This window comes from Solanum lycopersicum, chromosome 8 (genome assembly GCF_036512215.1).
Source record: "Solanum lycopersicum chromosome 8, SLM_r2.1".
In the NCBI taxonomy this organism is placed as follows: Eukaryota; Viridiplantae; Streptophyta; class Magnoliopsida; order Solanales; family Solanaceae; genus Solanum; species Solanum lycopersicum.
Window position 1 is genome coordinate 29,302,047 of NC_090807.1, and position 72,089 is coordinate 29,374,135.

Genomic DNA, 72,089 nt, shown 5'->3' on the forward strand with positions numbered 1-72,089 from the left:
TCAAATAACCGTCGACGGTATCTTTGATATGAGGTAGCGCTCAATGATATAAATTGTGATGAGGATCTTGAATTCAAATCTGTCATATAGTGTGAACAGATAAATGGTTGACCAAGTAAAATGCACAATTCAAGTATATTTTGTTTCACTTAGAAAAGTGACATTTTGGACTGGTAGTCCATAAATCAAGGTATAATGTCAGTGGGGTACAAATAAATTATTATGCGATAGTATAACCGTAAGATATCAAATACGGTTTGTGCCTTGGGGCATAAAGGTTTATCGCAAAAATCCTGACATTAGTGGAGATGTTTTCTCCTTTGGTGGATGAAATGAGGTTTGTTTTGATCTGGCAACATATGAAAACTTGAATGCACGTAAATGAATAATTATAATGTCTAGCTAGACAATGAATGTTATATGAAAATTCTTGAAACAATCGAGGTGTCTGAAGCATATAAGAGTTTGAAAGAAACTTTTCCAATAAAGCTTCAAGAATCCTTATATGGATTGAAATAGTCAAGGAAGAAAAAGGGTACAAAAGAATGACCCTAATTTTCCTTGTATTTTTATGAAAAGGTCTTGGTAAGACAAAATTTTGTCTAGACCTACAGATTGTTAATTTGACAAATAAAATATTTGTCTAACAGTGCACATACACTGAAAATTTTTGATGTAATTTTATGTGGATATATCGCATTCATTGAGTACCCCAATGATTATGAGATCACTTGATATAAATGATGATTCAGTTTGATCTCAAAAGAAGGATGAAGAGTTTCTTGGTGATGAAACTCTATCTTGGTGCAATCAGGACACTAGTGCATCTTACTAACAATATTTGACCAGATATTTGTTTTGCAGTAAATTAACTGGCAAGATTCAGTTTCTCCCCGATAAAAGGACATTGAAATGGTGTTGAGCACATGATTGAATATCCTAGAAGGACCATAGTTATGAGTTTATTCTATCCCGAGGAATCCAAGACAAAATTGATTGATTACGCAGATGCAGAATATTTATCTGATCCGCATAAAGCTCTATCTCAAGCACGCTATGTGTTTGCATGTGGAGGCACAATAATATCCTGGGGATCAATGAAGCAAATGTTGCTCTGCAGAAATAAAAGTCCTCCATGAAGCAAGTCAAAAGTGCGTCTGGTTGAGATAAATGACACACCATATTCAAGAAATGTGTGGTTTTTCTTTAAAAAAGGAATATATCAACCACAATGTACGAAGATTGGAGACATCATCACAAGAAATTAAGTGATGTTTTAATCAGGGGGAGTACAATACGCGTTGCACTCTTTTTCCCTTGATCGAGGTTTTTTTTCCACTGGGTTTTCCTGACAAGATTTTTAATGAGGCAACAAATGGTGCATATCAAAAGATATGTGTACTCTTTTTCCTTCACTAGAATTTTTTCCCACAGGGTTTTTCCTAGTAAGGTTTTAACGAGGCACATTATCTATGGACATCCAAAGGGGAGTGTTATAAATTCATTGAATGAGTGGATAGTCCATAAGGTTGGTACATGAACAACCATTCATATTCACTAGGTTACATGAACCTTTTTGGATAAGAATGTATCTATTTATTATGATACTTAATATGGTGACCTTTGGAGTGATTTTCTCACTTTATAAATAGGGTTGTTCATTCACTATTGTAATAGATACATATGAGACTTGAATACACTTGAATAAGAAGAAAATTCCTCTTCTTCTATCTACTTCTCATGTCTTCTTCTCTTTATGATTATATTCTTATGAGCTTGATTTTATAACAGTATTTTTTAATTATTATTTATATATTAATTTTATGAAATGACATATATTAAAAATTATTTATTTTTAATAATAATAATTATATATATATATATATATATATATATATATATATATATATATATATATATATATATATATATATAAAGAAAACTTTCAGCCTGCCTACGTGGCATTACCATAAATCAAAATTTGTAGCTGTCCCCTTTCATGAAAAGTTGTAACTTTTTATGAAGAGTTGCGCTTTAACGAAGAGTTAGTGACTTTTATGAAGAGTTGTGATATTTATGAAAAGTTGTGACTTGTATGAAACGTTGTGACATTTTCGAAGGGTTGCAACTTTTTCAAATAATTGTAACATATACGATAAGGCACAATAAATATTTGTTTACGCTACCCTTTGTTGTCTATAAACAGAGGGATTTCCTTTTACTTTAAAAAATTGAAAACTCTAAACCTCCTATTCTTCTTCGCAATTAAATATTTGTGTATTTTATTTCAGTTGAGTGATTCACTGACATCATTGCTTATGTTATAAATCATGGTATGTATTTTAACACTCATTAACTTATTCATATGTTATTAAGAATAAATTATAAGAAGTAATAGAAATTATTTTTTTTACATTATTAATGTTTGTTACTAAATATTCTTATATTTAAAATAATGTAATATTTTAATTTTAATAACTGATAAATTTTAAAAATTATTTTATAAATTTTGTGATATTCAATCCGCGCTCGAGCGCCAATAATTTTAGTAGTAAATTATTATTGTATAAAAGAACACTCAGGTAGAAGGTAGGAGAGTTTGACGAAATGAATTGTGAAAGAGACTGCTGACGGGGGGCGGACCTACAAAACACTTGTAAAAAATTAGAGATGTGACAACTATTATTAAAAAAAAAAGCTCTTTTCCTACAATAACACCACTATTTAGTATAAAATAATAAAAAAGATACAACCACCTACAAAAAGTAAAAAACAAGTGTTCGTTTTAATATTTTATACATATTAAAATTTCACCCTTCAAGTATATTTTAATTAATTTTTATTTATTTCAAACACAAGGATACATCTTTCAAGAAAACTTGTACATTTTGACCCGAAACTATGTTAAAACAAAATTCATCTTTGGAGGGGTATGCGAAGCTCTTCTTCCTAATGACCTTATATTTCAACGTATTCAACAATACATGGCTAATAGTTACTTAGGTATATTTAAATGGTGAGAATCAATATGTTTAAGATGAGAAATAAATCAAAACATTTTCTTTAGTAAAGCGAATGAATTTGTTTTATAGAGTGGGAAGCATTTTACTAGTTGTCTAGTTGTTAAACATGCTAGAGTTTTAATGTCAAAATAGGGTTGTACGAATCGAATCGAATTTTTTTAATTAATTTATTTTAGTAATTAAGTTATTCAGTTAGCAATTTGTAATAGTTTTATAAATGGTCAAATTATCAGTTCGATATTGTTTTTTTAATATTAGATTATTGAGTAAATCTATGATCCATTGAAACTAGTAATTTGTTGATTTTATTTGTACATAAATATTATATATTAATCTTTTTACCTTACTAGTCTTTTCTCTTTAACCTTCAATTCATAACTTTACATTATACAAAACATATAAATCTAAAATAAGAACCCTATTTCTCTTTATTCTCTTTGACTTACACTTGTGTAGTTCTTTACATGTTTGTTATTATTGTTTACATTTTATGATCATTTATAAAAGTTACATTATTTTGTTGTCGCGTCAAATTCATTAGAGAAATCATATATTTATTTTATAAGTATTCTCTTATTGGTTAAGCGAGAATTGAATTGTTAAGGAATAAAACATAAAAAATATCTTACTAATTTGATTATTGATTTAACCTATTTTTTTTTTTAAAAAAATAATAAGTCAAATCGATAATATATAAAATCGAATCGCACCAACCTTACTGATGCACAACCCATATTTTCAAGGATCAATTTAGAAGCCAACGATTATTTAAAAACAAGAGAGAGTTAGAAAATAGAAAGATAATGCCAATAATAATAATAATATAAGTTTGAGACTAGTATCTTTTCTTTCCACCCAATAATACTTGTTTAAAAATTGAGACATGTCCATATTATGGCCCCTATCTCTATATGACTAATGAAGGCACGCCTAGGACAAAATTTATAGAATTCGAAAATCATTTTAAATGTTTGTATTATTAGTGACCATGTTACCTACTTAAGAAAATAAATAACATTAAACTTTCTCCACCATTCATTTGACGGCAATTCCACATAGGATGCCCTGGCCTCTAACCTTCATTTGTCATCTCCACTAATCATTACTTATCAACAAATTAATCACATTATTTAATATCTCATTGGCATTGAACAATCAAAGAAGAAGTTGTTGATGGAAAGTCATGCCTACAAAGGCCATCAGTTTTTGCTTACTTCCATCAGAACTCATCCAATATATAATCCTTCAACTTTCATTGCCAGAGATTATCCAACTCAAATCTGTTAATAAGTCTATTTTGTCTATCATTTCTGATGGAGATTTCATTCGTAACTACAATCATCAATCAAGCTCCGCCACATGGCTCTTCCTTTATAAAAAACGTTGGCGTCGTGAAGCCCTTCTCTATGGTATTTCTGATTGTTCCAATCGTTGGTTCACTATATTGATATGTGATATGTTGAAACAAGTAGTACCACCAGGTGAAGATGTCTACTTTTTGACTGCTAATGCTAATATATTCCTCTTCGCTTTGAATAATACACAACAACTCATGTCACTTGATATTATGACTAGGGTTGTCAAAAACATCCCTCCAAGTCCTTTAGGTCCACGGGGTACATCCTTGTGGCGAAGATCCGGTATGAAATTATTGTCTTGCCCTAATTGCAACTGTAACCATTTTAGATTCTTGTTTGCTGAATATCATCAAAATCGTCCAACTTTATTTGAGTATGATTCAAGAGTTGAAACATGGGAATATTGTTGGGGAACAGATGAGGTTGTTAGCCAAGACTACTATTTCGATGATGAATATATATTCTTAAGTGCATCTAATGGACGAAATGGAAGTGTTATCATAGGCGTTGTGCGACCTCATGAATGCTGCAACACTACTACTATCACTACTAATACTCCGCTTGTCATCAGACCAACATTCAATAATGAGCAGGAGCACCAACATCATCGATTAGCCGTTGGATTTAGTTGGGGGAATTCCATAGATCTATTACACGTCTATGGTGATGGCAATATGATGACTATTAGATCAGACAAAGTCAATAATAACAGTAATAAAAGAAAGATAAAGAGAATAGAGTTATGGGGTTTGAGCAGAAATAATGGGAGGTATTGGGAATTTGTATCAGTAGCACCAAATGAGTTGATTCATAAAATAAGCAAACCATATGGTGCTATGATGGGGTGTATGCAAAAATCAAAAGGAGTAACAAGGGCAATTTTGATGACAAATCTTGAAGGTACATGGGAAACTATTTGGTTAAGCTATAACAACAACAACAATCATTGGGCCTGGCTTCCATTACCTGATTGCAACATGAAAGGCTCAAACCTGGCTGGAGTCACATTCTCCTCTGGTTTAACATTATCCTAGCATATATTCTAATTGCAATTTCAATGTCACATATACATGTACACCATCAAATAATAATAAAACATTTACACTCAAATATTTTCTTTATGTTTTGCCTTGTATCAATAAACATTAACTTTTTAAGCAGTGCCACCTAAACATATAATGGAACTAGACGAGTATTAAAATTCGATTAGGGAAAGCTCTAAACTGGCTTTAAGGGCCCATACATACATCCTCTGCACTCTTACCTGGCTTTATATGCATACATATATCCTCTAACTTTCCTCACTTCTTCAGATGACACATTCAGTAAATACTCTACGTAAATGCACACTCCAGCGCCACTGCAATTTCAAAGATCAATGCAAGTTTTTCACCAAAAGGAGTAAATAAGAATGTGGAAACAGTCAAGCAGGCTTACCTAATGGGAGCCATACAACATCCCATCTAAACTTTGCCAACCTGCAAAATGTAGGTCAAAACAACAGCTTGTAGGTCCCGAGGATCAAAATTGATGAATGCAGGCAACGACAAGTGTATGGCATAGGTTCATAGGCATTTAATTATTATTACATGAATATGCCGGAAGTGATACAACACCCGCATATCAACAATAATAGGAAATATGATGGCAATTTTTAACAGAGAAGTAGGATTCATCATCATATCATATTATACTTAAAATTAAAAATCTCTAAAACTAAAGTTGAATCACCAAAACCATATATATATATATATATATAAAAGTGAATCCTAGAACCACCTATGTGACGCATCTAAAAACCAGAATTCCCTTTTAATTTATTTATTTACAAAACTAGCCTTTACTTTTCATGAAAAGTTGTCATTTTTATGAGAAGTTGTAACTTTTATGAAAAGTTGTGACCATTATCAAGAGTTGCAACATTTATATCAAAAGTTATAACTTTTCTCAAAAGTTCTGATTTTTATGAATAATTGTAACTTTTATGAAAAATTGTGACATTTATGAAAGGTTATGACCTTTTCGAAGGGTTGTAATTTTTCCAAAGTCGTGATCTTTTCGATAAGGCACAATAAACGTTTATTTACACTACCTTTTGTTGTCTATAAATAGCGGAAATTCCTGCCACTATTATTTGTAGTTTTTTCCCCGTTGTTAGGTAGTCGAATTCAAATACATTAATTAAACTTCTTATGAAGTTTGTTTCATTCCTCAAAGTTTTCATCCTCCCATTTCATGGAGCTTAATCTTTACTATAAGTCATAATTCATGTAATTATGACAATTCTTTTTGTTATTTTTTTGACTTTTTTTACTCTGTGAAAAGTTTCACAAAAGATCATTGAAAATTGATCTTCTCTTTTATCTCTTGCTACAGTTTTTTCGTACAAACAAAGAAAATTTATTTTGATTGCATTGCCACGTTGCTACTCTTGCATCTCTCATTGCACAACTCATAACACTATTGAAATGGTTGAATCCATTACATTTGATTCTTTAGTAGACAAAACTTCTATTTCTGCCACTATTGTTTGTAGTTTTTTTTTATTGCTATAGGAAAGTCAAATAGAAATACATTAATTAAACTTCTTATGAAGTGTTTTATTCCTCATAGTTCATAAAGCTTAATCATTTACAGTAAGTCGGTGATTCATGCATCTATTACAATTTCTATTTGCTATTTTGCTGACTTTTTTTTAGCTCTGTTAAAAATTCCAGTAAGAATGATTGAAAATTTATGTCTCTTTTGTCCCTTTCTATATATTTTCTTCATATAATTTATGGGCAAATTGCTTTTTGTGTTGTGCTATATTTGATAGCACACAACAAAAATTGTGTGATAAATAATACGAAAGCAATGTTGAAGTTTGTTAAAAGAACCAAACAGATTGCTCTCTTTCTTGCCAGGGATATTATATTAGTTTGATTATTAGTGTAGACACAATCAGTCCACTTCTTTTGTCGCAAGTTAACTAATTTGACGTATTTTTTTGTCTCTTCTTTTTTAGAATAATAAGAGATCAAGTTTTCTTTGAAACTAAAAAATATCCAAAATACACTTTAACAAAAATTAAAATTTTTTCGAAAATAAATATGCGTAACGAAGAGTGCTAGAGCTTTTACCGAAATTAATTAATTGTCATTAGATACAATGTTGCTATAAACTTTAGGGACATTTATAGAGAGTACCAATATCCCCTGAAAATACATACTTAGTGACAATAAGGCCATTAATTATCGTTAAAGATCATTTACTGTAGTGCTAACTCTTTATTTTGATAAAGTTTTTTTTTTTAATAAAGAAGTAACAACTCTTTCTTTTGGATTATTTCAATTAAGTTTGTGAATTGTAAACTTGGATACAACCCAATAGACTATCTTTATGAAAAATATGTTAAGCAACGTGTCTTTTTCTTCTTGATTGCTAGGAAACAAAGGTTGTCATTATTATTATTTGTGGATATTTGTCAGTTCAAGTAATCACAAAATATGTTGTGTGATTTTTTAATATGTTAAGTATCAAACTTTTATTTAGAATATCCAAATGTGAACAGTTCTAAACACATTTATAATAATAATAATTTTAGGGTCATTTTGAAAAGGGAAGATGGTCAAAAATACCCCTCAACTTTAGTTTATTAGTTGAATATACCCCTGCCGTTAAAACAAAGTTATTTATACCCTCGCTATTACCAATTTCACCATTTATACCCCTCAATTGACGGAAATCCTCAAATCAATCAAAATTGACCCGATTTTATAAAAATTACCCATTCCCCATTTTAAACCCATGTCCAACCCATCTAAGAACCTAACCCAAAATCATAACCCATTTTCCTCATCTCTTTGCAGGAGAAAACATGTTGAACTAGTTGGAGAAATCTCAATTTTATATCGCAAAGAAGAGAAGTCATTATCCGAGGTTCGTCTAACACCCGTGGATTATCTCTTCTGTTCAAATTCCAGCTATTTATTGTTTAGTCATGAAATTAGAGATAGAGTTATCATTTTTACTTTTTTTTACGCCAAACAACAAGCTGTTATTACAAATCCTTCAAAGAATAATACACTATTGTATAAAGAAATCAAGCACAATGAACCATTCACAAACAAAAAATTAGTTCTATATCCAAACCTACATATTCACTGCATTTCTTGATAATTTTGATGGATGATTTTATGAAGTATTACCTCCTACAAGACTTTCATCACCATCATCGCCAATAACTGATGGCTTCTTCCTCGTGCAATCAACTCTCTTTTTCATGCCACCCAAGAGGAGAGATGGCGAGGATGGGATACTCCTAAACAACCTAATACTGTCGTATCCTAAAATTGGGTTAAATGCCTTTTGGGTTAGATTTTTAGATGGGTCGGCATGGGTTTAAAATGAGGAATGGGTAATTTTTATGAAATTGGGTTAATTTTGATTGATTTGGGGATTTCCGTCAATTGAGGGGTATAAATGGTGAATTGGTAACGGCGAGGGTATAAATAACTTTGTTTTAACAGCAGAGATATAGTCAATTAATAAACTAAAGTGAGCGGTATTTTTGACCCTTTTTCCTTTTAAAAATATACATGACATGTCATACTACAATAAAAACAGAGTGATTGAGGTTTATAAGAAAGGAGCTGAAGGTCTTGCATTTGAGTTTAGTTAAATATGTTCTTGTATGGACGTGATGTTCCACTTTACTTGGGAGTAGTGTCATTTGAGGCTTTTGGAATATTCTTTAACATCTGATGTTGTTCTTTATTACTTTTTGGAATTTAGAAAATTTCATTACTTCTGACGAACTATTTCTACGGAGATTTTCTTAGACTTCTTTCTTATACTTAAATTCTCTCTATGACTATATCACTTTGATTTCGGAGGAGTGCTTTGCCTTAAGATAAAAAATTCTTGAAAATGTAGTGTATGTATCGAAAATATGAATATTATCGAATAATCATATGTAAGCTTAATAAAATATTTTAATCCCGTGCGAAGCACGGACAATTTACCTAGTTATCATAAAATTTGGAACCGCCATGTTACACTTCTTTTGGACTTTTCTAAATATTTGTACCAAAAAGTTAATTTGATCTTCTAATAAATGATCAGTAAACTTATAACTTTATACTACAATCAATTCTTGGTAATTGAAAAGGCAATTTCGGGAAGACAGCTAAAGTAGACCAAGTAAATGATAAAGTTGTAGTTCATACTAATACTTTGTTTTAAGGATTCCACAAAAAAGCAAAAAGATCTCCGTGCTCTTCTTACCAAGATTCTATAATTCCTTACAAGGATTCGACATCATCTATGAGTTCTTCGGTACACCAAAAGTAAAATTAGAGCAAATAGTTCATCCTAATAATTTGTACTGAGTTGTAGGTTCCTTCAAAACCTTGTGTTTCTTTCCTTCCACACAGTCCATCACAGGCAGGCAAGTATTGTTTGCCACCATTGTCTTTGTTTGACATTTCCAATAGTGTTATTCCAGCATTCCAGCAGCCCTTTAGTAGTCTTTAGCATAGTGCACTTGACTCCTTCCATGTTCAGAAATTGTTACCACATCAGATCAGTAACTCCGCAGAGTAAAAAGAGAGGATTTATGCTCTTTTTTTTAGAAAGAAAAAAAAGGTTTATGATTTTGAGTCCTTCCCAGACAAATCATTTTGAACACAACAGAAATCCCCCTTTCATCAAATTGTCTTGCGACTCAAACATGCTTCTTTTGCAACCAACCATTAATAACATGCCACCTTATAAGGAATATTTGCTCTCCAAATGTGTTTACAAGGCCAATAAATCCCCCTGCTGCCCAGTTTGGCTCAGAAATATGTATGATGACTTAACTGTGCAGTGCAATCACCTTTCCATGCCTCTACCATATTAATATGTCCTCATTAGCTGTTGTACTTGGGGAAATCATCAAAAATATTGAAGAAATCAGCTATTTCTACTCATTTCCAGTCATTAAACAGACTTCAAAAGCTTAAATTCAACCCATGTTTCCAGACTTAGTGCCTTGGACTGTTGATTCAAGCTGAAAATGTAGTGAAAAGACCTTTTAGTGGTCCATGCCGAATCCAATTGTCATTCCAAATAAGAAGTGTTTCTCTCATTTCCAACTTTTATCCAGTGTTATCAAAAGCGTAAAGCGCAAAAAGGCTCAAGGGTCCGTGGGGGCTTAAGCACAAAGCGCAAACAAAGCGTGGGCTTTGATGAAAAAAGGTGCAAAGGGAGAAAAAAATACAAATATATATGTTTAGTCCAAGACTAATAACTATAAGCATGAATGACTAATATATGACCAAAAAAATTGAAACAAAAATTATGATAAAGTGAAATATCAATTGTTTAGTGTCACTTCTTCATAAACTTCTTCATAAGAGGCTCATTGGCAAGGAAAAGTTTGCCTTAGAACCTTGATGACGACAGTGAAGCGCACATAAAGCGAGGTGAAGCGCTCAACACGTTTTGAGCCTCGCTTCAGGGCTTAAGCGCGCCTTTGATAACACGGCTTTTATCCTAACATTATTGACAAGAGAATGCCAGAAAATTCCAAGAACATCCATACACCGACACCATAAGCAGAATTACCTTTCTTGAGAACCAGGTAACCTCTTCTCCATATTTTCCCCCTTAAAGCTCTCATTCACAATGCTTACTCTTCCAAACTAAATCTTCACAATGCTTGCCTAAGCCCCCATCCGTCATGCTAATGTGAGAGTTTTCCACTTTACCATTTCACCACAAAAATATTGTGCATTCTCAAATTTCTTATGCCTGAGCCCCCACCCATCTTGCTACTGATGAGAGTTTTCCACTAGACTAAATGAAAGCACCTCTTATATCTATTAGATTGCTAAATGATGTTTCTCCTCAAAGAATCAAGTCATTCTCAATTTTTGTAGTCAAAAGGAATAATGACATCATGTAAGTGGGTAATGAGAAAGGAACTGTGTTAACCGCTATCACCCTACCACAAAGAAATAGATATTGTAAGTTCTACTGAGCCAATCATTTTTCCAACCCTTTCAAGAACTCTATCACACATCTCATGCGACATATTTTTAATCCCAAGGGCAAGCCTAAGTAGACAATAACAAGAAAGCAAGCCTGGAAAAGCAAGACTTTCCTCCAATTTACCTGTAGCCTAGACATCACTTTAAATACTGCTAAAATAAGTCTCAAATGCCGAAGTTACTCCACTTTACAATCAAGAAAACCCAAGGAATCATCAGTATATAAAAAGTGTGTAACTTTCATGTTGCTTCCCTCATTGAAACCTCGTAAACAATTGTTTTGGTTTAGAAAATTTTATCATGTTTTATAGACCTTCCAGTACAATAATGAAGAGAAAGTGAGAGGGGACCCATTATCCCGATTCTCTTTGGGAGGAAAAAGACCCTTAAGGTACTCCATCTAACAAAATTGAGAATCGTGCAGTACGATACAGAAGAAGACCCAATTGACCCATTTCTTACCAAAACCCATATCCTTCTACCTCTTAATCAGAGAGGCCCAATTTACATGATAATTACATTATCACAAGTCTTTCTGATATCTAGTTTGTACAAAACGCCTGGATTCCTCTCTTTCATTCGGGTGTCCATACACTCATTAGCTACTAATGTCGCATCGATTATCCACCTTTAAGGAATGCCATTTGATAGCAATCCACCAGCTTATATCACCTTCTTGAGTCTCTTGGAGCTATAGGCAATTCGGAGATAATCTTGTATACGTTCCCTATTAGGCTGATAGATGAAAATGACTTACCTCCGTAGCACATTCTTTTAGGAATAGAGCCACGTATTTTGAATTAAAACTTTTCTCGAAAATTTCTTTTGAGTGGAAATTTTTCAAGTGTCATTACAAGGTCGCTCTTGATGAACCCTGATGTTTTATTAGCACACATGTTGAATTCTTGATACAGTCTAATATCTCCTGTTCTTTTTCAAATGCTCGTAGTAGTAGACACTACTACTCTTCCACATTGATTTTAGGGCATTTCAGACAGGTAAATCAGGTCTCCAACCTTCTATTTCATCATATAAATTTTAATAAAAGGACACTACCTCCCTTTTGATAGCCACTTGATCTTCTACAGGTTCACAACTTACTACAAGTTGTGAACCTATGCCATTTGTTGGGAAAATTTTGTGTTTCTATCATCCTACTTTAGCCCTGCAACCTTGACTTCTGTTTCCAAGTATCTCTTCATTATTGCATTATCCTCTATCTCCATGAATAATCTAACCTTTGGTATCAATTCCACCACATAGAATTCTAAGTTCTTGAATGCTATCCAGTTCTGAGATTTGATCCAAGAGCTTAATTTTGTTCTTCCTCAAGCTGTCAAAATTAATAGAATTCCATTCCTTTAGTTCCTTAAGTGCTTCAGCTTGCAAGGATGTAATCGGGTCTACCATAAACTTCAAAGAAGACCACCAAGACTTCACTTTATCAGTGAACCTTCAACCCCCAACCATTAGTTTTCAAACTTGAAATATGATATTGAACTCCCCGTTCCCCACATTGTAATGAAATGGGAGTATGATCAGAATAAGCCAAAAAGACAACACAGCTTGCCTAATATTTTTGAATGTCTCATCCCACTTTGTTGAGAATAAGAACATATCACATCCTCAATATATCTGTTGATTATCCCATTTTGTCCAGGTAAACTGTAAATCTTAAAGTAAATATGGCAATTCCTAACAGGATGGTTGATACGCTCAAACTTACTTCTCAAATAAGAAGTAAAGCGGTCGTGTCAAGTAAATAACCCAACTAGTGAGGTTGGGATAGTTCCCACGAGGAAAATAGTCTAGACTTAACTTCAACCTGTTATTACTATTGTTTGGTCAATGACTTCCTTGGAAAGTAAAAACAATAAAGGGGGGTTTCTATTTCTAAATGAGTAAAATTAATTAACACACTTGACAGATACACTTAACAACTTTGAATGTTGGATTTTAATCAATTAATCAAAGTAACTAGGGTTTACGTGTTCCCCACAGGTTCATAACTTGATAACTCTAACTATAACAATTCTTTCCTAGTATCTTGCATGCAAAGTGATAAGTTATGTATTTCTAAATCCTTGGTCCGGCATCTAGAAAATCTCACTCCGCACCTTGGTCCGTCTACGCGTGTTGCTATCCTAACCCTTATCCTTACCTCATATTAAGCATCATATTCGATATTTGACTAAGTTATTACCTTGTACCAATCAATACTAGCCTATTAGATAGTATACACTAAATCTATGTTAATAATTAGTTTCCTATTATCTACCTCCTTGGTCCGACAAGTAGCATTAAGACGAGTTCTAACGTTGGCCATCCGTTAAAAAGACTTCTAAGCGAAAGAATTATTAATAAATGCAAAACACTATTCTAGAAATGTTATTTTAGTTAGGGTTTATCTCATTATTTGTCTTTGGTTTCCACAACCTTAGTTATGGATTTTAGTTACTCATGGCCATAAACACAATATTCAAATATATTAAATAAGAGTTCATGTACTTACTTCAATGAGAAAGAGTAAAATCCAAAAGCTTGCTTGATTAATCACCAATATTCACTTGCAAGAATCTCAAAGTAATCAATAATCTCACAAAAAGTCTAATGATTATCAAGAATCTCACAATACAATGTTTACCAATAAGGAATTTTACAATCTAAGAGTCTCCCCTAACAGAGTCCAACAATACGGAGTCTAACCTCAAAAATGAGGTTTTTCGAACTATTTATAAAAACTAAAAAACCTAATTAAACAAGGACTCTGTTTGCTGGAAAACTGCCAAAATGCGGCTAGGTCGACGGACCTCGCGACGGATCGTCATGGTGACGACAGACCGTCATGGACTCCGTCGTCCCATACTTGTGCAATTTCTTCTGCTGCTCTTCTTCATTACCCTCGACGGCAAGTATGACGGACCGTCATAGGCATAACGGTCCGTCGAGGGCCTTCATTTCAAAACACTTCAACTCTTGGAATCTGGGTATTTGGATCACTTCTCTGAACTTCATGACGAACCTGCAGGACGGACCGTCATAGCCACGACGGACCGTCACAAGCTTCGTAACCCCACACTTGGTCAGACTTCCCCATCTTCCTTCAGCAGCTTTACTATGCTGCCACCTATTGACCATCACAAGCACGACGGACCGTCATAAGCTCCGTAGGTGGTCTCTTCTGCATTTCTTCGCTTAAAATCTCCGCATTCAACTTTGGACAGATTTCCTGCAAAACAAAGAGAAACTTATATAAAAACCAGCACAAAAAGACTTTCGGACACACTAAACTTAAGGAAAAAGTATTAATTATACCATGAAACCACGGTATATCAACACCCTCAACTTAAATTCGTTGTTTGTCCTCAAGCGATGCACTATGACTCACTACACAATATTTGTACAATAGCATCCATGTTTAATCCTTTGCAATCATTTGGCTATCAATCCCGATTAATCTCATCAAATCTATACATTCTATTTTACTATTAGGCTTTAATTTTGTGGGATTAGAACATGAAACAGACTCACCATGCACTAACACCTATCCTCTTCAATTTCTCACCGAGGTGCTAACAATTCCGGTATTGCAATTAGTGTCCTCACTTTAAAACAAAATCCTCCTTTTTCACACAATGATTTCAGTTTGAGTATAAGGATTACTTTTCAACACTCGCTCTCAGAACAAAGTCACACTCATTCATACCTATTGCCATAAGCTTGCCCTTATTTTCACTGCCTTATGTTCACTATACAACCCTTAGGATCACGATAGGACTTTCTTAGCTAGTAACATAGGCTCAGGGTCAGGTAGGGTATATTTAGGTATACTTTAGTGACTTCTTGCCCTCCTTGACATATCGGCTAAACCTTTTACTTGCTATCATTTTATCTCGCCCAGTTTCTCATATTCTTTCACCTTGCTATTTTCTCTTCTTTCTTCATTTGTGTAAGTGACTCTCTTATTTTCTTGCTTGTATTTATTGAGTATTTTTCTTTTTCTTTACTTTTCTTTTCAACTAATTCTTGAGTCACTTTACTTTTGTTCTTTCTCTCTCTTTGTTCTTTCAACCCCACTTTCCAGAGCATTCCTTATAGTAGCCACCCTCAACTCATGGCTTTGCCATGAGTCAAGGTACACAATACCCAAAGTTGGGTCAGGGCCATAACGAAGGTTGTTTATGCATTAGCCACCCTCAACTTATGCTTTTGGCATAAGCTGAGGTGCACATGTCCAAGGAGGGACCAGGGCCAACACATTGTTCCCAGAAAAGATCAGTTGGGGTGAAAAGAGAAAGGTCTAATTTTAAGCTCAGATTATTTGAATCAAAGAAGGATAAATTTCATTTGGTTTCTTTTATTTAGGCTAGAAATGGGCTACATTGAATAAGGGCCTATGATCATTTCCTTATTGTCTATTGCAGCTTACTTTTAGTCGGACTAACCAGGCAAGTTCTAGCTCAGTAACAATAGTGGACTATTCAAATTTCCTCACACTCACTTGACATGTCATCACTACACCAGATTATCAGACACCTAGTTCGAATTTAAAACTTAGGGTAATGCAATGGTGTAACTCTATTTCATGTTTAGAACCACACAATTATCAGTTACTATGCCTAGTCATGCATCATTTTCCAGTTTATCAGGATATCATTTTAGCCATCATGCTCCAGAATTAAACTATGTACCAAAGATATAGACATGCATTTCAACAGAAAAAGTAATAAGTCTCTTGGGGAAAAAGAACACAGGCAAGAAAACCCCAACAGAGGATAGTGAATTGGGCTACTCAGACTTCACCCTAGCACTCACTTTCCATTTACCCCACCCCCAACAAAAAGACATGAAATTGTCCCCAATGCATAAAAAAAATTGAAATACAAGAGTGGTAGGTGAAGCAAACCTGGGGCGCAAAGCGCCGACAATCAGCACGGACCGTTGTGATTATGACGGTCCGTCGTCGATGTCCATCGTGGGACACTTAAAAAAAGAATGGATACCCTTAAGAGAGGGGTCTCTGACCGCCATGATGGTTATGCAGGACAAACCGTCGAGAGTATGACGGTCCATTGTAGATGTTCGTTGGAGGACACTTAGAAAATGTGAGAGACCTTTAGAAATAGGGTCTCTGACAATCAGCACGGTTGTGCAGGACGGACCGTCGAGAGCACGATGGTCCATCGCATGTGTCCGTTGGTGACTGTTTCAGAGTGATCTTCTGAAGAATCTCCTGGTAATGTGCCTGCAAATTTAAAACCCATTAGTAGAGAATGCTACCATTACTACAAAGACTATAATTATTGGGTTGCCTCCCAACAAGCACCTGATTTAATGTCGCGGAACGACTGGGGACCCTTGATTACTCAAACTTCATCAAGATGGTATGCCTCTATCACTTCATTCCCCGATGCTTTATGCCCAAAATAGAGTTTTATTCTATCTCTATTCCTCTTAAACTGCACTCCCTCCTTGGCTTTTAACTCAACTGCTCCATGAGGGAATACTTGGGTAATCAAGTAAGGGCCATTCCATTTGGACTTGAGCTTGCCCGGAAGACAAGGCTCCCCAGAACTGTCCACAAGCACCAAATCCCCAACGATAAACTCTTGTTTTGCATTTTTTTGTTCAGTCTCCTTCTTCATCTTTTCTTTGTGGGATATGGCAGATACCGATTGGAGCTCACCGCTCTGCCTCATGGTCCTACAAATGTTAAAGGTCGCTTCTTCATTATTCAACCGAAATGTCATCTGTCCCTTCTCCATATCAACTAAGGCTCTACCTGTAGCAAGGAATGGCCTCCCAAGAATAATAGGCACTTCAAAATCGACCTCACAATCAAGAATAACAAAATCAGCCAGAAAGATGAATGACTCCACTTTTACTAGCACATCATGGAGTATCCCTATAGGCCGTTTCACTGTCCGATCAGCCATCAGTAGTCGCATCGCAGTGGGTTTTGGATCCCCCAAACCCAATTTCTTGTAAATTGAGAGGGGCATGAGATTTATGCTTGCCCCCAGATCACATAATGCTTTCGCAAAATGTAATGACCCAACTGTACAAGGAATAGTAAACGCACCAGGATCTTCTTTCTTTTGTACGAGGGATCTTGTAGCAATAGCACTACAATGCTGCAGTCTATCATCATCCTCGAAAGTGACCGATCTTTTCTTGGTGACCAGATCTTTCATAAATTTGGCGTAACCGGGCATTTGTTCTAAAACTTCTACCAAAGGGACATTGATATAAAGTTGCTTCAACATTATTATGAATCACCGATATTTACCATCCTCGGTATTTTTCACTAATCTCTGATAGAAGGGTGGTGGTGGCCTAGGCATGGGAATTACCTTAATAGGTACTTCTGCATCTTTTCCATTACTTTCCTCTGCTTCACCACTACCCTTTACCACATTATCATAATCCTTTCTCACATTTTCCTTAGTAGATGGCATAGGTGGGTCAATGGTTTTCTTACCAGCCGGAGTAGTGATTGCCATACAGTGCGCATCATTCTTTGGATTTTGCACAGTGTTGCTAGGAAGAGTGCCCGGTTGCCGTGTGTTCACTATCGCAGATAATTAGGCCATTTGCAACTCGATCTTCTTAATCGAAATTGCATGTGTATCAACTTTTTGCCCAATACTACCTAAATCACACCTCAACTCTTTAATGTGCTCATTACTAGCATCGAACCTCCTCATCATTTTGTGCAACATATCCTCAACTGGCGCCATACTATCTCCACCATCCCTAGGAGTAACTTCACGATTTTGAGGAGGGACATAGGGCACATTCCTGTCGTTTCTATTAGCATAGTTACCCTTGTTAAAGTTGTTGTCGCGGTTGTAGTTTCCATCTCGGGCATAATGACCCTCACGGTTGTAGTTACCATAGTTCCGACCTTGGTTCCCTTGACCTTGGAGCCAGTTATCCTGATTTGAGCCTTGGGCGCTTGGTCGGAAACCCGCCATCTGCTCATTTACTGCATAAGTGTCCTCCGCATAATAGCACTCATCATTAGGAGGTGGTGGTTTAGCCAAGTAGTTAACAACTTTTATCTTTTCTACACCCCCTGTGACATGTTTTAGTACCAATCCAAGCTCAGTTCTCATCTGAGCCATTTCTTCACGAATCTCATCTATGGCTGGGTTGTGAGTGGACTGTACTGCGAAGGTGTTTCTCCCTGTATCAGACTTCCCAATACTCCAAGCTTTGTTATTCCGGGAGATTTTCTCTAATTTTTCAGCAATCTCAGCATAAGGACACTCTCCATAAGATCCACCTGCTATAGTGTCCAACACCGCTTTATTGTTATCATCATGTCCCCGATAGAAGTATTCCTTCAGTGAATCATCATCTATACGGTGATTTGGAACACTTCTCAAGAATGAGGTGAATCTATCCCAAGAACTACTAACTGACTCTCCTGGTAGTGCCACAAAGTTGTTCACTTTGTCTTTGTGGTTTAGTTTCTTGGAGACCGGATAGTAGCGTGCTAAGAAAACATCTCTTAATTGGTTCCAAGTGAATATTGAGTTGTATGGGAGCTCAGGGAACCATATAGCAGCCTCTCCCGTTAGTGAGAGAGGAAACACTCTGAGCCCTATTACATCTAGATCCAAATCAGGCCTCCCCACACAACTTTTACACATTGTCCTTACCTTAGCTATATGGGCATGAGGATCCTCAGAAGGTAGCCCTGAAAACAAACCTCTGGCAGTGAGCATTTGCATCAGGCTACCAGTTAACATAAAGGTTTGGCCTGTGGGTAGAGGGGGCAAGACAAGTGGCCCATCCGAGTCTGCTATGTTATCATCCCTCTGTAGTATGCTTGGGGACGTGGAACGGGATTTTGTCCCCTCTGTTGATGTTCACCCGGACCATCGGGTAACATCTGACCATGAACATCAACCGAAGCTGGGATGTTCTGGTTTGGATCCTCATCATTTATTCCCAAGTTTCGATTCATATTGAGCAGTGTACGCTCTTACTCGTGATCGTAGGGAAACAAGGGTTCTCTTTCTCTCCACGTATTTGGCATACAAGGAGGATAGTTCTGAAAAGAAATAAAAAACAATAAAACAAAGTAAAATCAAGAAAATATCAACTAAACTATAGTAATAAGTTCAAGTTAATCTAAAAGCTAGATTCCCCGGCAACGGCGCCAAAATTTGACACGCTCAAACTTACTTCTCAAATAAGAAGTAAAGCGGTCGTGTCAAGTAAATAACCCAACTAGTGAGGTTGGGATCGTTCCCATGAGGAAAATAGTCTAGACTTAACTTCAACATGTTATTACTATTGTTTGGTCAATGACTTCCTTGGAAAGTAAAAACAATAAAGGGGGGTTTCTATTTCTAAATGAGTAAAATTAATTAACAAACTAGCCTATTAGATAGTATACACTAAATCTATGTTAATAATTATTTTCCTATTATCTACCTCCTTGATCCGGAAAGTAGCATTAAGGCGAATTCTAACGTTGGCCATCCCTTAAAAAGACTTCTAAGCGAAAGAATTATTAATACATGCAAGACACTATTCTAGAATTATTATTTTAGTTAGGGTTTATCTCATTATTTGCCTATGGTTCCCACAACTCTAGTTATGGAGTTTAGTTACTCATGGACATAAACACAATATTTAAATATATTAAATAAGAGTTTATGTACTTACTTCAATGAGAAAGAGTAAAATCCAAAAGTTTGCTTGATTAATCACCAATATTCCCTTTCAAGAATCTCAAAGTAATCAATAATCTTACAAAAAGTCTAATGATTATCAAGAATCTCACAATACAATGTTTACCAATAAGGAATTTTAAAATCTAAGAGTCTCCCCTAACAGAGTCCAACAATACGGAGTCTAACCTCAAAAACGAGGTTTTTCAAACTATTTATAAAAAATAAAAAACCTAATTAAACAAGGACTCTATTTGCTGGAAATCTACCAAAACGCGGCTAGGTCAACGGACCTCGCGACGGATCGTCATGGTCATGACGGACCGTCATGGACTCCGTCATCCCATACTTGTGCAATTTCTTCTACTGCTCTTCTTCATTACCCTCGACGGCATGTATGACGGACCGTCATAGGCACAATGGTCCATCGAGGGCCTTCGTTTTAGAACACTTCAACTCTTGGAATCTGGGTACTAGATCACATCTCTGAACTTCATGACGAACCTGCAGGATGGACCGTCATAGCCACGACGGATCGTCACAAGCTTCGTAACCCCAAATTTTGTCAGACTTTCCCATCTTCCTTCAGCAGCTTTACTATGCTGCCACCCGTCACAAACACGACGGACCGTCATAAGCTCCGTAGGTGGTCTCTTCTGCATTTCTTCGCTCAAAATATCCGCATTCAACTTTGGATAGATTTCCTGCAAAACAAAGAGAAATTTATATAAAAACTAGCACAAAAAGACTTTCGGACACACTAAACTTAAGGAAAAAGTATTAATTATACCATGAAACCACGGTATATCAATGGTGGGTCAGGGCGGAATCCTCCATTGAGGGGAGGATCTATGAGCTCCAAGTCGTCAATGAAATCTAAAAATCCGAGCATATCCCTTGTAAGCCTGTTGATGTTTCTTCTTTCTGTACAATACCATGTAATATTATGATATTCACACACCACCCAATATCCTTAACATAATCTGCTAGTTGCTTCAATTTTCCACCATAGCCTCTCTATTTTGCAATTTGGTTCATATAAAGTTGTACCAGCAACAATTTAGTTGGACTGAAGCTAATCGAACAGTAATAGTATAGACCCCTCTTTATTACTTTCCTCTTCACATACCTTGAGAAAGGTGATGAAAGTGTAGCATATTTTTTTTGAAGTGTGTGGTCTCCTCAACAATTTGGACAAAGGTACTAGAGTTGCAAGGGACTATCTCATTGCATAAAGGCAATAGTGCAGCTGCAGAAGTATACATAATGTGTCTAGCCTGTGCTCCATATCATATTTGGAAGGAAAAGGAATGTCGGGATCTTTCAACAGAAGCAGAGTAGTATTGAAGAAGTGATCAAGCAGATTGTATACAAAGTGCATGTTAAGGGTGTAACACGACTGAGAGTGAAACAAAATTTAGATGGTTTGATTTTTTACCCTTAGCTGATGTAGCACGGTAATCAGTTAGTAAGGACTAGAACTTGTTGTTTAGTCACAATTTTGATCTGTTTTGTGTTTTTATCCTTCTTTGAGCTGTTCAACTGTTACTTCGTGAATAAAATTGTTCAGTTATTTTCCCAAAACAAAAAGATCAATTTCATTACTCACAACATAATGTTTATTTATATATATGTGATATTTATTTTTTTGAAACTGAAAAAAAAAATATCACATACATATAATTAAACATTATATTTTTTAATTGTATACTCATCGATATCCGGTACGAGAACAAAACACATGGACAAAGACTAGTTATCAATGGTTTGGACTTCCATGTTGGAGGTCTCAAATTCAAAACCCCTTGCTTGCGAAAGTAAAGGGTTTGCCTTCTGGGTCGAGCTCGTCACACTAGGCTTGCCTAGTGCGGTTACTTCTCCTGTGTGGTTTGCGAGCTATTGCATAGGAGCGAGAGTTTTACCCTGTGTTCACCCAAAGGGTAGCGGCTGCGGGTTTCCCTCATCATCAAAATAAAATAAAGGCATGAACATTAGAAGAAAAAGAAACTAGAACTATTACAAATGTGGCGGGCAAGGATATGGTGGTAGCTTATCTATAGGAATGCAATAGGCAAAATTAAAGTCTACATTTGGTTACTGCTTTGATTTCAGTTGTTTAGTAGTTTCATTTGCCAAAAGTGGCTATTAGACAACCATAATTAGAAGTAAATAAAAACTTTATTGTGATTAGCAACTCACCTTAGCATATGATGCAACCAAAACACTGCCACTACCATGCCACTACAGCATGAAGACCATAGCCACCTCCTGTGATGTTTTGATTCATGCAGTAAGCCCTTTATGGTCATTAAACATGTCAAAATAGCTGCCTAATTTGAGAATTTTCCAGTGAGTGCTAATAATTAGGCTGTGAAATATTTCTTTTTGTGACAGGGGAACCTGCAAATGCTACCCTCAGGTGTGTACAGTAGGCCGTGAAATATTAAAAACTGCTTTCTCATTTACTAATGATAGAATATGATTTCCAGCAAATTTAAGACTGAAAATAATGGTCCTGTATGATCATTTTTCCCAAATAATCATCTTCAGGATATGCTCTTTATGAACTGGGAACAATTGTCTTTCAATATAAGAAATAATCAAATGCTAGCCTGCTTAAAACTTTTTCTCCCCCAACCAAGAAATAATTTTAACATTTACCAGTACCTTATCTGCGGTCACCAAGCAGTCAATTCCCTTGTACATTGATTTTGTTTTTTGGTTTTATTTTCCATGTATCTACTTTTTAGAGGGTAAAACATGTTCAACAGAAGTATCTAGTAATGTCAGAAATAATTTAAAGCTTGTGTCCCTCCATACGAAGGAGGGGGTTATAACCATGCAAGAGATTACTTTTTAAGCAAGCTTATAACAATACCCTTTTTCCAGATTCTAGCAAAAGATTCTAGAATTTAGGCTACAAACTTCTAATTTCACAAGATGTCTTTTGGAGTTGATATTATGATCACTTCAGAACCATTAATGGGAAGTTAAGAAGTATTTAGCATGGGCTTCATCGATTGAGTTGTGATACTTGTCAAGAAGCCCAAGATCACTTAACAAACAATGCTAGTGTGGTAGATGAAAAAATAAAGGCTAGTGCGGAAGATGGAAAGGCCAAAGCATAATGGGAGAAGGTTGATGCTTAATTATGTAGTCTCCTACGATGAATGATTGATTCCAAGTTGATGTCCTTGTTTCACCCATTCCAAACCTGTGATTTAATTTGGAAAAGGTTTGTGTTTTATACAGTAATGAAATATCTCATTTTTATGAGTGATATCTCAGATAATCAACTTGAAGAAATAATAATCCAATAAGTCTACTTACTTGGTCCAGGTGCAGGCAGTCACAGGGATTTGAAAGGTTGATGTTAGTCACTATGACCGTGAAAAAAAAAAGAGCACAGAGAGACGTTGTTTTTAGTTCTACCATCCCATCAAAAAGTGGTTTCATCATCCATCACTAACTCCTTTTTTCTCAGATCTCAAACCATAGAAAACCGAACATCTCAAATTATGGAGATTCAATGAGGAGGAGGTCGTTTTGGAAGCTCGACCTAACTGTAGTTATTGTCATAGGCTTGGACACACTTGTGACATATGTTGTACTCTTCATGATCGACCCCCTGATAATGCTCATATTGCTAAAATGAAATATGATGAGTTCCTTTAGTATCGAGAAAGTAAGCGAACATATCCACAAGTAGCCTCGGTTGCTTAGCCTTCTTGACCACCTTATAATGTTCATATTCTTCAAAGCCTCAAAAATAATATAATGAGTTCCTTTACTATTGAGCAAGTAAGCTAACATCTCCACAAGAATCCTCGTTTGCTTGCTTATGTTTCACAGTCTAGTAATTATGGATCATGGGTCGTGTATTCGGGTGCTTTTGATCATATTTTTGGTAACAAATCACTTTTGTATTTTGTCCAATACAGTTACTTTAGCCAATGGGATCCAGACAAAACCAAAAGGAGTTGACAAGCTAAACCCTTGTCCTCTGTCACTTTAAACTATGTTCTTTATGTCCGTGATTGTCCTTTTAATTTTGCATCTGATAGTCAATGGCGCATGCCTACATTGTGCCATAACATTATTTGATGGTTATTTTCCCAGGTATGACAGCAATACGAGACAGAAAATTAGCGGAGTGCATGAATCACAAGGCATTTACGATCTTACCTCTCAAATTCCTCCACAACATGCTCCATTACAAATCCTTCAAACCTTATTCACAAGGCATAATTTTCCTTGCTAATAAGCCTCTTTTGAAGAGGCAACACTAAGCAATTGATATTTCACTTTATCATTAAAAAGAAAAATCAATTCCATTATTCATATATTTTGATTTGGCTTATAAGTATTGGATTAAACAAACATAGTTATATTTGTTTTCTCCCTTTGCGCCTTTTTTCATTAAGGCCCACCCTTTCATTGTTCTTTGCGCTTAAAGCTTCAAGAAGCCTTGAGCTTTTTTTTGCCCTTTTTGCTTTTGATAACACTAGGCTATGATCAGAAACAGGCGCTATGTTTAAAGTGATCTTTTAGGCAATGAATAAGCTGCAATGCCAAAGAAAAGAGGGAAATCGACAAACCTGCAGCAATGATGGTCCAAGAGTCAACTTCATACATGAAGTAAGCATGATAATTAACAATTCTTAAATTAGCAAGCATTAATGAGGGAAATATTGTATGTAGTAAATAATCCACAGGACTTTGTAGTCTTTAGAATTGACAATCACCTCTTCACTTGAAAGTAAGTGTTGCCATAAAATTAGCCCGAGGCTTTCATTTAGGGAAACAGTGAACATCTTATACATTTCACATTCCTTTTAATGAAAAGTATCAAATTTACCCCTCTACTTTCAAATGTTATCTACATAACCCCTTTTATACTTTTTGAACAAATATACGCCTAATTTTACTATATTTATCACATATGCCCCTATATTTAATGGAGGTCTATCGTTACAAGGACCCAGATACTGAATCTTATGTGGCCTAGCATTTGGCTGAGGTTGACGCCTGGTGTGCCACATCACTAACCTAACCCTATTTTAGCCCCTCCCAAAAAAATTTCGCATACATAATTTGATTCCACCATACACCCTATCAAATTACCCTCTCCCGCAACACTACTCCTCCAAAAGAATCTATCACACCTGAATTCCGTTTCCCAACAACACCTGCAGTTTCATCATCTTTCCCAAGTCGAGAACAACCCAGCCACCTATCTTAAGCCAAAAATAATGGAAGGAGAAAAATCAACAACATAAACCAATGTAATCCCACAGGTGGGGTCGATTCTAGGGAGGGTAAAGCATATGTAAACCTTACTGCTACCTCTTGAGGTAGAGTGGAAGAGGAAAACCATTTAAAATTTCAAAAAATTAATATAACATTATAAATTTAGTAAACCCTTCTTACTTCCAAAAAAGAAGAGAAACCCTCAACCAAACACAATCTATGACTACTCAACAGAAAACACTAAAAAATTGAAAAAGAGGAGGGGAGATGAACGACTGCAAGTAAATCAAGAAACCCCAAAAGGCCAAAATGGAAATTTATTGAATCGGCCACCAGCTGCCGTAACAAGAACAATGCTTGGTCTTCAAATCAACCATGGCCAAAACTAAGAATTTGCTAAATTTTCCTTTTTTTCTTATAAATGAAACATGTGATGAGGTAGTTGCTAGAAGTGAGGAAAACTCTATAAGTCTATAATTTATGAAACTTTAGCTCTATGGACTTCCTTGTTAAGGTCACTATGTTCCAAGAACTTACTCTCAATCTAGAAGCTCCCTAAAGCCGCTTACCACCCCTAACCCTCGCCTCCATCCCCAACAGAGAACATGAACCTAGTCTACCATCATATCCTAAAGCAAATAAAAACTAGTCAAGGGTTTACACTAAACACACAAGAACCAATAGTAAAGAACAAGCAAGAAGCCAAGAACCTAAAGGAAAAGATCAATAAGGAAGGAATTCAAAGGGCAAGCAAGTAAGAATCTAAAGGAGCAAACAAACTGAAACAAATTCTAACAAAATAATCAAAAAGGACAATTAATTCTCTACACCTAAGACACAACTGAAACAAATTCCAATCTATGAACAAGAGAAAACGAAATTAGGCAAAGCAAAAGCAAAATAATCAAAACAAGTAACATCGCATAAGCCAAACGGGGGGAGAGAAGAAAGATTAAGGGATAGGAATCACCGGGATTGGGTATTGGTCGGTATTGTTGGTCGATTTGGTGGATTCCACCAAAATCTATTGCTGAAGTTAGTCGCCAGAAATCGGATCTTACCCACATTGAGAAGGAGGGAAGGGGTCGGTGGAGAAGAGAAAAGTATGAAGAGATCATCTATTGTAACCAGTGAAAGAGGTGGACACTAATGGTGAGCAGATGATGCTTTAGCACAAAGAGAGAAAGAAAGAGATGCTAGAAGACCAATTCCTATAGTCTCCGGTGGTGTGAATGGTGGATGCTTTAGTGGAGATAGAGACTTGTATAAACTATTATTACAAAAATCCATCGTCTGTTTAAAGATTTTGCTTTTAGTTTCTTGTGCTTGTATTCTTGCTTTTAGACTACTTGTTCATCTATTTCTAAGATGGCTGCATTCAGATTACCCAAACTACTTGAAGGAATCTTAGTATATTATAAGCCAAGTTTGTAGTTTCAGCTCTCTGTTTCCAGTCCTAAGGTCCACCATTACATTTTCACTCGGGCTAGTGGGAAAGCTGAAAATGAAGAAAATTCAATAAGCTAACAAAATTACTATTAAGAGATAATGAGTTAAAACAAGACTTATTACTTTAGCCTTATGACCATAATCAATGATTCATTATGGAAAGTATAGTAATTGGATATAGTGAAACAGTAAAGAACCTTTTTTATATAGCCGTGGTGGAGGAACTAGCTTGTACGCACCTCGACTAATTCCATGAGATACTTGTCACCTCCCACTGGCAATAAGTACTTGGTAACTCTCTACAAGGATAGGGAATATAGAAGAAATCACCTAATATATTGTGTTTGTTGGGATTTGAACTTGAAACCTTATGTTCAGAGTATATAGATGACTTTGTGGCTATATAAATTGCTCGGACTCGGGTGCGGGTATCCGAGACGGATGCGATCCAAGAGTCAGATTTGGCAAAATCTAAATTTTAAGATTCGGGTGTGTGAATCCGAGTAAAGATACAGGTGCGGGGATATGGCTAAAAAATTTCAATATTAAAAAATATAATTATAAAGAAATTCTAATTATATATAATAAAATATCACAAAATATTTATGAAATACATAAAATAACTAATTGCATATTTTGGTATAATTGCATACAAAATCAAAGAAGTATAATTATGAAAGAAGAGAGAGAATATAATAAATATTAAAACTATAATTTATTTTATAATTAAAAGCACACACTTATCTAGAGAAACCCTTTATCTCTAGTTTTCTTTTTCAAGAAAAAAAGAGACTACTTTCTCAAGGAAGATGAAAGAGCTCTTATTTTATGTACTTTTTCAAGAAAAACTCCTCTTTCTTTCTCTGTATTTTTTTAAGTATTTCTTCTTTGTACTTTTTCAATCTTCATCCTCTTTAACTTTTTCAAGCTTCATCTTTAAAAGTACTCTGCCTCCCACCGGAAGATGCCGACGGGAACTAATTTCTTTTTCCCCAAATCTTTTCTCGCCTCTGGTCAAAGTGTCTGGATCGGATTGACCGCATTCGATACTCACTCCGCACCCGCGCCTGCACCAGAGTCGCATCGATACGGGTTTGCTGACAACAATGAAGAGTCCACGCAACATAGGTGGCTATTGTAGACATTCTAGGGTCCCTGTAGAGATGAAGGAGGATCTAGGGATAGTTTTTTTTCTTCTTCTTTATTTTCTTTATTTTTTGTTTATGCAAGACACACAAGTGTAGAGGTAGGATATAATGTACATTTCTAGATACGAGCATTGTGCTGATGATTGATATGCATTATCTTTATTAAACAAAAAACCTCATGGTTCTCAACAGACTTCATTGAGCACTAGGAAAAGAGACTTATCAGGGGGGAAAAGATATAAATAGCTAAGCAATACAAAAGTTCAAAATAATAATATTTCTCCTCTCATCATTCTCTGAACTTGCATCAAAGCTAAATGATAACACTAAACCTCTTACAAGGAATGCTTTGCAAGAAAATCCCACTGGTAGAACAAAGATGAGCTCAAAGCTCTTCGGCTTCCCCCAATGAACTATATTGCAAATCATTTCAATAGAAGAGTCTCAAAAGTCCTTAACATATTCATAAAGATGAATGGTGTTACTCATTAGTGCCCATGGATTTGATCTATTAGTAAGAGTACAACATGTGATGTCTGGGCTGGACACACATTACGAAGCTTGGTATATTAGTAAGGCATAGGAATGGGTCCATCATCAAGTTTTGAACAGTGTATGTAACACTGTCCCTTGAGAATTTCTTGGTTAGCAAAAATAAATAATGGAAAAACAACTAAACCAAAAACTCTCTATCAAAACAAAAACTCTGTAGACATTTCTTTTGTGTACATGGTATTTCCTCTCAGTTAGACTGGATATGAAGCCTCTTGATTAAAAAATAATTCCTACTGAAGCCTCAGTTTCCCTCAGGGATCATAATGTTCCTGTTCTGTAAGATTGATTTAGTTGCTCACATGAATCCATGCTCTACATGCTTGATTTCAAGGCACCAACTACGTGAATGAGCCAGATAATGATTGGTAAAGACCAAGGAACTATAATTATTCATTAGTCTGTCATACGACACTCGTACTTAAGCACTCTTCCTATTCAAATCATCTTCATTACTGAAAAAGGATCCTAGTTTGGTATGAAGGAAAATATTTTCCAGTAAATACATTCCGTACTAAATTATTTTCTCACAATTGGTTACGATACATTATTATGGCCAAATCAGCATTCTCATACCTCAGAATCCACCAAATATACTTATCAGCTGCCACATACTTTATACCCTACAAACATTGGAAATTTATCCAGAAAATGAGTTCCCAATCTAAATAAAAGAAAAATAATTTAGTAATGTAAAACATTTTCTGCAGAAACACGATGACTAGCTTGTCCGCCTTCCCAATTTTGCTTTCAATAAACTTCTTGGACAAGGGACCTGAAATATCCTGATGGATGTGCACTAAATGGATGGATAAATGTAAGGAACTGTGGTTGGTTTCCTAAAAATATAGTAAGTTATATGATTAAACCAACTTATTATTTCCTTCCTAACTGCTTTGGTGGGACTTGCATATGGTTTTGTTTGCTGCTTCTTCTCTTTTATTTTTGGGTGATATAGCCCGCTTGTGCACATATCAACTATTCCATCGGATACTTGCTATAAGTGGATTCATATGATTTTTTTTCTCTAAATACGTACATAGAATTATGCAAAAAAAAATAGCACAGCAAATAATACAAATTGACAACACTTAATCAATCTGCACTGCTTTGTCCATCAGTTAGGCATTTCAGTTACAGAGTTTAAATCCATGGTTTGAGCCCATACACCAAACCTCTTTTTCAATTCTTTTGAGTTTGTTAAAATTTTTTTGAAACCGTGACCTCCATTAAACCTCAGACCAACCAGACCGTCAAGTCAAAACTCCTACTGATTACTTATATTCTCACTTAATAATGATAAGGGTACAAATGAATACATTTCACAAAATCAAAACATCTTGCCGTGAGTTGTGATAATACACTTGAATAATTTTATATTAGTATGATCTAAAATGTGCTTAATTTATGACATCAGTAAAATGATTTATTTATTTGTCCATTAGTCTTGCCTAGGCCACTGCTTGTTACCTTCCCGCTTGTCCCACTAACTCTTGGTTTTTGTTTGCTTCTTGCATACTATTGACAAGTTACAAGGTGAGATACATCTGTATAAGGAGCAAAAGAATACCAATTCCCAGGGATAATAGGCCTGTTGATAGACTGAGTATACGAGAAAAGCCACATAACACGAGAGTAACCCTGAGAACACACCCTGCATGAAATCAAAACACGTTAATAAGACAAGCTAAAAAGCAAATAATTACAAATTTGTAAAATTTTAGTGGTACCCTCCAGAGAAGAGATTGTTGGGTTTGAACATTCTCAAGAGATCGAACCAATTCTTCTTGTTCTGAAAATCAAACATGAATAGATAAAAAAAAACCTAATCTATTAGAGATTGAGAATTTTTACTAACAATGATTAAAGAATCCATGGATGACCTCGGGAATCAATAGGACAATTTTCGTCGTGAGTTGGCAAAGAGAATTTATCGTCCTCGTCGAAATGTGATTCTCCTGAAGATTTTCTCCATTTTCTGGTAAGTTTCTGCATTATCCTCCTCTTAATGTCTTTGACTTTTTAGGACTTTGAGCAAAGCTTTTCCTGCGGGGCGACGCCGTTAAACCAGTGGTGTATCATATGATTTACACGCTACCCGTTCAAACTAAGGTTTTATAACAAATAAATATAAAAGTATTCAAATTAAGGTTGTAAAAGGATTTCATAATCTAGCATGACATTTCTATACTTAAAAGGTTTTACAACAATAAGTAGGTGTTTCACCATGCAATAGCGTATCACGATTTGCTATTATGAGATGGAATCAGCGTTTGGATATGCGATTTCATGTTGATTACATCTCATGATTCCGTATCATGAGATGTGATTCCATATTCTTCAAAAACATGATATGGAATTATGTGGTGATTCTATATCATGATTTGAGATATTTTAGTACAAAAATTAATCCACAAGTTTATATTTTGTTAAAACAACCCCATATTTATATCTACTAACCATTTCTTTCATATGTAACTAAAATTATAACCACGTCATTACTTTTTAAATATTATTATTCTTACCGACATAAAATTTATTATTCTCACAAATATATAGTCACTTTAACTCACACCAATCGATTGCTAATGTGATAAAATAATTATGGTCTATAAATATAAAAATATAGTTGTGGATGATATTGACCAACAAATGGATCAAAGTAACAATTGTTGGTTCGTCTTCTCAGTCATATGATCAAGAAATGCAAGTTCAACTTAAGAAAATTGTTCGTACTATGTGAGAAGATTATATTAAAAATAAGTACACTACAATTTATGTTTAATTTTTTTATTAAATTAAAGTTAGATGAAACAATTACTTAAGTGTAGAAAAATACCTTTATAATAATTTATCATGCGATTTTACAATTTTTTATTTGATAAGATGGAATAAACAATTATGGCTATTTTAATAATTTTACAACTTATGGAGATTATGAGAAAATATACAACACAAAAATTTCATATAGCATGTCCAAACAAAACTTCAATTTCATATTATGATTCCATATCATGATACCATATCATGATTCCTTATCATGACACTATATCGCATGGTCAAACGGATCGTAAATGTTCCTTCATACTTATCCAAGAGGTCTCAATTTCGAGCTCTTTTAAGTATGAAACCCCTTTTGCTAGTGAGCGTTTTACCCTCCAATGTGAGACTTCTCGACGGAAATTTGGGCTCCAATAAGGGTATCAAGACTCTGGGTGGAAAACAAAAAAATCTAATCGATACATGTGAGACCATAGAATATTATTATTTTGTAGAGGTATTATCTAATCGATACATTAATATTTATTAATTTAAAGAGTATATTGAGATGTAATAAAGATTACTTTTATTTTTATGACCAAGAAAGCATGGTCATTATATAAAATCAAAATCAAGTTTAAATAATTTACCAAGCACTTAGCTGCACCAAAAGAAAATAAAAAAATATTAAACTATTTTTATACTAGAGATGTGTGTGTGTAAATATATATATACATGCTCTTGTTTTAGACTACTTGTGTAATGTTTAATGGACTTTTGTTAAGAGGCAATATTTTACTTATGAATTGTTCTTAAATTCATACATTAACATTAGCATATTAGTCGGATTATAATATTTTATATTAATAATAAATAGATTCAATAACTCATATATTAGAAACAAAAAATTATATCTAAATAATAAAATTTGTAAGCAAATTTATTTAAATAAATTTATTAGTAATAAATATAAAATATAAAATATAAAATCAAAAAAATAAACAAAATGATTAAAAGGATTTGAGGGGTGTTTTTTTCTTTACCTAGATTAGTCTCATGGTATTAGAGCTAATACCACCAAATGGAAGGTACTAGTTATATACCCTCTAATACCATGTAGGGTGCATAGATAATCCCTGGATTCATAATACATAGATCCAAAATTTCTACAAAACATAGTATTAAATAATACCACACATAATACTTGGACTATTTCTCCTAATACTCCCTACCAAACGATCCCTAAATGTGATACAAATGATTCGAGGGATGTTGCCAAACATTGTTTAGAAATAGTAGTGCTGATTAACAAAACCTTTGTAGAAACATGAAGTTACCTAAGTTTTCAATGAAGCAGTGAAGAAAAATAGAAGAACAAGAATTAATTCATAAAAAACTAAAATCGTTAAAACATACCAGAATCTAGAAAAAAAAAGCATAACGAAAAAGATCAAGCCCACTGAATGCATAGTTTTCCCTTAAGGAAACTATTCCCCTTTACTATCTAAGGTTTGATTTGGAATATGTCTCTTAGGATAGAATGATATCAATAACCAGTGTGTTGATACCCAAAATGTTGTTGTCAGTGAGCCACTCAACGACAGTAAAATACACGAAGAAACTTTATGTAGAAGAAGAACAAATCAGAAATTTTCATTAGTAAAAAGTCTGAAGAATAACAGGTATTTATAGCCAAGAGGAACTGGTTCCTAAAGGTGATACGCTCAAACTTAATTTTCAAATAAGAAGTAAAGCGGTCGTGTCAAGTAAATAACCCAACTAGTGAGGTTGGGATCGTTCCCACGAGGAAAATAGTTTAGACTTAACTTCAATCTATTATTACTATTGTTAAGTCAATTACTTCCTTGGAAAGTAAAAACAATAAAATGGGGTTTCTATTTCTAAATGAATGAAAATAACTAACAAAATTGAAAGAGACACTTAACAGCTTTGAATGTTGGAGTTTAATCAATTAATCAAAGTAACTAGGGTTTACGTGTTCCCTACGGGTTCATAACTTGATAATTCTAACTATAACAATTCTTTCCTAGTATCTTGCATGCAAAGTGATAAGATATGTATTTCTAAACCGGCTATGTGCGTTGCTATCCTAACACTTATCTTTACCTCAAATTAAGAATCATATTCGATATTTGACTAAGTTATTACCTCGTACCAATCAATACTAGCCTATTAGATAGTATACACTAAATCTATGTTGATAATTCTTTTCCTATTATCTACCTCCTTGGTCCGGCAAGTAGCATTATGTCAAGTCCTAACGTTGGCCATCCATTAAAAAGACTTCTAAGCGAAAGAATCATTAATACATGCAAGACACTATTCTAGAAATGTTTATGGAGTTTAGTTACCCATAGTAATAATCACAATATTCAAATATATAATATAAGAATTCATGTACTTACTTCAATGAGAAAGAGTAAAATCCGAAAGTTTGCTTGATTAATCAACAAAAATCACCAACAATCACTTGCAAGAATCTCAAAGTAATCAAGAATCTCACAAAAAGTCTAATGATAATCAAAAGCCTAACCAAATAATCCAAAGTCTAACTAATATTACCATGTCTAACCTCAAAAATGAGGTTTTTTGAACTATTTATAGAAAATAAAAAACCTAATTAAACAAGGACTCTATTTGCTGGAAATGTGTCAAAACGCAGCTGGATCGACGGACCTCGCGACGGTTCGTCGTGGTCACGACAGACCGTCATGGACTCCGTCATCCGATACTTGTGCAATTTCTTTTGCTGCTCTCTTCATTACCCTCAACGGCAAGTATGACGGATCATCACAGACACGACGGTCCGTCAAGGGTCTTCGTTCCAAAACACTTCTTTGAACTTCATGACGAACCTGTAGGACGAACCGTCATAGACACAACGGACCGTAATGGACTCCGTAACCCCACACTTGGTCAAGCTCCACTACGCTGCCACCTATGGACCGTCACAAGCTCCTTATGTGGTCTATTCTGCATTTCTTTGCTCAAAAACCTCCGCATTCATCTTTGGACAGATTTCCTGGAAATAAGGAGAAACTTATATAAGAATTAGCACAAAAAGGCTTTTGGACACACTATACCGTGAAACCACGGTATATCAACACCCTCAACTTAAATTCGTTGTTTGTCCTCAAGCGACGCACTATGACTCAATACACAATCTTTGTACAATAGTATCCATGTTTTATCCTTTGCAATCATTTGGCTATCAATCGCGATTAATCTCATCATATTTATGCATGCTATCTCTATTAAGCTTGAATTATGTGGGATCAGAGCATGACACAGACTCACCATGCACTAACACCTATCCTCTTCAATTTATCACCGAGATGCTAATATTTCTGGTATTGCAACTAGTGTCCTCACTTTAAAATAAAATCCTCATTTTTCACACAATGATTTTAGTTTGAGTATAAGGATTACTTTTCAACACTCGCTCTTAGGACAAATTCACGCTCATTCATACATATTGCCATAAGCTTGCCCTTATTTTCACTGCCTTAAGTTCACTATACAACCGTTAGGATCACGATAGAACTTTCTTAGCTTGTAACATAGGGTCAGGTAGGGTATATTTTAGGTATACTTTAGTGACTTTTTGCCCTCCTTGACATATCGGCTAAACATACCATTTTCTATCATTTTATCTCGCCCAGTTCTCATATTCTTTCACCTTGCTATTTTCTCTTCTTTCTTCATTTGTGTAAGTGACTCTCATTTTTTCTTGTATATTTTTATTTTTCTTTACTTTTATTTCAACTAATAATTCTTGAGTCACTTTACTTTTGTTCATTCTCTCTCTTTGTTCTTTCAACCCCACTTTCCAGAGCATTCCTCATATTAGACACCCTCAACTCATGGCTTTGACATGAGTCAAGGTACACAATACCCAAAGTTGAGTCAGGGCCACAACGAAGGTTTTTTACTTCATTAGCCACCCTCAACTTATGCTTTTGGCATAAGCTGAGGTGCACATGTCCAAGGAGGGAAAGGTCTAATTTAAGCTCAGATCATTTGGATCAAAGAAGGATAAATTTCATTTGGTTTTCTTTTATCTAGGCTAAAAATGGGCTATATTGAATAAGGGCCTATGATCCTTTCCTAATTGTCTATTACAGCTTACTTTTAGCAGGACTTACCAGGCAAGTTCTAGCTTAGTACAAATAGCGGACTATCCAAATCTTCTTCACACTCACTTGACATCTCATCACTCTACAAGATTATCAAACACCTAGTTCGAATTTTAGACTTAGGGAAATGCAGTGGTGTACCTCTATGTCATTCTTAGAGCCACACATTTATCAATTACTATGCGTAGTTATCACGATATCATTTTAGCCATCATGCTCCAGAATTAAACTTTATACACAAGATATAGACATGTCGGTTCAACTAAAAAAGTAATCAGTCTTTTGGGGAAAAAGAACACAGGCAAGAAAAGTCCAAAAGAGGATAGTGAATTGGGCTACTCAGACTTCACCCTAGCACTCACTTTCCATTTTCCCCACCCCCAACAAAAAGACATGCAATTGTCCTCAATGCATAAAAATTGAAATACTAGAGTGGTAGGTGAAGCAAACCTGGGGCGCAAAGCACCGACGATCAGCAAGATGGTGGGTTCGGTTCCCCGGAACCCACTTTCTTTGTAATCTGGACACCCTCAGTGGTGTCCTCAGCAGTGCCTCCTGCTATCTCTACAGTTCGGGAGCTAGACGCCCCAGCTGCTAACACTCCTGCTCTTATCTGGTGCACCTCCTCCTCAACAAGCGAGGCTCTCCTCGCAGCCTCCATCTCATGGCGCTCCTTCTTCCGTCCTCGTGCCTCATCCTCCGCTCGACCCCTATGCCTCTTGGCATGCTCTCGAGGGGGAGGTGGTGGAATATCTGAGGTGGCGAATAGGGCCGCCAACACTGTGTCTTCAGCAGGATCCACAGAAGGGGCCTCAGACTCAGGCACCCTAGCCTCTAAGATCATGTCAATATCTGCGCGAAGTCCGTCGACCGCAGCCTGAAGAGTCGACACATCCACCGGAGGGGCTGGCCGGGCTAGCACCCGCAACTCAAAAGCGTCCAAGCGCTGGTGAACCTCAGCGATCTTCCGCTCTGTATGCTGGACCATTTTCCACTCCAAGCGCTCTTCTGCCTCGCTAATAGACCTCTGCATCCACGGCTGGATATGATGCAGAAGTGTAGCCATTTGCGCCTCTAATTTTTAGACCCTAGCAAGCAGGACCAGCGCCGGTAGAGGGGCTATGCGAGAGGAGCTCGGGGCAATGCTACTACCCAGGATAGACTCGACCGGGGTAGTGTTAGTGGACGCCGCCTGCGTAGCCGTGTGGTCCTAGGCTACAGTATCAGCCAAATTGTCAACAAGTGGGGGCAGCTCTGGATGGGGCCCTCTGCGTGGAACCAACTCATTGGCCTCATCTCTGATGAGGCCGACATCAATAGTGCCCAGAGGGGTCTTGAGCTGATAAAAGTACCATATAGGCACACCTGCAGACCTGCAAAGATAAAAGATCATGCACGAGAAAGGGTAAGTAGTTGTGACCTTAAAAGCCCTCTCGTGCATGACTGCCTGTAGAAGCCACGCAAAATCCACCTCGAACCCGGCTATCATTGCCGCCATCAATACTGCTCGATCCCATGTGACGATATTATCGGCGGCTGTGGGGGGAAGGCAGTGGCAGACAATAACCCACAAAAATTTTGTCGTGAAAGTCAGGTTGGCCTTCTTGATGGCCCCCTTAGGCTCGATCACCCAATCGGCACCCTCTCCATCAACGGATAAGTGCAGGGCCATCCACCTCTTGGTGGTCTCTCTCAGTGATGGCTCACGCAAGAATTGGCCATCTTTAACAATCTTCCATCGGTAGTCAAACTCGGCAGTGAGAGGGTTCCGATTAGCATCAACACCCTCACCGTATAAAAACCGGTGGATGGCAGGTAAGGAAATATCGACCTGAACGCCCCATACTCGGACCTGCTCCAGTGGGGCCTGTTTGGCGGGGGCAACCCGCCTATCAATCTGTGATCGGAGAGTCGCTACGTAGGATGCATAGAACTCTCGGACCAGCTCTTCACTATAACGTCCCAACGGACATGCTGTCCACTCCAGTCGATGTCTGGTGAAGAGATTGTGGATCTCAGGCATCGTCGGGAGACTCCCTGTAAGGACCCGCTGCTCCAATGTGAGTGTTCGAGTCATAACTCCTTTGTCATTCAGGAACTTTGCGTCAGAGTAGACTTGAAATTGCCCGTCGACACACCACTGGTTAGTCTGGTCAGTAGCCGGGGTGAGAGCATGAGCTGTTGAACCGGGTGTGGATTCTGAACTGTCAGCCTCATCAGACGAGGCCGACGCTACAGCGGTGGCGGGTGCGGGAACCTCAACAGAGCCGAAGGCTTCCTCCGATCACGAAACTCCTAAGGAGCCAGTTGCTCCTTCTTCATTGGTGGCTAACCCAGAAGGTGTGCCGGTCAGTGTGTGCTCCTCATCAGACTGGGAGGCAATGACTACGCCGGACGCCACCTTTTTGGGTGTGGCTCTGATAGCACGTGCAGCACGGGAAGGGGTGGAAGTGCCTGGGGGCACGTACTCGGGGTCACGCTCATCATTAGAGCCAATGACCATGCAGGCAAATGGGGCGACAGACTTCGATCGCCCGCGTGCATAGACTCTATCTTGTTTTGGTGCCATAGTAGATAGTACCTGTAAAGGATAAATATTAGTACGAGAAGTGGCAAACAAGACAAGCAAAACCACACAAAAAAATTTAAAATAAAATGACATTCCTATAGTATCAGTGAAACGCGACGGGCCAAGTGACGGCTCGTCGTGACTATGACGGACCGTCATGGGGTCCGTCGTGTCTTACTTAGACTATGTATATATGGAGAACCCTGAAGGAGAGTCTCTGACAAGTATGACGGTATGTGTAGGACGGACCATCACAGGTACGACGATCCGTCATAGGTGTCCGTCAGAGAACACTTGAAAAAAATATGGGGACCCTTAGGAGAGGGGTCTCGGACCATCATAATGGTCATGCAGGATGGACCGTCGTGGGTATGACGGTCCGTCGTACTTGTCCGTTTAAGGACACTTAGAAAAATGAAGAGAGACCCTTAGAAATAGGGTCTCTGACAACCAGAACGGTTTTGCAGGATGGACCGTCATAAAGACGATGGTCCGTCACATGTGTCCGTTGGAGGACACTTGGAAAAATGGAGAGAGACCCTTAGAAATAGGGTCTCTAAACACCAGAACGGTTGTGTAGGACAGACCGTCGTAAAGATGACGGTCCGTCACATGTGTCCGTTAGAGGACACTTAGAAAAAGTGAGAGACCCTCAGGAATAGGGTCTCTGACAACCAGAACGGTTGTGCAGGATGGACCCTCGTGGGTATGACGGTCCGTCGCATATGTCCGTTTGAGGACACTTGCATAAAATTGGACAATGGGGTGTTAGGGCTTTTGGAACGGACCCTACGACGGTCCGTCGTGGGTATGACGGTCCGTCATCGAGGTCTCGTTCTATATATCAGTGACAAAACTGGGGTACCCCATTCATCCCCGATGACCCAAATAGAATTTGTAGTGTTTTGGACCTACATTTGTCTAACCCAAATACCTAGTAAACTAGCAATGCCAAAGCACCTATGTCTAGGGTTGTAAACACGGCAATTTCGAAGATTTTTAACCTAGGTTAGACAGAATTTTATAGAAAAGAAATTAACATATCAAGAAGAACTAGGCTAATACTAATTGATAAAAAAATGCAAGATAAATGAGTAGACATTAGCGACACATACCTGATAATTGGAGAAAAATAAGATGGAAAGGTACTTGGTGATCAAGAAGACACCCACATCAGCCACTCCGACTAGTAGATGATAACTTTTAGGGCTTTGGAGAATTTTGGGGGAACAATGATTGGTTGATAGAGGGAGAGATTTTGGAAGTTGAAAAGGGAGGGAAATAGGAGGAGTAGTAAAGAAATGGGGGTGAAATGAGGGGTTGGGGAGTTTAAACGGTAAGATTTTGTAAAAAAAACTCCAGCCGGGTTGGGTCGGGTACGCCTCATTAATGACGCAGCGATTCCCCGACGACAGTCCGTCTCAGTTGTGACGATCCGTCGTTGGTTCCTTCGTGTGTGCCCTAGTTTGAAAATAACAGAAAGACGTACCATGTACGACGGATTCATGCGACGGTCCGTCGCAGGCGCAACGGTCTGTCACTGTATCCGTTAGTGACTGCTGCAGAGTAATTTTCTGCAGAATTTCCTGGTGATGTGCCTACAAATTTAAAACCCATTTGTAGAAAAATGCTACCATTACTAAAAAGACTATAAGTATTGGGTTGCCTCCCAACAAGCGACTGATTTAATGTCGCGGCACGACTGGGGACACTTGATTGCTCAGACTTCATCAAGATCGTATGCCTCTATCACTTCATTCCCCGATGCTTTATGCCCAAAATAGAGTTTTATTCGTTCTCCATTCACCTTAAACCGCACTCCCTCTTTTGCTTTTAACACAACTGCTCCATGAGGGAATACTTGGGTAATCAAGTAAGGGCCAGTCCGTTTGGACTTGAGCTTGCTCGGAAGACAAGGCGACCCAGAACTGTCTAAAAGCACTTAATCCCCAATCATAAACGCTTGTTTTTCATTTTTTTGTTCATTTTTCCTTCTTCATCTTTTCTTTGTGGGATATAGCTGATACCGATTGGAGCTTACCACTCTTCCTCATGGTCCTATAAACGTTGAAGGTCGCTTCTTCATTGATCAAACAAAATTTCATCTGCCCCTTTTCCATATCAACTAAGGCTCTACCTGTAGCAAGGAATGACCTCCTAAGAATAATAAGCACTTCTAAATCGACTTCACAATCAAGAATAACAAAATCAACCGGGAAGATGAATGACTCCACTTTTACTAGCACATCATGGAGTATCCCTATAGGCCTTTTTACTGTCCGATCAGCCATCAATAGCCACATCGCAGTGGGTTTTGGATCCCCCAAACCCAACTTCTTGGTAAATCGAGAGGGGCATGAGATTTATGCTTGCCCCCAAATCAGATAATGCTTTCGCAAAATGTAATAACCCAACTGTACAAGGAATAGTGAACGCACCCGGATCTTCTTTCTTTTGTACGAGGGATCTTGTAGCAATAGCACTACAATGCTGCAGTCTATCATCATCCTTAAAAGTGACCGATCTTTTCTTTGTGACTAGATCTTTCATAAACTTGGCATAACCGGGCATTTATTCTAGAGCTTCTACCAAAGGGACATTGATAGAAAGGTGCTTCAGCATTGTTATGAAACGCCGATATTTACCATCCTCAATCTTTTTCACTAATCTCTGAGGGAAGGGTGGTGGTAATCTAAGCATGGGAATTACCCTCATAGGGACTTCTGCATCTTTTCCAGTGCTCTCTTCTGCTTCACCACTACCCTTTACCATATTATCATCATCCTTTCTCACCTTTTCCTCATTAGACGGCATATGTGGGTCAATGGTTTGCTTACCACCCCGAGTAGTGATTGCCATACAGTGCGCATCATTTTTTGGAATTTGGACAGTGTTGCTAGGAAGTGTGCTCGGTTGCCGTGTGTTCACTGTCGCAGATAATTGCGCCATTTGCAACTCGATCTGCTTAATCGATATTGCATCTGTATCGACTTTTTGCCCAATACTTGATAAATCGCACCTTAACTCTTTAATATGCTCATCACTAGCATCGAACCTCCTCATCATTTTGAGAAACATATCCTCAACTCGCTCCATACTATCTCCACTATCCCTAGGAGTAACTTCACGATTTTGAAGAGGGACATAGGGCCCATTCCTATCATTTCTGTTACCGTAGTTACCCCTGTTGAAGTTGTTGTCACGGTTGTAGTTTCCATCTCGGAGATAATGACCCTCACGGTTGTAGTTACCATAGATCCAACCTTGATTCCCTTGACCTTGGCACCAATTATCCTGATTTGAGCCTTGGGCGCTTAGTCAGAAACCCCCTGTCTGCTCATTTACTAGATAGGTGTCCTCCGCATAATAGCATTCATCATTAGGTGGTGGTTTCGACAAATAATTGACTGCATTTATCCTTTTTGTACCCCCAGTGACATGTTTTAGTACCAACCAAAGCTCAGTTCTCATCTGAGCCATTTTTTTGCGAATCTCATCAGTGGCTGGGTTGTGAGTGCACTGTACTGCGAAGGTGTTTCTCCCGGTAACTGACTTCCTAGTACTCCGAGATTTATTATTCCGGGAGATTTTCTCTAATTTTTCAGCAATCTCAGCATAAGGGCACTCCCCATAAGATCCACCTGCTATAGTGTCCAACACCGCTTTATTATTATCATCTTGTCCTCGATAGAAGTATTTCTTCAGTGACTCATCATCTATAAGGTGATTTAGGACACTTCTCAAGTTTAAGTTGAACATATCCCAAGATCTACTAACTGACTCTCCTGGTAGTGCCACAAAGTTCTTCACTCTTTCTTTGTGGTTTAGTTTCTTGGAGACCGGGTAGTAGCGTGCTAAGAAGACATCCCTTAGTTGGTTCCAAGTGAAAATTGAGTTATAAGAGAGCGCAGTGAACCATATAGCAGCCTCTCCCATCAGTGAGAGAGGAAACACTCTAAGCCCTATTACATCCAAGTCCAAGTCAGGCCTCTCAACACATCTTTTACACACTGCCTTACCTTAGCAATATGGGCATGTGGATCCTCATAAGGTAGCCTTGAAAACAAACCTCTGGCAGTGAGCATTTGCATCAGGCTACTAGTTACCACAAAAGTATGGCTTGGTGGTAAAGGAGGCAAGACAAGTGGCCTATCAGAGTCTGCTATGTTGTCATAGCCTCTGTAGTATGCTTGGGGCCGTGGAGCGGGATTTTGTCCCCTCTGTTGGTGTTCACCCGGAGCATCGACTAACAACTGACCATGAACATCAACCGGAGCTGGGATGTTCTGGTTTGGATCATCATCATTAATTCATAAGTTTCTATTCATGTTGCATAGTGTACGCTCTAATTCGTGATCGTAGGGAAACAAGGGTTATCTTCCTCTCCGTGTGTTTGGCATACAAGGAGGGTGGTTCTGCATAAATCAAAAACAATAAAAAAATTAAAATTAAGAAAATATCAACTAAACTAAAGTAATAAGTTTAAGTTAATCTAAAAGCTACTTTACCTGGCAACGGCGCCAAAATTTGATACGCTCAAACTTAATTATCAAATAAGAAGTAAAGCAGTCATGTCAAGTAAATAACCCAACTAGTGAGGTTGGGATCGTTCCCACGAGGAAAATAGTTTAGACTTAACTTCAATCTATTATTACTATTGTTCAGTCAATTACTTCCTTGGAAAGTAAAAACAATAAAAGGGGGGTTTCTATTTCTAAATGAATGAAAATAACTAACGAAATTGAAAGAGACACTTTACAGCTTTGAATGTTGGAGTTTAATAAATTAATCAAAGTAATTAGGGTTTACGTGTTCCCCACAGGTTCATAACTTGATAATTCTAACTATAACAATTCTTTCCTAGTATCTTGCATGCAAAGTGATAAGATATGTATTTCTAAATCCTTGGTCCGGCATCTAGAAAATTTCACTCCGTACCTTGGTCCAGCTACGTGAGTTGAAATCCTAACCCTTATCTTTACCTCATATTAAGCATCGTATTCGATATTTGACGAAGTTATTACCTCGTACCAATCAATACTAGCCTATTAGATAGTATACACTAAATCTATGTTGATAATTCTTTTCCTATTATCTACCTCCTTGGTTCGGCAAGTAGCATTAAGGTGAGTTCTAATGTTGTCCATCCGTTAAAAAGACTTCTAAGCGAAATAATTATTAATACATGCAAGACACTATTCTAGAATTGTTATTTTAGTTAGGTTTTACCTCATTATTTGCCTATGGTTCCCACAACCCTAGTTATGGAGTTTAGTTACCCATAGTCATAATCACAATATTCAAATATATTATATAAGAATTCATGTACTTACTTCAATGAGAAAGAGTAAAATCTGAAAGTTTGCTTGATTAATCAACAAAAATCACTAACAATCACTTGCAAGAATCTCAAAGTAATCAAGAATCTCACAAAAAGTCTAATGATAATCAAAAGCCTAACCAAATAATCCAGAGTCTAACTAATAATACCGTGTCTAACCTCAAAAATGAGGTTTTTCGAACTATTTATAGAAAATAAAAAACCTAATTAAACAAGGACTCTATTTGCTGGAAATCTGTCAAATCGGGACTGGGTCGACGTACCTCACGACGGACCGTCATGGACTCCATCGTCCCATACTTGTGCAATTTCTTCTGCTGCTCTCTTCATTACCCTCAACGTCAAGTATGACGGTTCATCACAGACACGACGCTCCGTCGAGGGTCTTCGTTCCAAAACACTTAGACTCTTGGAATATGGGTACTAGGATTACTTCTATGAGCTTCATGACGAACCTGTAGGACGGACCGTCATAGACACGATGAACCGTCATGGACTCCGTAACCCCACACTTGGTCAGACTTCCCCATCTTCCTTCAGCAGCTGCACTACGCTGCCACCTACAGACCGTCACAAGCATGACGGACCGTCACAAGCTCCGTAGGTGGTCTCTGCTGCATTTCTTTTCTCAAAAACCTCCGCATTCATCTTTGGACAGATTTATTGCAAATAAGGAGAAACTTATATAAGAATGAGCACAAAAAGGTTTTTGGACACACTAAACTTAAGGAAAAAGTATTAATAATACCGTGAAACCACAGTATATCAACAAATTTCAACCTTTCAAAATCCACACGATCATTCATGAAAGTTTGCAACCTTTCAAACGTACATGGATGTTTTTGAAAGTTGCAATTTTTTTAAAACAGTCATTTCCATTGACAAGAAATTTAAATAAAACGGGAAAGTATTTTAATTAAAACGGATCGCGCGCAAATTCAAGTGGGGTCGGAGCATTTCGGTTAATCAACTAAGTAATCGAAATGTTTCGGTTAATCAACTAAATAATTGAAACATTTTGGTTAATCAACTAAATAATTGAAATGTTTTTGGCTATTTATTTTAAATAAAAATGCAACCTCTCGATCGATCATTTTTGAAGCCAAAGCCGAAGTCGAAGTTGAGTCGAGCAAGAATGACGACTATGGTGCAAAGGGGTCCCTCTTTCTAACCCTTTTAATAATAATAGAAGTGTTTCTCCATTTAAACACTTTTATTTTTCTTTCCACCACCAATGAGGGAGAAATTCCTTAGGACTTTTCAAGTTCCTACCATTTCAATTTTCTCTCTTTTCTTATTCCTTCCATTTCCTATAACCCTTTCCATATACTCAACAATCCTCCACATGAATGCGGAATGGTTATAACATACAGTATGCATGAATGAGTGTATACTTTACAAGCAAGGATCAATTGCATCAAGATAAGTAGGTTTCCCCTTGGACTTTCTGTAGTGAACATATGTCGGATATACTCGGTTAATTGATAAATGTGATATCTTTGAACCGTCGAGCTTTGATGTATATCTAGACAACCATATGTCACACAATTTACCCTTTGTCATTTATGGTTCTTATGGTTGTGTTCGTTTCATCCATGAACACCTCCAGGTTTTATGAGTGTTTGGAGAATAGGCTTTTGACATAAACTTCTTATTTTTGGTTTTAGCCCTTATAAATTAATTAATTAGTTAACCTAGAGGAATTACTAAAGTACCCCTAAGTTGTTAGGACCATAACTAACCTTTTGGACCATACTAGGTTAGGTACTAGGTTGTCCCTTTAACTAGTACTAGGTTAGTTTCAACCCGGTTTTGGTCATTGTCTATTTGGGGCAGTAGGTTAGAGTCTAAAATTGGTTAGAAAGTTATGCCCCACATGGATTGGTCCTTTATGCACGTTTTTGTCCCCTTAATTGCCCTAACCGAATTCGGTTAGGGTGGTCCCCTCCTTTGGTGCTTCTTCACATGTCTTGCAGATGTGCTTGCACATGGGTTGGTTGTACTTTCTTAAATAACTATTAATTTATGGTTTCTTTGGGAATGTTTACTTATTGTCCCAAGGACCCTCATTATTTCCTTGGGTACTAACTAATTTACATGATCATTTTAAATGCTCATGTGGAATATGGTACTAGGCTTGACACTTGGATGCCTAGTACTTTGTGTGAAAATATTCATAATGGATTTTCTTTTAGATTAGGGTCTTCATTGCAGGTACATTTATTGAACATCAATCTTGGATTGGGGTATGACAACCGAAAAAGTATATTTCTTATTCGTATATAGAAAATTGGCTAATATCCCTTAGCCAATTTTTCTATACTATGCCTAATATTTCTCAATATAAGGCATTGGGGTGCCTATGTACCTCTAATAGGCTATCCTAAGGGTATACTGGCTTTTCATTAGACATATATTTTTCAGAATTTTACATTTCCCCCCTTAGGGATAATCGTCCCCGAATGTCACTTATATATCATTTAAACAAAGAGGGTGACTTAGTTTGTCGTACTTAAGCCTTTCTCTTTTGTAAATATCTAATTCACACTTATTTGGATGATGCATATAATTCAAGATTATTTGACGCTCCATTTTTTTATTGAGGAATTTCATTCTGAATCTCACTTAACTTAATGCACATCACAAATCATGCAACACAAAAACATGTCTATGCTACACAAAAACAACACATGAAATGCAAACAAAACTTCATTTTAACTTACATAGTGCTATTATAAGACATACGATTAGAGACCTATTACACAAAATCAACTAAAACACTTAAACTTAGAGTTTCTTAAATATAAACCAGACTTAGGAAGAGTATATTTAACCCCTCAGATAACATCTTGTTGGCCTTAAGATTTGAACCTAATGACGCCCAACTTAATTTCAAAGAGACTTGCCACTATGCCATCTACTTCTCTACATACCCCTTCAGCCTTAACACTGTCTCCCATGGGATTACTAACTAGAAATGGTTCATGTAAGATCTCAGAAAGTAAGTCAAATTGATTAGCCACAAAAAAAGTTACCATAGACAAGGTAGATCCTGGATCCAATAATGCATAAACAGGAAAGTAGAAGACAAGCAAGTTATCATTATCCACATCCGTGGGGACTTCTCTTGTTCCTCTCCTCCTTTCAACGCATAGAACCGGTTTCCCTTGGGAGGGGGGGTTCGGCTACAGAATTTGGCCGAGGTTGAGCATCTGCCTTGGCCTATGGGATTTGAACCACACCTTTGTCATTTTAGCCCAACTTATTTGGAAAATGAAGCCTTACTACCTTGTTTTCATAGTATATTATAGCATAACACTTATGAAGCAAACCCATGTCTAAGTTATATTATTGAGTTGATATGCAACCAACTTAGCCTTCTCCTCCTCATCAATACTCATAGTAGGCTTTTAGACATTACGATGCATTCAAAGCACACAACTCATTTTATATATGATTACAATCTATTAGTATCATCAACATAATTTTAGAACAACTCGGTTGAAGATTTGAGATTTTGATCCTCTTAGGACGAGAGCTCTTCTTTGTACACGTAGATTATTTTTCAATCTTTTTCTTCTTCTTGTTTTGTAGTTCAATAACTCCTTTGGTCCAATGTTTTACTTACAAGTGCAATGATTCATTGTAGTACCATACCCATAATGAATCGATGTAAGTAATCCAAGAACTAAGGAATGATTTCCCTACCTTATAGTGACTTATTCTGTACACTATATATTCATTACCTTTCATAAGCAATTATCTATTGATCATGTCATTGATTTCATTACTTTCATGTTTTAAATATTATACATTTCATATACATGAGACTTAGGAATCGTTTATGTAGTATAAGGCATCTCAAGTGAGGACCCAACATATGAGACCTCAACCCGAGGGCCTTCTTTAGCAAACATAGAGTCTGCTTCATTCATTCATTTGTACTTCACATTATTCATTTCATTCATTCATAGGTTGATGTAAACACCATCAATACCTAGGATAAAGTTTAAGACTCTCATCGAGATCATGAAGTGCAATGACCAAGAATGACATAATGGCATTACTTGAATCTGATTTCGCCTCCTGATTATCTCTCACAAACACCTTTGGTATCGTTCATTTCATTATATTTCGTAAATTGAGGTACTCCAACCTTAACTGACATAGATCATGTGAGAATCATGAAATCCAGTTCCTACCCCACACAGAAAAGGGGTGTAATCACTGGCCAAAAAGACCCAAAACATGCTAGCGTGCATGGGAATTGAACCCCGCCAGATCCCTACATTAGCAGTATAGGTTCGAAGACTAGGAGATATAAGGAGACCCATACCCGGTATTGCCGAACAGTATCATCTCATGAGATTTACGTGAACCTCTGCCCTTCTTGAAAGAAGGCATCACCGCTCATAGCTATTCTATTGGTGCTCAGTATAAAGTTCTTTTTCATTCAACTCATACGTCATGGAAGCTGACTTCTACTATGAGTACATCATAACTCAATAGATGATTTCTCATATCATTATTAGTATTGAGTATACATCAGTCTCAATACTTTCATTAGAGTGTGCATAGAGACTGGTCTCTTCATTAGCTTTTTACTCTTATACGTGAGTACGTTTTGGTAACATTTGCTTACACTATTGATGACTTGTCATCTTTTTCTTTACATTGATGAAATGTGAATTGTCCTTACATAACATCTTTGGTGTTAATGAGACTTGTCTCACACATTCTAAAACCTTCATTCGGTAGTATTTTTAACATAGTAGCTTAGGTGTAAGTGAGGCTTGTTTCACTTATTTTAACACCTAATTCTGGTAACTTTCTTAACTTATACATCTTTAGTTATGTTATTACTAACGTTACTTGCTTAATTTCGTTTGATAGCTTCATATCATCATTTATGGACGATGAGAACTTCACTCAATGAATTACATATGTTCATAGTTCATTTGGTTAGGGCACGTTGGGACTTGTCCCAATGATTGGCATGCCTTTAGATATGGATTCATTGAATTACCTTAGATGTTCTTATATTGTCATTTCAATACTTTGACTATATATGATTGGCACAAAATTAGTATTGGCCTAGAAAATTTGAAAACTCACTTCATAGACAATTTATTGACACGAGCCAAAGTTACGCTCATTCATGTTTAGTTTGGTATACATAATCCATTAGATAATCTTTTAATTATTGAAAGATAACACTATATCCAATTTCATTCATCACTCTTAGACGATGTATTGTTAGCCATTTTATTGGAATAAGGCAGATAATTCATTCAAGTATAATTTCATGGAATCATTAGCCACTTCTATTACATATTTTGAAAATAATGTTGTAGACAAATTTATTGGCATAAGTCAAACTTTCACTACACTTGAAATTTTAATCTTTGATTAACTTATAATAACAATTCAATGCTTGGTTTGGCCAAGCTATGAAGTTATTTTGGCATTATAGATTCATGAACTAGCTTTGATTCTTTATGAAAGTTATAACTGCTTATTCGATGTTATTACATTCACAAGTTCGTGTGGATAGGGTATGTTGGGACTTGTCCGATTGATTGTCATACCTTATATTATGAGTTCATTGATGTATAGATTGGTATCACTTTGTTAGTATAACTTCACAAATTTTGGGAGATAACATTTTGGACATAATTTTGCTAGCCAAGTTGTTGGCATAAACCAAACTTTCACAGATGGTGGTCATTTAAACTTCATTTGTTGTAAGCCAACATTTTTACATTCAATAAGCTTATAATTATCATTCAATGAACAGACTATAACAATATACTCAACTTCATAAGCAACTCATAACAACTTAATCTTTCTCGAACACAAAACTAAGCATTATGTCATTCCTCAATCTGTGTAACTAATCACTCAATCATCCAAATCTAATCTATAGACCTCATTAATCATTAATAAATCAAGCACTTATAAATCAGTTAGAACCACATACCAACAACATGTTAAAGATTACATCTATATACTTGAAGAATCGAAAACAAGGATAACTTGGGAAATAGACGTTCAACAATATCATCAGGAAACAACCCTAGTTTCGAAATTCATGAGTTTGAAACGTTTGAAAAGTCTCTTGGATAAAGAATTCCATTAGATAAAACCCATACCTTAAGTATACCTTAATCTACGAAGACCACCTTGAACGAACCTTGAAAAAACCTTGAAAATCATCTGAGAAATTTTCTATTTTTTTCCTGCGTTTTGTTCACCGTTTTTCTCACGCTTGTTTTCTGGTTTTAGTCATGTATTTTTTTGAGTTTGAACATGGTTTTAGGTTTAGGAACTGACCTTGAATGATTCAAATTAGGGTTTAATAAGTTAATTAAATAAATTAATTAACTAATTACTAAAAAACCCTCCTAAGTAAACATTTTGACTTTATATTAATCAATTAAATCCTTAATTTAATTAATTTAGGTACCTAAGGTAAGTACTAAAGTAACTTCAAGTCATTGGAACCAAAATTAACCCTTTTGGACCAACCTAGGTTAAGTACTAGGATGTTTCTTGAGTTGTACTAGGTTAGTTCAAGAATTTTGATTTGAACCCTTTTAATTTATTTAATTAAATGGCTAATTTAATTAATTAAGTCATAGGGTAATTACTAAATTACCCTCAAGTCTTTATAACCATAACTAATCATTTGAACCATCCTAGGTTAGGTACTATGTTGTGTTTTTCTTGTTTTAACCGAAATCTTGAAATTGTTATGTGATTTCGGTTTTGCCCCTTTGAATTAATTAATTAAGTTGCTAAATTAATTAATTAAGTATAACAGGGTAATTACTAAAGCACCATTAAGTTGTTAGGATCTTAACTAACTCTTTGGACCGTCCTAGGTTAGGTACTAGGTTGTCCCTTTCTTGTCTTAACCGAAATCTGAAAATTTCCTTTTTATTTTCGGTTTATCCCTTCTAAATTAATTAAATAATTTGCTAAATTAATGAATTAGTTAACCTAGGGGAATTACTAAAGTACCCCTAAGTTGTTAGGACCATAACTAACCTTTTGGACCATACTAGGTTTGGTACTAGGTTGTCTCTTTAACTAGTACTAGGTTAGTGTCAACCCGGTTTGGTCCTAGGTTGTCGGGTGCACTAATGGGTCCAATTCGGTTAGTACTAGGTTAGTTAGCTATTTGGGCAGTGGTTAGAGTCTAAAATGTGTTAGGATGTTAGGCCCCACATGGAGTGGTCCCTTATGCACGTTTTTGTCCCCTTAATTACCCTTACCGAATTCATTTAGGGTAGTCTCCTCCTTTGGTGCTTCTTCAGATGTCTTGCACATGTGCTTGCACATGGGTTGGTTGTACTTTCCTAAATAACTATTGATTTATGGTTCATTTAGAAATGTTTACTTATTGTCCTAAGTACCCTCACTATGTCCTTGGGCACTACCTAACTTACATGATCATTTTAAATGCCCATGTGGAATATGGTATTAGGCTTGACACTTGGATGCCTAGTACTTTGTGTGAAAATATTCATAATGGATTTTCTTTTAGATTAGGGTCTTCATTGCACGTACATTTATTGAACATCAATTTTGGATTGGGGTATGACAACCCAAAAAGTATATTTGTTATTCGTATATAGAAAACTGCTAATATCCCTTAGCTAATTTTTCTATACTATGCCTAATATTTCTCAATATTAGTTATTGGGGTGCATATGTACCCCTAATAGGCTATCCTAAGGGTATACTGGCTTTTATAATTAGACATGATTTTCCAGAATGTTACATTATCCCCCCTTAGGAACATTCGTCCCCGAATGACACTTATATATCATTTAAACAAAGAGGGTGACTTAGTTTGTCGTACTTAAACATTTCTCTTTTGTAAATATCTAATTCACACTTATTTGGATGATGCATATAATTCAAGATTATTTGAAGCTCCATTTTTTTTTTGAGGAATTTCATTCTCAATCACACTTAACTTAATGGACATCACAAATCATACAACACAGAAACATATCTATGCTACACAAAAACAGCACATGAAATGCAAATAAAACTTCATTTTAACTCACATAGTGTTATTATAAGACATACGATTAGTGACCTATTACACAAAATCGACTAAAGCACTTAAACTTAGAGTTTCTTAAACGAAACCAGACTTAGGAAGAGTATATCTAACCCGAGATAACATCTTGTTGGCCTTAAGATTTGACCTAATGACGCCCAACTTAATTTCAAAGGGACTCGCCACTATGTCATCTACTTCTCTACATACCTCTTCGACCTTAACACTGTCTCCCATGGCAGTACTAACTAGAAACGGTTAATGTAAGATCTCAGGAAGTAAGTCAAATTGATTAGCCACAAAAGGAGTTATCATATACAAGGTAGATCCTGGATCTAATAATGCATAAACAGGAAAGTAGAAGACAAGCAAGTTACCATTATCCACATCCGTGGGGACTTCTCTTGTTCCTCTCTTCCTTTCAACGCATAGAATCAGTTTCTCTTGGGGGGGGTTCGACTACATAATTTTGCCGAGGTTGAGCATCTACCTTGGCCTATGGGATTTGAACCACACCCTTGTCATTTTAGCCCAACTTATTTGGAAAATGAAGCCTTACTACCATATTTTCATAGTCTATTATAGCATAACACTTATGAAGCAAATCCATGTCTAAGCCATATTCTTGAGTTGATATGCAGCCAACTTATCCTTCTTCTCCTCATCAATACTCATAGTAGGCTTTTAGACATTACGATGCATTCACCTCAATGTGAACAACCACACTCACCAGACGTCTTTCGTCCACGTTGGGTATTTCATTATGGCCCTTTCTTGGGAAGGCTAAATCTTGATTCTAGCGCCTTAGAACACCTATCCATCCTAATTATTGTCTGTATCCCTATACGTGATCACACAAGTGATACACACAAGAAGGAAGTTAGATACTTAGAATGACACAAAGTGTCAAAACTCTAGAGCCCGACAAAGAGTAGAAGAATGGAGAATTTCTATCATCGCGTAGTCTCTAAGTCATGATTGTGGCACTCTTCACAACCATAAGCTAGAAACTACGTAACGTGGTTGTGTTAAGCTTTATATCCTAGGCTATTTAACCTCTTGCTCTGATACCAAGTTTGTCATGACCTCTATTCTGGAATGCGGATCGCAACTGGCGTCGTTGACCTCTCATAGGTCGCAGACAAGCCTCATCTTGCATTCATCACATTCATCTAGGTAAATTTGCAGAAAATTTAAAAGTTTTTAATATACTATTGAAGTATACATTGAATTCATATAATTATTAACTAGATACATCATATACTAAGCTCAACATAAGAGAACAACCATCTAATAGAAAGAATCAATTCAAAACTGAAGATGGATATATCATAAATAGTTTGCCAATCATGGCCTTATTACGACGCTTTAAAATGAAGGTGAGAAATAAAAGCTAGGGACAACATCCACTAGCTATGTCAAAAACTAAGGCTAGACTAAATCTGTAGCATCCTCGAAATCATGAGGACCTACCAAATGGTTTGGAGAAACGCTGAAGTCCGAACCGCTGCAAGTGTCGTCAACATGTCCTCTGACCTGCACCTATAAAAATAGTAAATAAAGGGGGGTTAGTACACCACTTATAATAAGTATGGGTGTATGCACACATACACATAAAGCTATGCATGATCAATGAATGCTCTTCCTAAACGATCTGGAAAGTCTAGTCACTAGACTTTCTTAATTCATTGGTTGTGAATTGTGGTATGAATATGATGTATATTAATGCATTCAAAGCACACAAATAATTTTATATATGATTACAATATATTAGTATCATCAACATAATTTTAGAACAACTCGGCCGAAGATTTGAGATTTTGATCCTCTTAGGCCGAGAGCTCCTCTTTGTACACGTATATTTTTTTCAATGTTTTTCTTCTTCTTGTTGTGTAGTTCAATAACTCCTTTGGTCCTATGTTTTACTTACAAGTGCAATGATTCATTGTAGTACCATACCGATAATGAATCGATGTAAGTAATCCAAGGAATAAGGAATGATTTTCCTACCTTATAGTGAGTCATTCTTAACACTATATATTCATTACCTTTCACAAGCAATTCTCTATTGATCATGTCGTTGATTTAATTACTTTCATGTTTAATATATTATACATTTCATATACATGAGACTTAGGAATCGTTTATGTAGCATAAGACATCTCAAGTGAGGGCCCAACATACGGGACCTCAACCCGAGGGCCTTCTTTAGCAAACATAGAGTCTACTTCATTCGTCCATTCGTACTTCACATTATCCATTTCATTCATTCGTAGGATGATGTGAACACCAGCTATAACTAGGATGAAGTTTAAGATTCTCATCGGGATCATAAAGTGCACTGACCAAGAATGACCTAATGTCATTACTTGATCTGATTTCACCTCTTGATTATCTTGTTCAAACACCTTCGGTATCGTTCATTTCATTATCTTTCATACATTGAGGAACTCCAATCTTCACCGACATATATCATGTGAACATCATGAAATACAGTGTCTACCCCACACTGAAAAGGGGTGGAATCACCGGCCAAAAAGACCCAAAACATGCTAGCGTGCATCGGAATTGAACCCCGCCAGATTCGTACATTAGCAGTATAGGTTTGAAGACTAGGAGATATAAGGAGTCCCATACCCGGCATTGCCGGACAGTATTATCTCATGAGAGATACGTGAACCTCCGCCCTTCCTGAAAGAAGGCATCACCACTCATAGCTAGTCTATCGGTGCTCATTATCACCTTAGTGACCAAAAGATAAGCTCTAAAATTTTCAAAAGAATACACTACAAGTAATACTCCCTGCTCACTAATTGTGTAGTTTAGATGTGCCCCATTTAGCGACAAACTAGCATAGTAAATCGGATGGAACACCATGTTGTGCTTTTGCCCAAACACATATCCTAACACCATCCCACAAGCATCACACATCACCTTACCTCAGATGGATCTGCCCAGTCTGGGCCAATAATCATTAGTGCTGAAATCCGTTTCTCTTTAGGCACTCAAAGGCTTTGAGGCATGCCTCATCAAAGATAAATTTCACCTCCTTCTCTAAAATCTTGCACATGGGGTGTTCAATTTTTGAGAAGTCCTTGATGAAATGTCTATAGAATCCGGTGAATCCTAGGAATCTTCGAACAACCTTCACACATATCAGCGGGTTAATTTTTTAATCACCTTAATCTTGGCCTTGTCGACTTTAATTTCTTTCTGTGACACATTGTGTCCAAGAAAGAAATTAAATCGTCCATAAATACTTCTAGAGTATCCTCAACCATGTATGAAAAGATGGACTTTGAAATCTGGCTGGTGTATTACACAGTCCAAATGGAATGCACCTAAAAGTGAAGGTGTCATAAGGACATGTGAAAGGGGTCTTTTCCTGATCTTTAGAAGCAATTGATATCTAGTTGTAGCTAGAATATTCATCTAAGAAACAGTGCAATCCTTTTTACCTGCCAACATGTCAAGCATCTAATCCATGAAAGTCATGGAAAAATTGTCCCTCAAAATCCACTTGTTTATTTTCCTGTAGTCTATGCATACTTTCCATCCACTGGTTCATCTCTGTGGGACTAGTACATTTTTGGCATTTGCTACCATAGTCATCCTCCCTTTTGGTACACATTCCACTGAAGTGATTTAGTGGTTATCAGAAATGGGGTAGACCACCCCATCATCTAACCATTTGATAATATATTTCTTAACCACCTCTTGCATAGGTGGGTTCAAACTCTATTGGTGTTCAATACATGGATTGCAATCTTCCTCAAGCTGAATCTTGTGTGTGCAAATACCTGGAGGTATTCCAATTATATCAGCAATAGTCCATCTAATGGCTATTTTGTACCTCTTCAACACCTTCATCACCTCTTATACCTATTCTTCATCTAAATTTGCAGCCGAAATCAAGTGTTGTTAGTACATAAAAGTACATATATGAGATGACTGGGTAATTATTTTAGTTCCAACATTGGTGGCTCTTCAATGGACGACTTTGCTGGAGGGCTTGGCCTATTTTTCAAGTCCAGTCCAATTTCTTTGGAGCATAAGAATGATATCTCATTCCCTGCAATGCATTCTCGGTCTCCACATAATCAGATTGGAAATCAACATCCAAGTTCATCAGCATACTACTAATAATTCAACTGCCATTCTCTCTTCTATGAGAATTCTCATGTCTTCATCACCAACCAACTCTATTTTAGATACCATGTTCATGTCTTTGGGTTGCTTCATTGACCTGCAAATATTGAGTTTTAGCTCATCCTTGATTCTTTGTTCAGTCTGAACTTCAGTTCTCCTCTCTCAACATTAACCAAGTCCCTTCCAGTGGTAAAAATGGTCATCTTAAGATGATGGGTACTTTAAAATCTACTTCGCAATCCAATATCATGAAGTCAGCAGGAAAAAATAAATTGTCCACCTTGACAAGCACATCACATAAGACTCTTACACGTCGCTTAATTGATTTATTAACCTCATTGTTGTAGGTTTTGGAACCCCCAATCTCAATTTCTTGTAGATGAATAACGCGTTAAATTGATGTTGGCTCCTAAATCACACGACATTTTTGCAAAGCTGATTAACCCAATAATGCACAAGATATTGAATGCTCCTAGGTCATCCTTCTTTTGAACCAAAGACATGGTAGCACTAGCGTTGCAATGGTGGACATCATCAGTGAAATCATGACTTATAACTCTTTTCTTTGTAACCAAGTCCTTCATGACTTAGCATATCCTGGCCTCTGCTCCAAGGCTTCTACCAATGGAATATTTACTTATAACTGCTTCAACATGGTGATGAATTTTGTAAAGTTTCCATCTTCAGCTTTCGTTCTTCATCTTTGAGAAAAAGGATGAGGAAGTTGAGCATCTGTTGTACAGGCAGGTTTTCCTAGACTTCTTTCTCTTTTCCCCTTGCAGGTTTTGATTTATGTTGAACTTCCTCTGGATCATCTACCTGCACTTTTTCTTCCTTATCTATGCTAGCTTGCTCTAAAACTTGTTCATGTTTAGTACCTGCAGAAATATGGCCAGGAAGAACTTTACCACTTCTGGTGGCGATGGCCATACAGTGTCCATCCTTCTAGGGATTTTGAGTGGTATCACTTGGAAGTGATCCATTCTTTCTCTGATTATGTTAGTCTAAGAGTTCCCCCGATTGTTGCTCTATTTTTTCACAAACTGACTCATGCTTGAGAAGTCACTTCTCATTTCTTTCAACACTACACCATTTGATTTAACCATAGACATCGTGTCCTCAAGTTTAAACCCGCTAGAACTGTAACATGCCCGGTGTCTATTACCTAGAGGTACATATACATCATTGTGACCATTCCTATACCCATCTTTATTTTGCCAATTTCTTTGATCTCCTGGCCTTTCATACTGGCCATCCCTAATATAGCTCTGACCTGCATTTCCAGAATCGTAACCCTGATTTCCAAAGTTGTAATTTTGTAAAACTCCTTGATTCCCCAAGTAGTTAGCTTCCTCATCAAGGTCAAGATTTTTATCTTCATACTTGATTTATTGTCCTAAATATTCACCTTTTCAGACTTGGTAACAATGTGTTCTGTGAGTAGATTCATTTGAGTTTGCATCTATGCCATGTCTTGGTCCCTTTCTTTTTCTCTCTTCCTCTTTTAAGTTGAAAGATCAAATGTATACCCAAGCTCCCCTACCTCTGCATCTCTCGTGTACCATGCTTTGTTGTTCTTAGAGACATCATCTAATGGTTGCATGCTTTTTGTAAATGAATTCGTCATAATGAACCCCCACAAACTGCATCAACAACAGGTTTAATAACATAACTAAAAGACATATAAAAGTCTTGTTTAAGATGCCTTTAGGTAACATCATGGTTGGGGCATTTCTTCAGCTTTTGGCTGAATCTCCACCAAGTATCATAAATTCCCTCTCTTGGTAGTTGCACTTATGTGTACTAATATCATCATTCATCTGCAACTCTTTTGTTTTTAGAAAGAATCATTCCAGGAAAGCTTCCTTATACTCATTCCAAGTTCTGATGGAGTCATCTGAAATCTCATTCAACCACTTAGTCATCTCTCTAGTAAGAGACAATGGAAACAACCGCAATCTCATTGTTGTTTGATTGACCCCGGGATCTCTTCTGACTAACATATGGCTACAAAATTGATCAACTTTCAATATGCATCATCACCAGCAACACCTCTAAACATACCTTTCAATTTTAGCAATTGGATCAGGGTACTGGTGATTGTGAACTTAACACCTGGAGGCAAATAAACATCATCTTCTTCATTCATCAACATCATATTCTTCATACATAATGTGAGCCGAATGTTGATCTCTACTCCTTGGATCTACTGGTTGGCAATTATGAGGGATTAATCCTTCTACCCCTTTGTTGTCATCTACTTCTCTAGGCTGATTTATTCCGACAGGTTGTAGGGTACCTAGCCTAGGTTGATTGATTCCAGCCGCTTGCTACACATTCCTTGTCGCATCAATTTCAGCTTCTAAGCCAGTTTGTGCCTGTAAGCCTCTAGTTCTTATGCATTAACCATCTTGCGGAGAGCCTTCTAAATCTTAGGGTCGTAAGGAAGCAATAAGGCTTCTTTACTTCTGGACTGGCAATCCATAAACAATCTCACATGAAAGACAAACAAAACACAAACCAAACATAAAATTAGGAAATATAACTACAAATTGAATAAAATCTATCGAAACACTTTTGAATTGAAAATTCCCCGGCAGCGGCGCCAAAATTTGATACGTCAAAACTTACACTTCAAATAAGAAGTATATATTGTCGTTGTCACTTTATAGAACTCAACTAGAGTTGAGGTCAAATATCCCACAGAGAATTTGCTTACAGATAATATTTCACTATCACATTTATTTGAATGCGGTTACGATTTCCTATGAAAATAATAATTGAAAGTAAATTGGGTTTAGTTGTTATATTCCCTATACCAATACTTACTTTAAAACTTCAGATTTCCAGTTGCCAAACAATCTTGTTGTAAAGTTGATTTAAAGAAACCAAGGTTGTATTCACCATGACATTAGTTTTAATTCTCTTATGTAGTTTGTTTGTCATGCAAATTAATGCTTACAAAACCTTTGCAAGTTCAATTTATCCAATGCTTCACAGAGTAATCAGATAATGTTCACTTTGATTCTCTCAAACTCAAAACGTTACCAACAATGAATCTCACTTTCATAGATATGGTGTAAAAGATCTCTTCTCTCGAACTCCAACTTTAACTTCAATTTGTTAACTCCAGCTGAACTTCCCACTTATCGGTGCTCAATACTACTCCCAAAAATATTATATAAGCTCTTATGTTTAAAAACATACCTCTTTTGTGATTTGAAATTAGTTCTCAAAGCTTAGCTCAAAGGCTATCTTAGAAATCAAAGTTTCACCTCTTACTTTATTGTGCAAGCATTTACTCTTTTTTGAAAACTAGCGCAAAGACTCTTTTGAAATCTTAGTTTACATTCTTAATTAAATGTGAAAAATATTTTAAACTCTTTGGGAATATACAGTCCCGATATACTTTTGAATAAATGAACTTCAACTTTACTCTTTACTAAACTCAAAACTCAAGCCTTAAAATAAAGTTATATCATTTGTAGAAGACTTTTTGAAGACTCTATGAACTAATTTTAACTTGTCTCTTTGCTTCTCTTGACTTGAATCTTAACTGATCCTTGAATTATGGACTCAAGGGTTGCGATTTATGATAGGAAAGCTCTTATGATGTTTAGGAGTGATTTTAGATAGTTAGTCATGAGAACGGGTCATGAAATAATTGTTGGAAACCTACTCTGTGATGTGGAGGCACATTTAAATTTTGGTTAAGAAAAAACTTTTGAGGCAGAACGGTCTATGACAGCTCCCTAACGCGAGGATGAACTTTTTGAAACAGTGGGGTGGGTTCATGACGCGGCATGGGGCACTAGGTTTGCCCAACTTTTTCCTTCTTTATTTTCCAGCCCCAATTAACCTAAGTTTGACTACAATTCTCAAGTTCTCTTTAGATTCAGATACCCAATATGTATACACGCGAATATAACTCAAGGAAACATCATTTAAACCTCAAGGAACTCCTCAATCTTAACCTATCTCAAGAACGAAGATCAATTTCAAAAATAATATTTAAGATTCATCAACTTTCTAACACAAACTTCACTGAAATAAACACGATTGGCTCGTGGGTGAATGAACCCAATGCTATGAAGGACTCACATACCTCGTAGGGATCACCCCTTGATGAAATTCACATGTGATTCTTGAAGATCTTGATAATTTTTACTTATTTTCCTCCTTTCTCCTCTTCTTTTCCCTTTTCTCGAAACCCTAACTTTTTGTTCCAAAAGCGTAAACTGACTAAGTTCAATTTAGACCCCTAAGTAATTACCAAAAATAAATTAAAATAAAAGGGTAAGAAAAAGACCAAACTACCCTTCTAAAATCTAGATTGGACTGTCCTTATTCCGACAAGTCAACTTCCAGAAGGCATAAAAGAGTTTGACACAAAATAGCGTAAGTCTAACATAAGTATCGAAGTCATTTATTACATAAAAGAAGTGATTGAGATGTAAATCATACATCACATACAATATCCGAGGAAAAAATACATAAGAGAAATAAAAGAGTGCAGTCCTCGGAACATGAGGAAGGGATCACTACCACGAGTATGGGATGTAGGTGATTCAGATCCTACATTAGTAAAATAATATCGGTAAAAGTATGTGTCAGTACATGGAATGTACCAAGTATGATAGCAATACATAAGAGTTATGAAATCATGTTGAAAAGGACTTTATATAACATGCAATGACCAAGCTAAATCAGAAAATAATATGTTAGAAACATAAGTCATAATAATGGTCAATGCAAGCTAAACATCTTTAAAACACATTATACTTATCAAAAGTAACCTTAGTTCATTATATAAAAAAAATTAATAATCATAACAATGACATGTAAAAAATGTAATTTAACAAAAATTATGATTTTATTAAAAGTTGAGAAATATTTGGACGTCTGGATATGACAAAATAATGTAAATAGAACAATCGATAAAAATCCTAATACTTTGAGAAAAAAGGATAATTATCAACAAATCACATCAACATGACAAAACACATATTTTGAATGATTTAAAATAGAGCAACTTACAAAAATGACTATATTTATAGGGTTATTGAAGTTGAATAGCTATGAATATGTTATTTACTAGAAATGACTAAACTTTATGTCAATTTCTAGCTGTATATCTGTATTAAATTTTATTTTATTTTATTAATATTATTATTATTTATACAATGCACTAAATAAGGTATGATATGTTACCATAGCTTCCAAGTACCAACCATTTATTATGTTCCTAAATAACTGAAAGTTCCATTATTGAATTACCAAGTAATAATTACATATTGTATGCAAATATGATTGATTCACATAATACAAAAGGTTGTATTTATATTCCTAAATACAATATATTCACTAAATACTAATCATAAAGGTATTCATAAAATTTTGAATATAAAAGTTTATTCATGTCTTTTTCTAGTTGTATTTTTGCATATTTTTATTTATTATTTATACACTAATACAGTTGTAATTACAATAACTAAATAAGGAAAATGTATTACTTGTAGAATTAGCATATATGAATACTTTGAATTCAAATTGGTGTTTCTATTTATAAAACTTAAAGTATTAATATATCGAGGATACAAGTATTTATAAAAATTTGATGTATTATTACATCAAATAAGGTAAAGTAGTACAATTTTAGAATATGAATACAACAATTTGAAAAAAAAGATACACTATTGTTAACCAAAAAAAATGGATACACGTTGTTGTTAAATAAGAAAATAGAAAAAAAATAGAATGTGTATGTATCAAAGTGTATAAGTATTCGACTATATACAAAATTTAAAAAACCAACAAAACGTCGATCTATTTTTTTAAAGTTTCTATAATAATTGAGGCTTGACGTTAACTTAGGTATTTATTTATAAAAATATAGTATTGATATATTCAACTATACTTGCATTGCCTAATCAAATTGGATAAATTACTTATGTATCCAAATATATTTGTATTCACAAATCACCATTTTATTAATATTACAATACAATTATCTATGTATAAAAGTATAATTAAATATAAACATCTAACATTTGATTGAACCACAAATATAACTATAATGAATTGAACCACAAAAATCACTCCTACAATCATATAAAAGGATCTTGAATTGGAAGGAATTGGGGGGGAAATACAAAAAGAATATGTAATATAAGGATATTGATGAAAGAGAAGGTATGAATACATAATTAATTATGAGTTTAATAGTAATTTTCCTATTTATTATTTATTTATATTAATATAGAAAAATTGATTATTGATATACAATTAAATTTGCTATTTATTGTATAGTATAGTCATATAAACATAAAAAAATTAAATTATAGCTATATTATTTAAATGTGTATTGAAGTTTCCCATATTATGTAGTTTTTCCTTTAAAATATAATACTAAAAAAATATTAATTCTAAAACTATCAGACTAAAATTTAGTGTCAACAGGTGGGTATGCACTTATTATGCACTTGCCCTTAATTTTGTTGAGTAGAGGACATCTTCAAGCGAATATTGACAACCTCACTTAGGAGATCAGTGATTATCGAATCGACTTGAAGGGTGAGATTCATCTTCCATGCTGCCATGAAATTCTCTTTAGTCTATGTCCACCATTTCCAGGCTTAGACCATTCTTTTTTGTTAGTTGAATAGTTCATTTGTATTTTTCTTGTTTAGACATGGTTATCGTTCGTAGTTTTGGTACATTGACTTTCAGATTCTAGGTTTAACTTCCACAATATTTTAGTTGTTAGATCTTTTGTTAAGTAATGAACTTCGCATTTAGTCATTTAACTTCCTTCCGTAACATAAATGCCTTTGTTTTGGAATAATTGTTTTAGTTGGATACTAGTAGTGATTCTTCCACCGGCTTGTAAGTGTGGATGCCAATCACGACGGATTTAGGTCATGACATTCAGCCTATATATAGCCATAAGTTTGTGTATCTAAATTAAATTTTTTTCTCTTTTAAATTATATTAGTAGGATTAGTCAAGATATTTATTATTATTGGTCAACTTTACACAAATAAAAAGATTAAATAACTTAGAACATAAAATTTTTTAATATATGTTTTTTATTATTGGTCAACTTTACATTAATGATAAGTTCAAATAATTTACTTCCTATATTTTAAAACTTTGAATTCACTTAATATTGCATATTCCCACTTTTTTTCAAATAATTAAAAGTAAATTTTATTAATCTGTCAATTCATTTAGTTACAGATTAGTCAGTTATAATGAATTTGAATTTAAAATGACTAAGGGTAATGACTCTTCTTGCGTTTTATTTACAAACATTTCTTGTAACTGATTTCTTACATTTGCTAAATGTATTTTAATATTTGTAAATAAATCACCTTAAATGTATTTCCCTCTTTCTAAATAAAAATAACGGGAAATTTTTATGAAATATCAAACATTATATTAGATTAAATGGTATAGTCATAGTTTACTTTATTTGTATTTTGCAACAAATATTCCATTTTTGTCATTTGATTCAATGTACAATTGGTCATTTTATACATTTCAATATAAAATGTATAATGTGTTTTTGTTTATATAAAGCGAGAGAAAAGTGCATATATAAAATACAAATACATATATTTTCATCTTATACACTTATATTTATACAAATACAGATTTTATCATAAAAATTACAATGTATAATTGAATAAATACAAAATAAATATTTTGTAAAAAAATAGATGTATCTAGCGAATTATACAAATTAAAAGCTCCATAGCAAACATAAAATTTGTTATGGAGCGCAATTATACAAACTATAGTTATAACATACAAATATTATTTTTATGTTTGCTATATGTGAAAGTTGCTCATAAATAATCTTATTGATTCAATAGTAGGATTTGAATAAGTGTTGTTACACAATGAATATGAGTTTCATTGATGAGGTATTGTCTATACTAATAACTAATATATTCAAACACATTTGAGCTTCATTCATATTAATAATAACTAATATATTCAAAAACATTTGAGCTTTTGTAATGAACGAGTTGCGTTGTTAAGGAAATGCCAACAAAGGGGGAAATTGGGGCTAGAAAGTCGTTATCCATATAATAAGGATTTTCCCAATCTTTTTCAGATTTTGAGGAAATTGGAGTCATCAGGTGTAGGGAAATCTAGTAGCAATCGGGTGGAGTAAACATGATTTTGATATCAAGAATAGATAGATAACTCGTTAAGGAATCCGTACGAGTTTGCATAATCGGATTTGGATAAGTAGATCTCCAGGAATCGATCTTAGTGTTAAGGGTATTTTTCTTAGCGTAGTGGATTAAGAGTGTGTTGTAAAAAGAGGAAATTTAAATTCTTCTAAGAAGCTTCTTTCTCGCATTGTGCCGCTGAAGTGGGATGGTAGCCGTTGTGGCAGATGAGACGAGACTTAAAATCGTAGATATTTGGAGAGGGCTCAGTGTTTCAAAAATGTTCCTGTAGCGGGATTTTAAGCCGCAACAGAAGGATGGGTGTTGATGTAGCGGGACATGCACAAATTAGGTCGTTTATAAACCCCTAACTGACCTTATTTTATACTTTTTGAATTTTAGATCTAAAGAACGACCCTAGGCAAACCCTAACTCGTTTTTCACCATTCTTGAGGCTAAAGGTAAGTTTTTAACTCCTCGAATGCTTTTTCGATCCATAAAACGTAATTGAATGGGTCAATATTAATGGGGAAGGGTTTTTTGATAAATTTTGTGGTGGAAACAACCCTATTCCAAATACTAGAGATCATGGGTATGATAAAGGGTTTTGAGCATTGTTAGTAATCCGGGTAATTAGTGATTGTTTATTGATTTCCATATGTTATTAATTGTGTGTAGACCAAGAACAAGAGGAACGAATCTAATAAGGGAAGGATCAAGTTTCTTAGAGTTTCAAGCTTGTTTCAAGGTAGGTGATGATTGTTAATGTTGCAATATTGATCACACTTGTTGTAATGAATGATGTATCCATGAAATCATGATGTAAATGTATGATCTTGATGATATACTTATGATTGTGATTGTGGTGTGTGAATGGGAATCAGTTTTTCACAGCTAACCGGATCATTTTCCACGTTATGGCATAACTTTAGATCGGGTTGCCACGTCCCAACATTATATTTGATTGGGTTTCCACGTTCTGGCATAGTTTGGGATCGACTTTCCATGTTCTGACAAGCTAATTATTTGGGTTTGGGTTCAATTATAGGACTAATGATGTGATAAGCATGTGTAATGTTTTGTCGAATTATCGTGTTGATAGTGTTGTATATGTATGTATATGTATGTGATTATAATGTTTGTTTGACTTGTTTAAATTACACTAGTGGGATAAACTCGTGATTTTACCAGTACACGTTGGTTGAGTAATAATGCTGCACTTGCTCTTATTTTTGTTGAGTATAGGGCCTCTTCAAGCGGTTATTGATATATATCACTTAGGAGACTGGAGATCATTTCATTGACTTCAAGGATGAGTCGCATCTTCAAGGCTACCATGGAGTTCTCTTTCGTCTATGTCCAACATTTTTTACCTTACGAATTGTTTAGATAGTTGAATAGTTCATTCGTTGGGCATCTAACCCTTTTCTTTAAATTTATGGATCTTGTTAGATATTTTGGTACATTGACTTTAAGATTCTAAATATTTAAATTCCGCATTTAGTAGTTAGTTAACTTGCTTCCATAACTTAATTTCTCTTAATTTTTATCTAGTTGTTTGGTTTGGGTTGTAGTAGTGGTTCTCCCACTGAAGGGATAGTTTGGGTTCCAATCACCACGGTCTATGTCATAACTGTAGGTATTAGATCCTAGCTTCGTTTATCTTGATATACCAAAATGAGTCTTAATAGAGTCTTGCGGAATGGAATAGGGACACCTTTACTTTTCTTTGAGAGGCTATAGGACTTCAGGAAATCTCTATATTTCTCTTGTCTCCTTCATGTTGTAACTTGATTACAATTGATATATGTCGATCTGAATTTGTATCTAACCTCTTTCATATTCAGTCCACATATGGTTGACAGAATGTTAATGGGTGTTCGTCCCGCAACCCTCGTCAATGCTCAAACTTAGGAACCTGCTGCGAGAGGTCGTGGTCGAAGCAGGGATAGAGGAACATCTAGAGGAAGAGGTCATGGGAGCGTAGAACTTTCTGGGAATAAGGTACTGGTTGATGCTCATGTGAATGAGAACCCTCATGCGTAATGAGGAGGTAGAAGAGGATATTGATGCTTATCATGACCAACGACACTAACCTATGATTTTACTATCAACTATTGTTGATAGTTTAGTAACCCAAACAAAAGTTGGGGTCGTCTCCTAAGGGAGAGATTTTGAGAGGATGTAGTCAATTAGAATTTCAATCTAATTAGTCGTAGCTAAAGAGAATAATGAGTAAAAATTGTAAATCGATAGAGGGTGACACAAAAGTGTCAAATATCGATTGGGGCTTTTTCACAAGTAAAGTAAAAATGGTAAAAAAAAAAATAAGGAAGATCAAGTATGAGACGATGTTCTTGGGGTGTGACTGCAATTCAGGTTGAGATAAATAGGTGGGTACATCCTTTCGACAGGAAATTGGCAAGATAGTTGTGACTAGGCTAATTTAGATGGAAATAAGTTTCCTCTCGGGCAACTTACCCTGTTTCAAATGTGTTCTCAGAAATTCATTTGCCGCATGAGGACCAGCCTACACCTTAGCCCACACACTCTCTCAAGCTGAGTGTTAGGATATGGAACAAAGGCACACCCTGTCGAGATGAACCTCATGTCAAACCCTCCTTAGGTCATCAGTCTATTAATCCTAGTTTCAGTACCTCCCTCTCGGGCAAGCCGAAAACACATGGGTGAGTTTGTATTTGCAACTACAAACCCATTAGTTGAACAACAAACACAAGGTGAAATCACCATTAAAACATATCTAACCTATTAGCAAGAAATACCTGACAAGAATATTAACTCATATCTCCTAAATCATACCCGTAGAATGGAGGGTTTTAGCCACACATCAATCAATAACAAAACACAACTAAAATTACAATGAAATTAAATAGGCATAAGAAATTAAACCTTGATTCAAGCAAAGGAAGAAAGAGAAGACTAGTTCCAACTCGGGGAAGATGAACTCTTTTCTTCAAGTCTCCTAGAAACCCTCTCCAAATTTTAGGGAATAATATTTTAAGACAAAAACATGCGAAAAGTTTTGATCTGTTTCTCTTCTACTAAGACTAGTATTTAAAGCTTTCGGGATTAGTGGTGCAGTAAACCGTTTGACGCGGTCAGTCACAATTGCCAAATGACTAGGTGAATCTCCCTTCTTGTGTCTCATCGCCGTTTCTTGCATTCCTTCAGCATCTTCATGTTCTAGACCATTGGGCGGTATAGCATTGTGTCACTAAACTGTTTGTTTGAAGCACCAACTGCTCCTTTCATCACTTTTTTGATCCACTTCCTTCATGGCTTCGCTTGTTGGAACAAAAGTCAGAACTCTTCCCATTGGCGACTCACCAAATGCACTTGTCGAAGCTCAGACTTCAACTTTTTCATTCTTTTCACCCTTTTTGTTCCCTTGTGCGCGTAAGTGTCCATACTATCACTAAAACTTCAAAAACCTGAAACCTAAGAGTTTCCATCAAATATTAAGACTAAATAAACATTTGTGAACACTATTTCTATCAAAATAAACCTCTAAATGAGTCCAATTTGTGGACTCATCAACACATCGAACTTAAACTTTTGCTTGTACTCAAGTAAAACTGAGTTCAATTGTTAAAATAGAATGTCTAAGATAGTGCTACACAAGATTCAATCATTAACATACACAACAAGACTCAAACTACTCATGCTAAGATCAATTGTGCACTCAAAGATCCAAGTTGTAACACACCTTTACCAAAGGTTCTCATGCTCACAATACTTGATACTAATGTCAGTTCAAGTTCAACAATAATATTTGAACGCCCTCACGCAAAGAATTATTCCACATTCAATTACATTAGTTAATTAATTAAGATCAGGTTTCAAAAGCAACACTCGCACTCATAAAGAAAAATACAGTGCATGCTTTCACCTATATGTTTGCCCTTATTTTCTAATCAACATCATTTCAGCTTACTCAAGATCAAAAAGGTCTTTATATTGGGGTTGAGTGCAATGGTATGATCATTCAAGCTTAGTGACTAAAAATCGTCATGAACCGTTGAACTTTCAATACTTCCATTTCATCACCTTCTTTTATCAATTTTTCTCTTTAGTGTTTATAAGTCATCCTATTATTTCACTCCATGGATTGCTTGGAAACCCAAATATCTTTTGGAGTTTCATTCCTTTATATTTCTTTTTATTTCCTTTTCTTTTTTCTTTCTCCCTTTTTATATGAGGATTTCCATTTCTTTGCAACACCATGGTTCAAGGAGACTTTTCTAGCACTTCTTGACTTCTCTTTTTACTTTTTAACACATCCCCAACTTAATCTTTTGGATTAAGTTGTTTATTCATTCAATCAAGAGTCATGAGAATCATTGGTAGGTTTGAACAAAAGTCTAGGCTTTCACAAGTTCTCTTCCAATGAAGGGTAAGGCTCAAGGGTCGTTAAACAGAGTTTCACATGCTCACAAGTAGGTAACAAAAGAAGTGTATGTCAAATTGTCTCACACTCTTTAAAGTTTCCTAAGATCACTAAAGATCACACCTTACTAAAATCAATCAGACTAATGCGGCAAACTCTAGGTTTTTTCATGCATGGCTCAAAGTAATCTCATCTCACAAGGAATTGATACTTAAAGCTAAAAAATACTACACACTTTTAAAAGTTTGCAATGATCATCACAAGAGAGATTAATTTGATATATGGCTAATTACAACGAGATGCCAAAAGTTCACACATTGTCAATACAACTTCATGTGATCTCGTTGTCACTGTACAATCATATTTGTTTGATCGAGAACACTATTTAAGTCATTGGTATTGATAGAAATCGAGAATTAAATTTGTAGGAGAACAACCACTTTCAACAGAAAAGGTGGCAAAAACATTTTAAAAATGAATTTTTTTCAAAAGGGCCAAAATTGTTCAACAATTTTCAAAATCTAAAGGAGCCATAAGCTAAAATAATTGCACAAGAAATATAAACCACGATGTAAAACAGACAACCCACAAATAAAAAGTAGTCACACAAAAGGTGCGCCTCAGTTCACCACAAATAAAAATGTTTGTCCTCAAATGCAAACAAAAGTATCCATAAGTAGATGTTAGAGAATAATAGAGACTAAGGTATAAATGGATCCTATTTACTTAGTAACTTCATCTATTTGGCTTTAGTTCCCGATGTGTTGGCCTGGTAGGGGCCTATATCTTTCATAATCACTTCAACAGATTTAGAGGCAACTGCCTTGCTAGAATTATCCCTGGCATGAGCTGCCATGAAGGACTATATTGCTCTGAAAAAGACACGTCTTCATTAGGGAATAACATGGTCTTGCAGATTTGTCCTCTTATTGGAACTCGACTTTTGGCCCTCATTATTTTTTGGAAAGATTTTTCGCTTTTTGACTTCTCCTAAAGTTCTTTACTCTGATTTCTTAGGATGGCATAATTCTTCAAGATACTTTGGGTCTGGAGATATATGCACCAACCTTTAAAAAGAGTTTAGAACAAAACTATGGAGGTTTATATATATAAAATGCTTCGGCAAAACAATTGGTGAATTGCTCAACTACATAGGCGATACGCCGAATGGAGTGCCTAGAGGGTACAAAAGTGCACAAAAAGGGGGAACAAGAGTAATTTCGGCGAAGCGCCGAATGAACTCGGCGACTTAAGATTTCTCACAAAAAATTACAAAATATTTAATTCAATTATCATGTAACTAAAGGCGATATGAGGACATAAAGAGAACCGCATAGTGGTTCGGTGAGCTCGACCCAGCTCGCCAAACATTCTAACGTACTCATTTCAAACCCAACTCCCCAAATTTGACCCTACAACCCTCAAAACAAAATCAAAACACGCACAACTCAAATTAACTCTATACCCAAAATTAACTAAGCGAATCCCATTCTTTTCATCTATTTTAAGGCACAATCTTTAGGAATCAAACATTTTAGTCATTACAGTCAAAATAATCAAACTCCAAAATAGGTAAGAGTCAATTCGACCAAAGAGATCTAGCACACATCAACAAGATAATGTTATTACATCTGAGAACAAAATTTAATAAAAGGGAATGAGGGTGTGGATACCAACCTTTTGTGGTGATTAGGATGTGTTCAAGATACTAAACGACAATGCAATTCAAATACAAGAGCAAATCAATCAATTAAAATATGATATGAGTACATAAATGTGAAAGATAAAGGTACATGTGTGAGTTTGAAAAATGAAAAATGTGGGAGGGAACCTTGAGGAGTTTAAGCCTTTGAGTGAAAAAATGGGCCAATTCTTAACTGTTCAGTGACATTAGTTGTGGTCGCCCAACCATTCGGTGGTGCACCGAATAATATCTTACCTCGTTGAGTTTTAGAAAATTCACATTCAATGTTGGAAATCCAAGAGACAATGTAGGTTAGGATTGTCGATCCATCGGGCGAATTGCCAATAGTTCTTGGGCTTGCCGAGTTTTACAGACTCGATTCTAAAGGTGCACTAGATAGGGGTCGCCGACATATTCGGCGAACCACTAAATTGTACTTTTTATTATAAAACTCCATCTTTCCTGGAACTTTCCACATTTCATCCTGCATAAGCAACACACTATTATTTTATCAAATACTCATAAAAGAAAATAAAGGGTTTTGGGTTGCCTTCCAAACAATGTCTTAGTTAACATCGTGACATGGTGCAAGTCCAATTTCAAAACCTAATTCTTGGGGTTATCCATGGTATCACTAGTAAAACTCCCTTGATATCTTGGATTTAGGTGAGACGAGACATGACCCATCTAGGTTACCAACTTTTTGGTCGAAATTGAATGGGAGACACATCCTCTTTTATGCCTTTCAGCTTCATGTCTAACACTTCAACCTTGTTGAAGATACGCGAGCGCATATCCTTGGACCTTCCACCTTCCAAATCTTTGATCTTCTGATACTCATGGGGAGTCATATATCGATCTTTCTCCCCATCTTTCTAGTTCGGGTTATGGTCTCTCTATTCACAATCTTTATCTTTTCATCCTTCATCTCTACACCGATCTCTATTTCCACCCTCTCTAGAGTAGTTTGAACGATAGCCACTAACTTGGTTGGATAGAAAGTTCACTTCCTCGTTATACAGAGCTTCAACTTTCTTTACTCAAAACTAGTGCTCCCGACTCCCACAACATTGACACCACAGACACCAGCCCCCATAGAATATCAAGTTATGTCATACTTTTACTCATTTTTTGGTCTCTCTCATTGTTTTTTTTCACTTTTCTCCTTATATAGCTCAGAGGTGACATGAGAACCTTGGTCCTCGCGAGTATACCATGCCTTGTTGATGTTTCTCATTCCATCAAAAAGTTGAGCTACTATTGCACATGGTTGCTACATTAAGCTTCCAGGTGAGCGTTGGTCCGCAACACCTTTGTTTACCAAATCCAAACTCCAGTGCAAGTACTACAAGAGAACATTATCAAGAAAACCATGGGTTGGGAATTGTAATACCAGCCTTTTTAACTAGTAGCTTTGTGTAGAGGCTCTCCATTTAGATTCTTAAAGCTTGGAATGTTATCCCGTATAGTGTAACAGATGAGGAGTACACCCTAGACGTAACACGGCGTACTTGACCTCTTGGAGGTCTTATAAAGACCTTAGACATAAAATAGCAGAAAATTTAAAAACTGTTCTTACCATAACACAAGACTAAAAGTCATCTCATTTAAACATTTTTAAAAATACAATGGAAGTACTAAGTCTCGATGTCGTTATCTTACAACACGACTATAACATAATAGGGACAGGGCCCTTAACAATACAAAAGAATATTTTCATATTATTACCTGAACTTAATTTAATCTCTTGACATGGTGGTGCTTAAATCATTTAGGACACACTTAAACTTGGGAATAGATATCCAAGCTCTTTATTCTAAAAAAGTCCCATAAGCCAACAAACCTACACTTTTTGTAAAAAGATGAAGAACAATGGTGTTAGTATGATAATTTACCAAGTATGATAATCATACAAAAATATGCTTTGAAGAGGAAATTTAGTTAGATACCATACATCATGTCTTTTAGACAAACTTCATAAGCATTTGATACAATAAGAACCACATACTTCACATACAACATAATAGACAAGGTTACCATTCACAACAACATAAAAAGTCACTTATTACATTAAGAGACATTCAATATCTCCAATAAATTACCTCTTCCTTTTACCATAACTCCTTTATCTAAAGCAAACCTTGAGTAATACTTAATGCTATGCATGAATAGTTACCTATTACAGCATCCATACCAAAATATCACCTTAAGGTCAACAAGGGTAAGCATTCATACTTCCTCTACCAATTCAAGCACATACATTCATAAGGACATAACATAT

At 35.9% G+C, this 72,089-nt stretch overlaps 2 protein-coding genes across 2 annotated transcripts; one reads left to right on the top strand and one right to left on the bottom strand.

Annotated features, from left to right (window-relative positions):
- The first annotated feature begins 3,969 nt into the window (after positions 1 to 3,969).
- Positions 3,970 to 5,491, top strand: LOC101259656 (uncharacterized). Its single transcript, XM_004244888.5, has one exon. The coding sequence runs from the start codon at positions 4,207 to 4,209 to the stop codon at positions 5,413 to 5,415; it is 1,209 nt and encodes a 402-aa protein (XP_004244936.1). The 5' UTR covers positions 3,970 to 4,206; the 3' UTR covers positions 5,416 to 5,491.
- On the bottom strand, positions 5,395 to 30,478 carry LOC101250238 (uncharacterized). The gene is made up of 8 exons (XM_026032603.2): positions 30,367 to 30,478; positions 30,214 to 30,275; positions 30,054 to 30,137; positions 29,015 to 29,106; positions 25,209 to 25,317; positions 22,284 to 22,414; positions 5,807 to 5,859; positions 5,395 to 5,742 (listed from the first exon to the last, which is right to left on the bottom strand). The coding sequence occupies exons 1-8, from the start codon at positions 30,476 to 30,478 to the stop codon at positions 5,642 to 5,644; spliced, it is 744 nt and encodes a 247-aa protein (XP_025888388.1). The 3' UTR covers positions 5,395 to 5,641.
- Between the last annotated feature and the right edge of the window lie 41,611 nt (positions 30,479 to 72,089).

Excerpts from the sequence above, each read along its gene's own strand:
- LOC101250238 (XM_026032603.2), bottom strand. The coding sequence starts at position 30,478 with ATGCAGAAACTTACCAGAAAATGGAGAAAATCTTCAGGAGAATCACAT. Across the intron at positions 30,276-30,366 it reads TTGTCCTATTGATTCCCGAG|AACAAGAAGAATTGGTTCGA; the intron begins GTCATCCATGGA and ends TTTGATTTTCAG. Across the intron at positions 30,138-30,213 it reads AACAATCTCTTCTCTGGAGG|GGTGTGTTCTCAGGGTTACT; the intron begins GTACCACTAAAA and ends GATTTCATGCAG.
- LOC101259656 (XM_004244888.5), top strand. The coding sequence starts at position 4,207 with ATGCCTACAAAGGCCATCAGTTTTTGCTTACTTCCATCAGAACTCATC.